This window comes from Tursiops truncatus, chromosome 1 (genome assembly GCF_011762595.2).
Source record: "Tursiops truncatus isolate mTurTru1 chromosome 1, mTurTru1.mat.Y, whole genome shotgun sequence".
Classification (NCBI taxonomy): Eukaryota; Metazoa; Chordata; class Mammalia; order Artiodactyla; family Delphinidae; genus Tursiops; species Tursiops truncatus.
In genome coordinates, this window is record NC_047034.1 from 37,186,796 (window position 1) to 37,258,884 (window position 72,089).

At 39.0% G+C, this 72,089-nt stretch overlaps 1 pseudogene; it reads left to right on the plus strand.

Moving 5' to 3' along the window:
• The first annotated feature begins 23,696 nt into the window (after window positions 1-23,696).
• Window positions 23,697-23,873, plus strand: LOC117310001 (U2 spliceosomal RNA; annotated as a pseudogene).
• Window positions 23,874-72,089: the final 48,216 nt, after the last annotated feature.

Genomic DNA, 72,089 nt, shown 5'->3' on the forward strand with positions numbered 1-72,089 from the left:
TTAACAAGCAACCAGAAGGAGCCACTTTGTGACGAGGGAAAAGAGAGCAGAACTGGCCTTACGACTTTGTCATCATTAGGAAGATAGGGAAGGAGGAGAAAGATGCGTAAAGCAGTAGTCCCCTAAAGCATAAATGTCATGCTGTGGTGGCAACATCCATATGGTCGAGATTAACTCAGCTCTTCCTCTAGGAGCATAGGGCTGGGAATACAAGATGGCAGGGGAGGAAAGGGAGATGCTCAGAAACGGAGCCTGTATTGTGCCGAGCCCTGTGCTAGATCCCGGGAATGGAAAATGTTGCAATTAGCTTTCACAGGAAGAGAAACTGTTTTGTTACCTACTATAAGCTCCAAATTTTCCATCACCTACACACACACACACACAGTTCACTTATTCTATCCCCCCTACCCAGAGAGGAGGGGTATGTAATATAGTTTCTTCTTTCATGAAAGTTACTGATACATAATTTGGAATTTCTGGACAGGAAAGGGTGGGTCATCCTCAAGCTTTCTAAAAGCAGTTTTCTCCAAGAGGGGAAAGGCTAGGCTGTTCAGAGCAAGCTTCCTGCCCTGCAATGTCCACTGCTAACCTCGTTGGTGGCACACTGCATGCACAGTGCAGAAAGCTATGTAAAACCAGAACAGAAGACCCAGTGCACCCTAACCTATGGACAGAAGATAAGTCACTCCTCTGCCCTGGGCCTTAGATGCAGCATCTTTAAAATGAGAGAGTTTGATGAAATGGTCTGGAAGGTGCCCTCAAGCCATCATATCCTGCTATTCCAAAGGGTCATTTTGCTTATACAAAGTGATCCCCTCCCCTGGCAGGGGCCTCTTTGCTGAGAAGCGCATGTGGGTGCCCTGCGGAGAGCAGGCATGACTGCAGAAGGGCTGGGGGAACACAAACACCTTGAACACGACACAGAGTAAGTGTCTGGGGAGCCTGGAAACAGGAGACTCTCGGGGACCACAGATGCATTGGTTCCCCGCTCCTTTAAAGTGAGATCTTCAACACGTGAGGAGGAAAAGCCGCTGGTGGCCTCCAGTGAACCAAGCAGAGCCTAAGCAGCTATGAGTTTGTCATCACAGCCCTCCTGGTTCCCTTTCTTGTCTCTTATACCCCAATCCAAGGACGGTAGGTCTCTGCCATCTCTTCCTTCTCTTGTAATCAGTTGTGCTCCCTAAGAAAGATCTAATAATATTAGTCTCAAGAATAAGAAGGAAATGCATATTTAAGAACCTATTATATGCCAGAAACCCGAATAAAGGATCTCATTTAATCTCTGCTCCTAGGGCCAAGACGAGGATGAGGTTAGTGGGTGTCCACTTGCTTGGGCCACAAAACATAAGGAGGCACTGACTTCCAGGGTCAGAGCGCAGGGCTGCCTCATGCACTACCTTGCGGGGAGCATCTCCTTCGATCTTGTACCCAGGCATCTCCCTTGCCTCCACCTAATTCTGGACCTCTTGACTCGATTTGTACTTGTATTCTCCTGTCAGAGATAACGGAATCAGCCATAGAGAGGCCCATAGCCACACAGCCCTAGGATGGACATAAAGACCCATCTGTTTGCTCTACCCCGGCTACATGGTGGTTAACGTCAAAGACTCCAGATAACTGAGAAGAGCTCGTAGTTTAGAATTCTGGCACCTATGTTTGCTTGCTTTTACAACACCTATGTTTGGTAGCCTGGGCCAACTTACTTAAATACTCTGTTCCACTTTCCCTGTCTACAAAAAAGAGGATAATGGTGACGCTGACCTCATAGTGTTGTAATGAAGATCAAAGGAGTAATGCACTGAAAGTGCCAAAAATGGTTCCTGTAACAAATATATCTCAACACAGTACACGTTAATGGCTTGATGATGATGGTGACGATGATGATGACGATCCTGGTGATAACATCTTGATAAATGTTGGTTGTTATTGCTATTATCCTAATCACATTATTGACTTTCAACGCTCTGTGTGTTATCCTTTCCATGAGGTTTTTGCATTTTAGCAGGAACTAATATCTTACATAACTGGATCTCCAACCGTGAATTACTAGATACTATCCCTGAATTCTGGGAAATGACTAGATATTATCACTGAGTCCAGGCAAATTATCTTCTGCAGGAATTTACAGGAGTGGCCCCAGATCACACAATGAATGTCATTTCCAGCTCTAATGGCCAGCCTGTGAACCTGTGGATTTGCACATTAAGGAAATGACTCTCCCTTCAGAATCAGAAGCTTAATCCAACAAAGAGACTTTGTCAGGCATTGCAATTTTATGTTCACTCCAGCCCCAGGCCAGCATTGCCTAAATTTTGGCCCCATGGAACTCAAGATGTGTCTCCTCCACAGCTCAGTGACTGCTTGTTCAGGAGGTAGTCTGCTCCCTTGGGAGGTCCTGTCCCCAGGAATGTAATGTTAGATGGTCCCTGCCGCCCTAACTGGCCTCCTTTCACAGTCAGTTACCCCTCCACTAATTGTTGTTGTTGATAAACTGCAAAGCACCTTTCCCTAGCAGTGCTGAGCGCCATGGGGAAGAAAAGCAGTGGCTGGAGTTATTTCATTGACGTCCCCATCAGCAGTCCTTGCAAGTGTGGTCATGAAACCAGGATCACACAGGGACTGACAGCCAGTCCCCGAGTAGAGCTCTCATCCATCAGAATCAGCTCATGAAAGGACATTTTGCAGAGCTGTGCAGGGTGTAAAAAACCTGGCAAAGCCAAACCGGGGTCCTTCTGGTGATGTGTGAACTTGGCCTCCAGCCTGCAGAGGAGGGCCGTCTCGCTCATTCCTCAGCTCTAGACCACCTTAGGGAGGACAGACATAAAACAGGGGTGACAAATGAAAAGTGAAGGCTGAAGCACTGCCCTTGGGGCACAGAGCCTGGCACCCAGGGAGACTGCCCAGAATAAAACATGCACTGTGGCTTTCCTTCCTCGGGCTGGTGTTCCTGGTCACAGCCACTGTGGAGCTGCCTGTATCCATAGTGACAACTCTAATTTCATCAGCCCGAAGAGGATCCCAAAGGGGCACTGGATGGATGTCACTCTGGGTGTCACACTGGATGATGCCCAAACGCCCACTTAATCCCTGAGCTGAAGGGAGCCTTGAAAAGATCTGACATTAAAAACGCTCCCCTGGGGGAGAAACACTGAAGCCTGGGGGCTGTGGTACCATTACCAATGGCTTTCCTGTGAAAAGCTCCTCCTCTCTTCCTCTGTTTCTTCCCCTTTGTGTTCTGTCTCATTTTTCTCCTCTTATGAATTGTGCCATGCCCTATCCCAACACACACACATTCACTCCATCCTAAGCCCACGAATACTGGATCTCTCTATGACATTATGTTTATGCCGAATGCCTGAAAACAGATAGAAGTGCAAATAACGCATCTGATTGTGACTCAGAAAACCAAGAGCCTCCTCCCTGCCTCTCTGAAAAGAGCTTTCAATGCTGACAATTCCATTTGTGAGAAAAACAAAGACACCCCCATGCGGTGGGCCTTTGGGAACAAAGAGAACAGTTACAGAAAAGATTTGAGGAAGCAAGTGATGAAACCAGACCTCACCATAACCAAAGGAAGGCATACTCAGAACCAAAACAGAGAGAGAGAGATGACGTGGAGCCCAGTGAGGCCAGAATACAGGCTGTGCTTTGAATTTAGAAAAAAACCATAGGCATTGCCTCCCAGTTTGCCTGTGTCCCAGCTGTGCTTCTACCAGTGACGTACACATTCTTCCCTAAGAAGAATCAGGAGCTGTGGCTGCAGGCCACGTGGTGGGCTGACAGTTTTCCATGGCCTGATGCCTTCCAATAAAAAGGAGACGGGAAGAGTTTAAGGAGCCAGAAGCTAGATTTTGTGTTTCGGAAACTGAGGCCACAGAGGAATGTCCCTTACACAGCTCTAAATACAGAAAGTGGCGGATCACCAACAGTGGGCCATCTTACAATACTTGTTCTTTGTTCATTATCATGATCTTTCCACTGCTGCTGACTATGTCTTCCACAACACCCCATCCCCACACACACAGCTATGTCTACCTGGGTACATTTTTGCCCAGCAATAACTGTTGCCCGTGTGTCTGCACTTGTGTGTGCTGAATGGCCAGGCATTCAGCTGAGCAGAAGGAGAGGCTATTGCAGAGGAGACTATTAAGCACCAAGGGCCTGCCACGCCCACCCTCCTCAGGAGGAAACTTGACCCTGCAAATGGACCACTGGTCTCTGTTTGGCCATCAAGCTGTCAGATGGCCTGGCTCAAGCGCTCTGCTCAGCAGGAACGATAAGGACCCATTGAACAATGAGATTCTTTCTCAGGGAGTTCGTATGTGAGCCATGCAGAGATAAGAGAGGAAAAAAAGGGAAAAAAAGAAATAAGAAAAAGGGCCTCTGAGTACCTCTAATAATGAAGACAATGTAGGATTAAAACTTCTGTTGGACTGTTAGAGCCACACAGAGTCTTTGCCCACGCTGATCCCTCTGCCTGGATTACCCTTGTTTCATCTGGCCACATTCCATCATTCCCAAAGCTTATGTAACCTGAGAAATCATGAGGAGTGCAAACGGGAACACCTAGGGAACACTCATGGAATAATGGGTGCCTGGAAAAGTGTGGAAGATTAAAGAGAAGGCAATGTGTAACCTGGAGACATGAGCTCTGAGAAATGCCCGCAGTCCCTGCGCGGTGGCAGTGTGGTTTGGTCCTCTGAGCTTCACTTCAACCCAGCTATGCCAGGAGTCAGTAGTTGGCTGTCTTGGCTGCAGAAACAGCTGAGCTCCAACCTAAAAAAACTCCAATATTGCTTTTAATCTCTTAACAAGACAGACAAACTAGTTTCAGAAAAGAAGGAAATAACGATAAGTAGGGGAAAAACTGACTTAGATGAAACAATGGATTAACACTTTTTTGCTGGACCTTCCCTTGGGAGACACAGAGCTGAGATGGAAATACTTAGGTTTTATTGTCAGACAAACCTGGCACTGAATCCATCCTCAGCAACTTACAAATGTGAAGGCTTGGATAAGTATTTTAACCTGTATGAGGCCACTTTCCTCAGGTACAATGAATATATTAATAGCTGCCTCATAGACGTATAAGGAATAAATGTGATACTATGTGTAGAAAAACTTGAGCATATTTGGTTGTAAATAAATGTTAGTTTTATGTACTAATATATTGAGCTATTAAAATATACGCCTGCCAGGTATATAGGTTTCTAGTTCCCTCTTTCCCATTCCCTATCCCAGCAGGTAATTTTCCTTGAGTTCCTTCAGTCAATGAATATTTACTAAGATCCTACTATATAACAGGTGCCTAGAAGGTATTAGCAATATTGTAGAATATAAAATATACAAAGTATTATTTCCCTAGAGGAGAGACACTAAAGAGTGGAAAATATAACCAGTGGAAAATATAACCAGGTTTCAAAAGCAAAACAAAGAAATAAAGAACATAATGGCTTTTACCTTCAAAAACCTAAACATTTCTCTGTCTGGCTTATTTCACTTAGTATGATAATCTCTAGGTCCATCCGTGTTGCTGCAAATGACATTATTTAATTGTTTTTTATGCCTGAATAATATTCCATTGTGTGTATATATATATATATATATATATATATATATATATATATACCACATCTTCTTTATCCATTCATTTGTTGATGGACATTTAGGTTGCTTCCATGTCTTGGCTACTGTAAATAGTGCTGCAGTGAACACTGGGGTGCATGTATCTTTTTGAATTATAGTTTTCTCTGGATATATGCCTAGAGATTATTATACTAAGTGACGTAAGCCAGACAAAGACAAATATCCTACGATATCACTTATATGTGAAATCTAAAAAAAAAAAAAAAAAAGATGCAAATTAACTTATCTACAAAACAGAAAGATTCACGGACATAGAAAACAAACTTATGATTACCAAAGGGGAAAGGAGTGGGGGAGGGATAAATTAGAAGGTTTGGATTAACACATACACCCTACTACATATAAAATAGGTAACCAACAAGGACCTCTGTATAGCACAGGGAACTAAACTCATTATTTTGTAATAACCTATCAGGGAAAAGAGTCTGAAAAGAATATATATACATATATATATATATATATATATATGTATGTATGTGTGTATATATCTGAATCACTTTGCTGTATACCTGAAACTAACATGACACTGTAAATTAACTATACTTAAATTTTAAAAAAAGCCTAAGTCACCAATATGAGAAAAGATTTGGGTCTAGACAGAGCTCTGGCAGAAGCAGTGGGGTAAGCATGGCTTCCAGACTAAAAAGAGACCATGTGGGCAAGAAATCAGAGAGGCAGATTTATGATGGATGCGGAGGCTATGCAGTCTTCCTGGTTCCTGGGAGGCCGCAGAACTGCAGAGATATGTGGCTACACGGTCCATCCAGACAGTCTGCCAACTGGCCATACATACACCTGCATGTATGTTTTGTTTGGCCTGCAGAATTGGCCCGTGTTTGGACTTACAAAAGAATCTCGTCTTGAAACACTTAAGAGGTCATTGGGTCCACCTCTTATTTTATAGATGAGGAACTTGAGGGTGAGAATAGTGAAGCGACTTAGACAATTCATCGAGTAAGAGAGTAGGGCATTGTGTGACTAACCTAGATGTAGACAGTACTGACTATGGGAGGCCAAGTTCAGAAAGATGGTCTAATCTGCCTGGGGTGGGGGGGGGAGGGGAGCTTATTAAAATGCATGTTCTCAGGCCCACTCAAAGGGCTTCTGATTTTAATGGGTCTGCCATAAGAAACTGCATTTAATAGGCACCCCAAGGTAATTCTGATGCAGGTGGTCTGAGGACTAATTGCCACCTTTGCCTTCTCCAGTGCTAATTTGTATGGAAACCCGCAAGTTCTGAGATGTAATGAGATGGTATCAGTTCCATAAAATCCCTGGCTAGTGCAGCTCCCTTCTATAGGTGTAAGCTGAACCTCTTCAGCTAGGTTATGGCATGTATTTGCATAAATTACCATGCGGAACTTGTTAATATTTCCTAGATATGCTTTTTCATTGCTCCATTAGACAAGGCTTTGTGCTTTTGTTTGAGGCTGAATGTCAGCCAATACGTATCCACAGCTGTGATGGCATAGAACCTGAGGTGGTAATTTATTCCCCTCATAGAGCCCCAGTGTCACCTGTCTGTCCTAAGCAATGCTGTCTGAAATCAGTTGAATTTTATCATGCAAATTATGGGAAGTGTTATCATTATAAGCAGCAGGAGGTTCCTGATTTGCTATCATTTACACTTTAAATGAGTTCGACCTGCTAGGTATAGAGGATGAGTTTGGGAAAAAGAAAGGCAGGGGTAAGGTGGGGAGGGAGTTCGAGGAATTGTGCCCCAGGTCTTTGTGCCTTCAGAAAAACAAGTCTTCAAAAAGATGCTTGGATTTGTTTGATATAAAAGACTCAAAAAGAGTTTGCTTTTTGGAGGAGAGGCATGCAAGAGAAGAGAAAGGATATGACTCAGCTTCTTTGTGGAGATGCCAAGAGAAAGTTACACCTACCCAGGTTGGTCAAGCGGAACTGCAACGTTAGGGAACTGGGCATCGGTGGAATTGGAAGAAATCAAGACCTTGGGATAATCAAGTCCAACTGACTCATTTTACAGTTAAAGAGACTGAGGCCCGGAAAGGAGAAATCTCATATTCAAAGTCACATAAGAAATTTGACAGTAAAACCGCATTTCCTAATGTCCAGTCCTGCAGTGTTCCATCCCCTTTTTCTTTAAGTCTATCTCTGACTCTCCAAACCACCACAGTAGCATTACAGCTCTTGTATTTACCTTGGTTCCTAGGGGCCCTAATCACTACCACATTCTAATCCAGTTCTATTCCTTTTCTTGAAACAAAACTTATTCACCTGCCTTCTTTTCCATCTGTACTAGAATACCAAACCAAAGCTGGAAAATCCTTTCCTCCAACTGCTGTGGTCCACCTACTCCCCCAGATTGTTCCTCCTCTGGCATCTTCTCTGTCCATCCCCTTCCCTATACCCATCTCCATCTAGTTTGTACTCCTGGAGTCCAAGATAGCACATTTAGATGGTTCTTCATCCTGCAGTGTGACCTAGGTTGGGAAGTACTGCATTGAGCATTCCTCCTTGGATATGTTCTCCTCCCAGGTTAACTGCAAATAAAAGAAAGTGAAAGGGAAACCATAATACTTTAAACTTTGATATTGAAATTTCAGCCACAATTATAACAGGGATAGTAGAAGCATCTCTAGGAAGAGCTGCTTCTTAATAACTTCCCTCAGGCTTCGCTGACAAGTAATAACAGAATTTATTTTCCATTCACCCCATTCTGTGTGTCTTCCTAAAGGTGACTGAACAACAGAGAGCAATAGTTGGGGCGGGTTGGGGGTGCAGAAGGAGGAAACATGGTAGTAGACACAGATTATAGAGAACAAGATGGATAAAAAGTGAGATGCAAAATTCTCAAGCAAATGAATATAGGAAAACAAGAGAAGTTTAATCATGGAGTACGGAGTAGAATCATTGAAAAGAGTTGGTAAGGAACTCAATGACCAGGATGATCAGTGAGCTTGGAGTTAGAACACCTGGATTCTCATTCCTGTTCAGCCACAATAACCCATTTGAATTTGGGTAATCCGTTACAACTCTCTAGCCTCTGTGTCCCATTCTATAAACTAGTATGTAGAAGTGAATGATCTCAACCATTATATAATTCTAAATGACCTTATGTCCACAGGAGTCATTGACAACAAGCCTATATTAACGTTAGTATTTCTAGAAGAGACAGCCTCAGTGGTGGCTAAAGATTTCAAGAAACTGGCCAAAATAAGGAGAGGATCATTAATAACCAATAGCAAGCAGAGCAATGCTGGGTAGTCAAATGACAGGAACAAGAAGAGAACAAGTGAGAAAAGGATGTACTGGTTTCATATCTCAGCTTCTCTCAAAAGCGGCCCACGTCATCACTCAAGGAAAGTAAGAAAGTCACCTTCTGCCTGCCCAGCAAGGTGATAGAGCACATGGGGACAGGCTTCCCCAAAGACCTAAATGACTGTGATCAGGGTCCATCTGAACAAGACCAATTACCTCAGTCCCTCAGGCCTGTCATTTCCTCCTATTAGTTTTAACAACAGTGATAAGAATTTTCCTTTAGATGGTACCACTTCTTCTCCTCCTGAAGAAATTTGAGCCCAATTGGCAAATGGAGAGGGAATACTTATTTGGGCAGTGCCCCCGGGGCTGTGAGGCCATGGGGGGTTGGAAGAGGTGGTGGGATAGGAGAGGGGGATGCAAATAACAGGAATTAAGACCTGTTCTCATCCCAAACCTGGAGTATGTTCTTAACTTCAGCTTACTGGGCTGATTAAAAAAGTAGTGGGATCCACAAAGGATGTGGGAGGTCTTTTCCCCCAATCTAGCTCCATTTGTGAGCTAGATTATATGAGCAAGACCTATATTTTTCATGGAAGCCTTAATATTCATCACAAACTAAGAGTTAACAATTGGAAGTCAAGTGTTCCTGAGAATAAAACGTTCTTCTGAATCTAATTGAGTAGTAAAAAAAAAAAAACCACGTATTAATCCTACTTATGAATTCAGTGGGCTGATTCTTCCCTTTCAGTGGTCAAACCCCAGTGTGTTCTGACGGTTCCAGAAATTGCAATCATTTGTTTACCTTCCTACTTCCTTCTTCCTCATATGTCCTGTCAAACATTTGGTTCAGGAAGTTTAATCCCTGGACTTAGATGAGAGTGTGTTGTATGTCTACAAGGCATCCAGCTGGGTTTTGAGGTTATAACACATTTAATTACTGGGAAAACACCTATCAAAATAAAGGAGGTAAGGCAGATGGGGTCCTTTGCTTCCCACCAACATCTCCCTGGCCAGACAAACAAATGTAAGGTGCTCAGGGAAGCTAGCCTGCAAGTGGGCCTTGGTGCTTTGTTTCTGTGATGCTCTTCATGCACAGGAGGCATCATTGCCTAGTAGCCATCCCCTGGCTGCCATGTTTGACAGTATCTCAGACACACATCCTGAGCATGGGCTGTCCCTGGAGAAGCTTCAGCACTTAATCCTGTCACCATGAAGCATCCATGCACAGCCAGGCTACAGGCAGACTCGATGTTCTCAGGGAATGGCTGTCAGTCATCAGTAATCCTATAGCAGGCAAGATTACATACTGAACCCATGTGCAGATGGGCTTGAGCAGAAATAGGAAAGGACTCAGGCTGTAAAGGGTGCTGCCAGCACAGTGAGAGTGAGATTCTGATGTGCTTTGAAGAGTTTCAGATGGAAATGATTTCCACGATGATGTCCTTCCAGGTAGTGTGTTACTGTCACGCTTGGAAGGGGTCACACCCATGGTCTCTGAGACATAACCTGCTATGGTTGATTAGGCCATCACTTTGAGGAAAATATCGAGTGACTCCTTAGAGGAGTCCATCACTCATCCATCCATTTATCTCCCATGTAACCTCTAGTGAGCAGCAGTTACATGCACAGAATGCAGCAGTGAACAATATGAAGTTGAGTTTGAAACAATGTGTTTCATGAAAGTTCAAATTTAATATCCTCAGCCACAAAAATAGACTACTGTACAGGGTTTAGGTAACTGTCCTGAAGCCATCACTCTGTTCTGTCTTTATTTTCTTTGACCCACTTCCTCCCTACAAACTCCTTTCTCCTTGGACCATGGGATACGTAGATTAAACAACTATTTCCTGCTATGCTGTAACACAGAATATCTTAAATATCCCAACACCCATGGGTATAGGTTGTAATATAATTAGCACCATTTAAAGATAATGAATCTGAAGGTGAATAAGCTTCAATGACAATGGCACATCCCCAGCTAAGGCTCTGAGTCTTCTGCCTCAGAGTTCAGCCCTGGAGTCCTCTTCCCATGACTCTGTGTGCCTGTAGGGCTCCCTGCTGCCTGTTGGTCTCTAGCTGGATGAGTTAGTCATGGTCTTGGCTGCACAAGGGCCCCTCAGGAGCAGCCTGGGTTGGTGATTGTGTTCCTTGTCACAGAACTCAATTCACCCTGAGAGGGGAATTAAAGGCTCTTGAGAAAGTTTCTAACATACTGTAACAGAGAACATGAATCAAAGATTGTTGGCAGTTTCTTTGCAGGGACTTGTCTTCCGGCAAACTAGATGCCTTGAACTTATCAGGTGACAACAGGAAGGGACACAAAAGTGACTTTGAACAACTCTTTGTGAAACATGTATCCTGAAAACTGTCTAGGAGATAAAGTCTCTCCAGGTCATCATGTCGGTGTTCCCTCTCTCTGTCATCTTTGATTCGAGATAGAGGGCATTTATCATGGCCTAAATTTTTTGGTCTCCTAGGATTTGTGTTTGACATTTGACTAAAGGGTAAAAAAAAACAAAAAATCAGTGCATATATTTCCATTGCTGTGACCTTTTCACCAGGTTTTAGTCCCTGGCAGGATGGTGAAGTAGGTATGATTTACTTCAGGGCTCTCCATCTGCACTTTGTGGATTCGACCCTTCAAGTCTTTTGCATTTCTTTCCCAACTACTCTGTTTTCAGCCCAAACAGCAGTTATCTTACTTTGCATCACCCACCCTCCCTCATCTGGCCCCATAAACACACCCCTAGGTCTTTTTAAGTAAGAGATTGTGTAACACAGGAGTCAAGAGTATTTATATTTTAAAGGGGTCACCTAAGAATGTATCTATAAAGGTGCCCCCACTACCTGGGTGGGAAGTGTACATCTTGGTGCTAAGAGAGTGCTGGGAAATTTTCCCATGCTTCCTCCGCCACCTCCCACTCATCCTGAAGTCTACCACATGGGCTGAGGTGTAGGAATGGTCATGTGCTCCAGTCCCAAGAGTAATGTGAAAATACCAGTGGGTATGTTTTCATCTCCTCAGGGATATCAAAATGAAGAGTACACTGGGACAGCACTGGTTTTTCATTATTGCCTGGGAGTGGTCTAATGACCTGAAGAAAAGGCTCCACTCACACAGGAACTCAAAGGAAAGATTCTCTGGATTCATATTGTTGAATTGTTTTCTAGATGCCACCTTGTCTAAGAAACATCAACGCATTCAACATGTACAGCCATGCTTTGCACAGAAGCAGGGAGAGGATAAAAGGAGTGGGGAATAATACTCTCAAGGAAAGATGAGAAGATTTATCCTAAACAAAGGATTCCGGAAGGGCCTAATGATGAGCTTTACATATATGAAAGTGTATTATGCAGAGAACAGTGACCATCTGCTCCCCATTTCTCCCTCATCTGAAAGTCTCCAGCACGTATTGTCGGTGACATTCTTTCAGCCATTCATCATATCCTGCTTCATGACATGTTTTCCATTGTTGTGTGGAAAAGCCATTTAACTTCATCAGGAGATTCTCCTTCTTCTTCCCAATTAAGATCATCACTCCTTGAGGGCAGGGACCAGTTCCTATTTATTTTTCTATCTCTTTCCCTTCTGAGCACTAGACTTTGCACAGAGTAGATACTGAAAAATCATGATAAATATTTTTGATTTAGTGATTGATACTGAGGGAAAAAAGATAAACTCTACTATGGGGATCTAGGTTAGACATAAGAACATAAAATCTTGACTGGAATGAGCTCAGGAGGGAGCATGATAGGAGGGAAAGGGAGTACTCTAAGATGTGGAGTACTCTTATGGGCCTGAATATAGATTCAAAATTACCATTTACCATCTATATTAGCTTAGTCAAATATTAAACTTCAGTTTACTGACCCATAAAATAGAGATAATAATGCCTACTATGAAGAACTGCTCAGCAGTTGAATGAGGTTAGTGTGTGTGAAGAACCAGCTCATAGTAGCCACAAAATACCACGGTTCAGTTTCCTGATAATAGCACCTACTTCTCAGGATTCTTGTACATGTTAAATGAGTTGATGTATGCAAAATGCTTAGCACGGTCTTTGGCACACCTTAGGCGTTTAATGAATATTAAATACCATTAGATTCTTTTCATAGAAATTTCTCTTTTGCTCCAGGACAAAGCCTTAAAAATAAGAAGGGAATCCCACCTCTCTTTTCTTCTCTCTCTTTATCTCTATACATATCTTTCTTATGAAGAACAAGAGGATGGATGATACTGCCTCTCAAAGTCCTTCCCAGATTGAGGTAAATTCTCAGCTGCTATAAAAGTGCCTTCAGGTAGATCATCAGAAGGACATCAGAGAATTCTGTTGCATAGCCAGAAGTAGCTAAGAGTAAAATCTAGGTCTGGCTGGTCTCGTATAGACTGTTACAGAAATTATAAGCTTATTACAGATCATCTGTTATATCCACTGGAATATAACATTTTGGAATGTTAGTTTATATGACACTTCCTGCTTATATTCATTGAGACAATGGAACTAAGAGCTTTGCTTTGGGTTTCTTTTCCTTTGGCCTGGCATAGTATCTTGAAAAATAGACACTAAAATATTATTTCATTAGAGTGTAAAGGATTATATGGTCTGTGAGACAGAGTTGATCCTCCTTTAGGACAGAGACACAGGCCAGATACTAGAGATAAGGCAGGTTTACAGAGGAACAGCACAGATACAAAGACCAAAAATAATACAGAGACAAAGAAATGAAACCAGAGGTAAAAGTAGAGTTAGGAAGAGGGAGAGATAAAGAGACACACCGAAGGAAAGTAGCTACTGCTTATGTTTGAAGGTCCCCTTCTAAATGTAAGGGATTTATTTCTGGAAATTCATTTGTCTTCTCTTTTAATTGCTGACATGTTTTTGAGAAGTACCATACCTGTGAGCTAGTCCCAATATATCACCTGCACATGCCTTACTGAGGGAGAAAACAGGAACTTTCTGGTTACTTAAGAGTCTTTGCCTGAAGCCCATTAGAGTTATAATTACACTATAATCTTCTCAAAAGATGCAGAGTGCCATTGTGCTGGCCTCCAAGGTCACAGTCCTCATCATAAACAAACCTCTTATGACAATTGCTAAAATGCAATTTCTCTCTCTCTCTCTCTCAAGGCCCATCACTTCATTAATAAACCTGTAATCCCGTGCACACCTATTTACCTGATTTATAGATGTTTCTGTCTCTTCAACAGACCCATAAATTTCCATGCCAGTATCAGGAATATCTTACTGTCTTATGGTAATAGGTTGAGAATGGTGCACCATTGTGTTCCAATTCCACACTGTGAGACTCAGAAAAGTCTCTCTGGGGTGCTGGCCACAATGCTCTGTTGTTTTCAAATGTTTCTGAAATGTACAGCCATTTGTGGCAGCCCCATGCCCTCCTGGGGATCAGAGTGGTGCTCCCTGAGTCAAGTCACATTGAATCAAGACTCTGTATCAAGCCTATAAGCTGCATTATTCTAGGACCAGCACAGATAAAGGATATGCTTGGTGATCTCGGGGGCCAGATATTGCAGATGGCCTACTGAAAACGTCATGGGCATCATCACCTGGGGGAGGTGTGACCAGGAACAGCCCCTCAATTCACATCAAACTGTGCCATAAGCAATAAATAAACATTTATTGTGTTAAGCCCATATTATTTGGGGTTTACTTGTTGCTGCAGTTAACATTAATTACTCTGATCAATGTACCTATCCATCCTTTGGGTTAAAATCAAGTGTTTACCTCTCTCAAGATATCTTTCTTTAAATATATAACCATCTAACACATTTCTGCATTCATCTAACACTAAAGCTCAGACATTTTCCTTCAATGATGTACATTTTAGCTTTAAAATTAAATTTTAAGCACCTGGGAAAGTTTCTTTGAAGTCTGTTAAGTCTTATACGTTACCTACATGTGATCTTTAGGTGGACAATAAAGAGAAGGATGGAAGAATGGAAGGAAGGAACTGATTATTTGACACAAAGCACTAATCCATTCAAGATCAGTTGAGCAGCTGGAGGTAAATGATTACTGTTGGCTTAGCAAAATGAGTGGAAAATATAAAGTAGAGGTGAAAATACCCAATAGCAGGCAGTAGGATGGGAACTATGGAAGAAATAAAATTTGCAAGAAATTTTGGTAATCTCTATTTAGGAAAAATAGATTCAGTGGATGTTTATTGAATGTATATTTCATGCGAAGTGATACAATAGGTTCTTCTGCATACAGTAATCCTCAGAACAGTACAATAAATTGGGTTTTGCCATATGATTGAATGGGTAAGGAAATACAGTCGGAATGTTCCAAACACTTGCCCAAGGTCACACAGCTAAAACCTGTTTGTGAAACCAAACCGTGTTCTCATTTAATCATTTATTCAGCAAATATTTATTGAACACCTGTTACATGCCAGGCACATTTCTATGCAGAGAACCAAAGAGACAAAACCCTTGCTCTTATGAAGCTTGCATTCTAGAAGAAAGAGATATAAAATAAATGAATGCATTTATAAAATATTATGTCGTGTTGGTAAGTGCTATGGTAAAAATAAAGTTTGGAAGGGCATAAGGAATGGGAGGATGTGGGGAAATCGTGACTACAGTTTTTTTGTTTTTTTTTTTGTGGTACGCGGGCCTCTCACTGTTGTGGCCTCTCCTGTCGCGGAGCACAGGCTCCAGATGCGCAGGCTCAGTGGCCATGGCTCACGGGCCCAGCCGCTCTGCGGCATGTGGGATCTTCCCGGACCGGGGCACGAACCCTGCATCGGCAGGTGGACTCTTAACCACTGTGCCACCAGGGAAGCCCGGTGGCTACAATTTTAAATAAGGTGGTCAGGTCAGGGAAGACCTGAGAAAGTGAAATTTGAGTTACCTGCTTAAGTAGCTGAGGAAATGAGCTACATAGATATCAGCAAGGGCAAGAATGCTGACGTGGGTATCTGTCTGGCCCAACTGAAGAATAATGAGGAGGTCGGTGTGTTTGGAATGGAGTGGGAAATGGGGAGAGGAAGAGGAGATGATGAGATCATGGAGATAATGTGGGGTCTGATCATGCCAAGCCCTGTAAGCTTTTACTGAATAAGTGCTAAAATTATTAGTGGGTTTCAAACAAAGAATAACTGATCTGACTCATCACTTTAGCTCTGGTGTCAAAATTAAACATCACAGAGGAAAGACCAGAAGCAGAAGACCACTTAGGAGTCTATGACAGTAATCCAAGAAAGAAATAATAGCAGCTTGGACCAGCCTGGTTGTTGACATCTGTATATAGTTTGAGTGTTGGAGCTTATAAGATTTGCTGATTTGTTATAAAATGTGAGAAAAAGATAGGCATACAGATGGCTATACAGTTTTTGGATTGAACAACTGGAAGAATGGTGTTGCTGTTTATTGAGATGGAAAGACTGAGAAAAAAGCAGGTTTGGATGAGAAGATCAGGTATTTGGGTTTGGGTGTCAGAGACTTGCTATACCTTTTGGATATCCAAATAGAGCTATTAAAGCTGGAGTTGGATAAATGATTCTAGAGATCTGGGAGAGGGTTAGATTAAATATATAAATTTGGGCTTGCTAGCAAACATATGGTACTTAAAGCCATGAGCCTGATTAAAGACATTAGTGTAGATAAAGAGTAGATGTTGGAATTGAGTGTAAATAGAAAATACTGATGGCTCCAGCATTTCCAACCTTAGACTTTGTGGAGATAAGGAGGGAGACTGAGAAGGAGAGATCAATGAGATAAGATGATAACCAGAAAATCATATTGTCCCTGAAGCCAAGTGAGGAACATATCTCAAGGAAAAGAAAGTGATCAACTGACTCAAATACAGCTAAGAGTCAAATAGGGGTGAGAATTAGCCATTGGATTTAGTAAGATGCATGCCATTGTTACCATTTATAAGAGAAGCGTTGATGGAATGGTGGCAATGGAAGCTTAGTTGGCCAGGATCTGAGATAAGGAGAAGAAATTGCAGGCAGTAAGTGTGGCTATTCTGAGGAGTTTTACTAAAATGCGGCCAAAGAAAAGAGGCAGAGGTTAAAGGGGCATGTGGTCTCAAGATGGTATTTTTAAGATGGCAGAAATACTTACCATGCTTATGGCCTGATAAAAATGATCTAAAAGAGAGGGGTAAAAGTTAATGATGCAGGGGAATGAACAAAGAATTGATTATGTTCTCAAGAAAGTAAGAGGGGATAAGATCTGGGACAAAACTCGGTCCTTGAGACAGGACACTAAGCTATTTATCCAGACTTACAGTAACAGAAGGACACCAATGTAGATGGGAGATGGTTGTGGTGGGAGCTTGGAAAGTTCTCTTCTGAGTGATTCATTTTCTTAAAGAAGTAGAACATGATAATCAGCTGAGTGTGAGGATGGGGTGGATATCAGAAGTTTCAGAAGAGAGAAGGTGGTATGAAGAAGATGATATGTCTAGAAGACAGTTTGAGTACATGCACAGAGGAGACAGAAATTTGGATTTAACTCAGGAAAGGAGTTTTGCTAGGCTAGTTCAGTTCATAAAGAGATAGGCAAAAAGAGTTGAGGAAATATGCAAGAGAGTGATTATAATGATGGCTAAGAATAGACATGATGACTTGAAGGGGTTGGCTGACAGGGAAAAGGTGGTTGCATCAATGCATTACAGGTTCCAGTGTGATAAAAGAATTGTCATGTTGGTGGGTACCAGAGGGAATGAGAAAGACAGGAGGGAGTTGGAGGGTATGATGTTATGGAGGCGGTGTAGATATTGCTGACAAAAGGTGCCCTGGTAGGGGAAACACAACACCATCAGAGAAGAAGAAGGCAAGGACTGAGAGGGCCGTGGAACAGATGCTGTTGGCTCTCCTATGTCTCCTTGGTCCACCCCTGAGTCTACCCTAGACAGTTCTCAGAAATGTTGATGTTTTCTTGCATCTCTCTGCCTGAGGGTGTTCTCTGGACACAAGCATGTCCTTGGCCTTCATGGGGTGGGGTGTTAATGTGACTCTTAATCAACGAGGGAAGGGAATTAGTGGATAAATTCCCAAATTTACTGGCCCTCTGACATACAGTTTTAAAGTATGTTCTACAATCTCTCTGAAGGTCTTTAGTTGTATTGAGCCCCAGTTCCCACACATGAAACTCACTCAGTAATCCACCTATTACTGACTTTTCTTCCTTTGTCTCACTTCCTACTGGGCTTCCTGGAATTACATCCCAAATAAATCACCTACACCCAAATCCTCATCTCAGGATCTGTTTTGGGGAAACCCAACTTAAGATAGCTGGGGTTTGGGAAGGATAAGCTATGTGGACATTAAAGTCACCAATGAATAATTAGATAATCCTCTGTTATATGTTAATGGTATTATTTGCAGCTCTATTTTTAAGAGCAAAAATCTGGTTTGTGTGTGTGTACCTGGAGACAACCAATGGAGATTGGTTGGATATTGCAGAGAATAGTTTTACAATGAAACACCATGCAGCTTTTAAGAATAATTATAGTTATCGGTACAGTATAGTCCTGAAGATACACTCATGCTAAATTTCATGAAGAATAAAAATCAGGTAACAAAGTAGTGTGTGTGTGTATGTGTGTTTGTAGGTATGTGTGTATGTGTGAATGTATATATATATACACAAAATTCCACAAATTCATATATATATATATATAAATATATATTTTATATAAAATGCATATAAGTGTTTATTAAAATATAAATATATAATTATATAATATATATTATATAAATATGACATACATATTTATTCCTAGACAATATAAATTTTTTATATCTGGATAATAGGATGATGCTGTTTTTTGTTTTCTTGAGTTTTTTTTAGTGTGTGTGTGTATGCTTTCTAGTTTTTTAACAAGTACGAATAATTTGTATCATATAAGTTAAAAACAACAGTAACACTTGGAGAAAAAAATTATGGTGACCAGTAGTCCCAGTCAAACTGAGATGGCTGGTCACACTATGAAATACTTATACTCTTTCCTCCATCCTTCCCATTAAGTGGACAAATGACAAAATAGACTGTCTTGGAGTCCTGTACAGAAGGACATGATAGAAGTGGAAGACATCATTATTATTCCGGAAACATACATTTTATTTTGCTGCAAAAATCCAGGGATGAAGTCAACATATTTGGTTGATAATCCCCTTCACATGTGCATGTTAGTTTGGCTTTCATTTCCATCTGCAGGGAGGCAGCTGTTACTGTCAGGCCTTTGCACTATGTTTCCAAAGCTTTAAGAACCATACAAGGGCAGGAATATTCTGGGAATGAAGTTGGATGAGCTTAAGGAAAAATAGCTCACCCGCATTGTTACCTAGAAATGGACACCCTCCCTTTCCCTCTGTCTCAGTCTCTTGCTCTCCTGGTTTCTGTCCTGTGTGTACCAGGCAGAGAGCCTGGAATGAACATCAGTGTGCCTGCCTGGTACGCACACCAGCCAGACAGGAGCCTCTCACCCCATTGTTCGTAAGTGCTCTCTGTTAAACAATGTTTAATGCCATTTAAGGAGTTTAATGGCATATTATTGGAAATATTACAAAGACAAGAGGGGAAAAAAATGTCCTCCCTCTTATATTTTCCAGACCTGTCACAAGCACACTCATCCCAAGACCTGAGACCTATAGCTACAGAAGCCTTGTTCACTTTTGTTTTGTTTACTGAAATTATATATACTCTACTTCTGTCCTGAAAGAATTGAGTTGCCCATATCTCCATTTGAAGAAGGCTCCCAGCCCCCTCTCAAACACATGTAAGGGAAGCCTAGATGCTAAACTCTGCCATGTGTAGAGGAATCCAAGAGCAAACAAGAAATACCAGTGCCTCAGCCCTACCCTAGAACAATTAAATAAAAATCTCTGGATCATAGGCATTGGGATATTTAAGTATTTCACCAGGTGATTCTAATGTACAGTTTGATCCAGTTCCTTCTCATATCTCAGCTCATTACTTGATGCACTCATTCATTCATTCATTAATAATTAACGTAATAATATCCTCTAGGAGTCCAGCACTATGCTATGCCCTATGGAAGACAGAAAAGAAGTGGAAGGTACAGTTCTGAACTACAGGAGAGTTATAACCCAGTGAAAGAAACAAGATGAATACACAGGCAAAGTGCCCTATAAAAGATGAAATTGGTGTAAGTGAGAGTAACCGGGGGATACTTTATTTAGAAGGTAGTGTTTAACAATATAAGAATTTAAGTCATAAAGCCAAGAGACCCTGGCTTGAGTCCTAACTCCACCATACCTAACTCTGTAAAGCTATGCAAGTTATTTTCTTCTTTGAGACTTTTTTTTTCTCATTTACAAATTGTCCTCTAAAGTTCATGAAGTCCAGCTTAAATAATATATGGGAACAAGCTTTTGTAAACTTTCAAGTTCTACAAGATGTTTTAATTGTTAGTGACTGTATACTTAATATAGGGACACATTTTCTATAATCCATTCCCAACCTGGCTTTCTAAGCTTATGTTCAAATTTCTAGCTTCAAAACCTAGGCTCTTTCTTTTACTTGCGTATTCATCTATTGCTGAACTGCCTGATCCATTCTTCTTACCTAAAACCTTCCATGTTTATTCCCATAATCACATTTTTGCTGATGCTGTTTCCTCCTGGGAGTATCTCTTGCTCCCAACTCCTTAATCCTTACTCAACTTTCCCAACTCAATTTACTGATCAGCTTATATATCAAAGTGTGTTCTAACTATGCAAACTCACACTAATCTCTCTCTCCCGGGAAATTATAGCCAATAACATATTGCATCATAATATGCCTATGTCATATTTTTCACATGTTTACACCTTATTTCACCGTTTTGTAAATTCCTTGAAGAACAGGTACCATCAAGGGTTACATTGCTTTGCTCAAGTATAAAGACTTGTGACATTTACAGGTTCAAATCATGCTTAAAGAAGGAAGGAAGGAGGGAAGGAGGGAAGGAGGGATGGAAGGAAGGAAGGAAGGAAGGAAGGAAGGAAGGAAGGAAGGAAGGAAGGAAAGAAGGAAAGAAGGAAGGGAGGAAGGAAGGAAGGGAGGAAGGAAGGGATGATGGAAGATAAAAGGAGGAATGGAAAGAAGAATTATTTTTCATGTACTGAGATTCCTAAATTCTTAATCCTTCATATAGTTGCTTTAGCATCCACACAGTTTTAGACGATGAACTAAAACATCTGAAGTTTTAGTAGTTGAAACATCTACATGCTGCCCTTCACAAATAACTGGAACAGCCTCTTTCTGTAAATATATTTACCTATTCTTTCCTTGGCAGAACTTGCCTCCTCCTCCAGTTTGATATTTTAAGCTTCAGTTATACAGGGCTTAAATGAGGCTTATTTCTTCTAACTCTACTTCTCTCCCTTGTTTTGAGAATGAGGAGGGGGAAGTCTAGTGATAGTTTCCTGGCAAAATTATTTGCGATGCCTGCTCTTGATCAATGTTGCTCTCAGACCAGGCTGGAACCCTGCATTTGAGGTCCTGTCTGTCATCCAGACACAGTCTCCTCATCTGACAAGTCATCCTTGGGACCAGGATATGTGCTCAACTGAATCCCATGTCCCCGTCTAGATCATATTCTAAGACCTTGTAATTTAACCAAACGGCAACAGGCCTATGTCCAGGGCCTCCATATGCCTTGTTCCTGGGTTTATTTTTCCACTGTCAGTGTGCACCCCCATAAAAGTGCCCAGAAAAGGCATCTGTGAGCCATGTGGACAGAACTTGGACATAAAAGTTGAGACTCCCATATGTAGTATGTGAAGCATAAGTAGGTAGAAAGAGAATTGGCTAGGAGTCTATACAATAACATTCCAGGTTCTGCGGGGTCTAAGAATACCAACTCAGATCTGGCTTCCTGGTCATAATAAATGTATTTGAGTGAAGGTAGTGGGTTAAGAACATACTTTATGTAGACTTTAGTATCTAGATTTTATACTTCATAAGTCTTTAAGCATATAGAAACCTCTGTTTCTACTCTATTCACAAGTCCCACAAATTAAGAACAAGCTTAAACTTGAAAATAAACTGTCTTTTTAAAGCATCCACCCTCCTCACTTTTTCTTGTTAATTTAAAAATCAACATTAGTGATATATACTTTACCAAAAATTAAATATATCAGTTTAAAGTGTACAATTCAGTGAGTTTCGACAAATACATAGACTTGTGTAATCTTCATGCCAATCAAGATATGTCATATTTCCATAACCTCCAAAATTTCACTCGTTCCCTTTTGTTGTCAATTGTCCCTCACTCATGATCCAGAAAACTACTGATTTACTTTCTGTCACTATAGATGCATTTTGCATGTTCAAGAATTTCATCTAATTTGAATCACATGGTATTTATTCTTTTGTATATAGAATGTCTCACTCAGAATAATGCTTTTAAAATTTGTCCATGTTGTTCCATGTAAAATAGCTCATTCCTTTTTGTTATTGATCTATATTCCATGGAATAAATGTACCATAATCTGTAATCTATTCACCTGTTAATTTTCAGTGTTTGGCTATTATAAATAAAGTTGCCATGAACATTATTTTATAAGACCTTGTGTGGACAAATAAATGCCTCGTGGTGTAATTGGTGAGTTATATATTTAGCTTTATAAGAGATTGTTAAGTACTTTTCAAAGTGGTTCAACTATTTTATACTCCCAGAATAATGTGTAGGCATTCAGTGATTCTAAATTTTGTCAAAATTTGGTATTGTCAGTCTTTTTAACTTTAGTAGGTATACAGTGGTAACATTGTGGTTTAAACTTGTATTTGCCTGAAGTCAAATGATATTGAGCAACTCTTCATGTTTCTATTGGCCATTATTATATCTTTCTTTGTGAAATATCTGTTCATGTATTTTTCCTATTTTAAAAATTTGTGCTTTTTAAATTATTACTGAGTTGTGAGAGTTTTTTTTTTTTATATATATATCCTGGATATAAAAGTCCCTTGCCCATGTGCTATAAATATATTTCCCCATTGAAAGGGTTGTCTTTGAATTTTCTTAGTGTGTCTTTCAAAGAGCAGAAATTTAAAATTTTGATGAAGTCCAAATTATAATTTTTATGTTTCAGCTTTTTTGTGCCTTGTCTAAAAAAAAATGCCTATCCCAAAATACAAATATTTTTCTATGCATTTTTCCTATGAGTTTTATAGTTTTAGTATTGTCTGCCCTTTCTGTCATTTCCAGATCTGCTTCTATTGATTGATTTTTCTCTTTATTATAGGTCACATATATTTCCTTTTTTTTTTTTGCTTGTTTATTTCTTTTTTTTTTTACTGGATGCTTGACATTGTAAATGTTACATTTTTGAATACTGAATTTTGTTGCTTTCTTTTAAAGAATGTTGAGTTTAGTTGGTCAGGCAGTTAAATTATGTGAAATCCTCTTAAACCTATAAATTTTGTTAAGGTGTGTCTAGAATAGCTTTCAATCTATATCTATTTTATTCCTACTATTAAAATGTGAACTTTCTAAGTTCTGTCTAATCTGTCTGGTTAGAACTTGAGCATATCCTATTCTCTCTGGGAATTATTCCGCTTGTAGCTCTCCATTACACAATTTTTTTTTTCATGACATTTGTACATTGCTCAGCCTTACCTTATCCAACAAGTGCATACTTAATATTCAGCAACCTGTTCATAAGAACTTCCATGCTGGTTTCTAGAGTTCTTAATCTGTGTAATTCCCTCCACTCTCTGGTACTCTGGATTAAACCTTAGCCTCACAAAACTCTGATTGCTGTACCTTCAACTTAGCAGGACAACTGTACTCTGCATGTGTTCCCATCTCTGCATTGTGTTCTAAAAATTGTCCCCAAGTGCTTCTCAGCCTTTTGGCTAAGATCAAGTGTAGTATCTGTTCTTATCAGTAAAAATTGTCCCCAAGCAGAAAGTCAAGGCAATAGTAGAGTTCACCTAGTTTGTTTCCCTTCCCGCATAGTTCTCTACTGCTTTTTACAGTTGTTTCATATATTTTTTGAGTTTTCTATCCTTTTATGCCAGGAGGGCAAGTCCCGGACTAATGACTGTATCATGGTTGGAAACAAAAGTTACTTCACTTGGGGTTTCCCTGGTGGCGCAGTGGTTGAGAGTCCGCCTGCTGATGCAGGGAATGCGGGTTCGTGCCCTGGTCCGGGAAAATCCCACATGCCATGGAGTGGCTAGGCCCGTGAGCCATGGCCACTGAGCCTGTGCATCTGGAGCCTGTGCTCTGCAACGGGAGAGGTCACAACAGTGAGAGGCCTGCGTACCGCAAAAAAAAAAAAAAAGTTACCTCACTTTGATTTTAATTTGTTCACATTTCTGATGTTATATGTTGACTGGCAGTGTCTATGACTTCTCTTTTGGAAATCTTTTCTGAAATTTCCTCCCCAGTCCTGCCAGAAAAAGAGGTTCAATAGGGTGTACAATTATGTCCAAAAAAAAAAAAATTGGGATACACTTTGACTAGAGTGATTGATAAACTTTAATTCCAAGAAATAGAAAATAGTATCCACACTTTTAGGAATCCAGAACAATATTTGAATGTAGGGAATAGAGACTGGCCAGCTCTGTGTTAAATACCTTAAAGTTTGGCAAAAGCTGTTTAGTTGCTGTCAGCTTCTTGGCTTTTCTGACACACCTCTACCCACTACCTCAGGGACCCAGTATTCTCTGACTCTTCTCATCTTTCTGGTTCAAAGTGTGTTACCTAGTAAATGTAAAATAAAATTTTTATGAGATGCTAATGACTCATAAAACTCAATATGCTATTCTAAAAATTTTAGAAAATCTAAAACCTTAAATTGAAAGAATGAATTACTAACAGTGTGAATTCAGGCCTCTGTCAAAGGGGTGGAAAAGAATATGGAAAGATTAGATCTCTCCTAGCACAACTTATATAGACTAAGATGGAGGCCACTCTACCTACATCCCACCAGAGCTAGCATAGGAGGGACAAAATAAGCATTCTAACGAAGGTCTAAGAAGAAACAAAAAGCACCTACCATTTCACATCTTCAATCACCGCACAGTCTGCAAAGCATAGCCTAGCCTTGCAATAACCTCCACTCCGCCCCTCCCCCGCCCATTAGCTGGAACCAGTGAATTATGGTGAAAGACAGGAGCCCTCCAGCGTCTAGGGTGGAAATGACTTTAATTTCATCAGAGCCCTGGAGAAGAGACTATTAAAAGAGTTAATGGAACAAACTTCTGAATAGATGGGTCAGGCTGTGACAAACCAAAGTCTTTTTTTGATTTAAGAAGGAAAAAGAAAGCTAGAGATACAGACCTTGTAGTTCTGATGGCCTCTGAGTCCCCTGTCAAATCAATCCTAAATGCAGTAGAGTCCTGATAATTTAATGAAGGACTCAAGAGGTGATGTGGTGAATTTGGTCACAAAGTTGAAATGGGGAAGAGGTACAGTCCACTACAGGGACTGTTCCCCGCCATAGTTTTCTGAATTACAACTGGGGGCGGAATGAAGGATTACTCTATTTTAAAATGTTCACATCAGAATACAGGTTGATGGAGTTTCAAAAGACCATAGTTAGAAAGTTCTCCTTAAAGTACAAATGTGTATAAGAATAAAATTGGACTGTGGTTTAGCAAATAAAATAATTAGGGTAAACAAGAAGTGAGAGAGAGATAAAAGGAAAATGTTAGAGTACGGTTGGCAATGAAAATATACCCACAAAGTGAATTTTCCCAGTCACTCCAGGAGAAATAGTGAAATTATCATATTGTGATGGCTAAGATTTGCCAAACTCTCTGGGGTATTTGTAGATTTAGTTTGTAGTCAGCAGAGATAAAAAAGAGTATTTTTTTTTTTTTGGCCATGCTTATTCTGAAAATACCTATCAAAAGATACACATTTTAGAGAATAGAAAATTTCCCATAGAACTTTCTTTTGTAGTGATCCCAAATGTAGATCTTCAAGATCTTCAATATCCTTGGAAATAATGATGTAAGTAGCCACACATCCCTGGAGATCACTATAATAATTCATTGAGCAGAGTTACTCTATCTAAGCAACCTCTGTGGGCCCCAGGTTTGAGAAACTGCATCTTTAGAGATCCTTTGACTCCTCTTGAAGGATTGGCATCCAAAGCCCCTTTGTGAGTGAAGGGGCTCATTCCAAAAAGATGGAAAACCACTAATACTGGGCTTCTGACACTCTTAAAAATTACTGGACTAATGTCAAAATATTACAGAGTAATACCCAGTATCCCAAGTCAACTCCACTTACTGTGCATCATCTGATTGCCTTAAATGAAGTAGGAAGGTGAGGTTAAGTACCATATACTGAGTACCTAGTAGGTATCAGGCACCCTGCATACTCCATCTAGAGAAGACATTTTTGTTTAATGGTGACTATAGTTGATGGTACTGTTTGGACAAATGAAATTTGTGAAGAGAGTAGAATTTAAGTGTTCACACACACACACACAAAGTAAACATGTAAGGTGATGGATGCTAATTAACTCAGTTATGGAAATTATTTCACCATGTACACAAATATCACATCATCATATTGTACCTGTTAAATTTATTACAGTTTGTCAATTATACCTCAAAAAAGCTGAAAAAAGAAGACATTTTTGTTTTAGAACACCTGTATTCATTTCCCCTTCCAATTGTATCCCATTTTTCTTCATTAGAATACCACTTCCACTGAAAAGGTATTAGAATACCTCAGGTACACACTGCTATATTTAAAATAGATAACCAACAAGGACCTACTGTCTAGCATAGGGAACTCTGCTCAATATTCTGTAATAACCCAAATGGGAAAAGAATTTGAAAAAGAATAGATACATGTATATGTATAACTGAATCACTTTGCTGTACACCTGAAACTAACAATTAACAGCATTGTTAATCAATGATGCTCCAATATAAAATAAAAAAAAAATAACAAAAAATAGAACTGTAATACACGTGGACCTGTGTGTTAGGATTCCAGGGCATGAGGTACATATTATCTAATGGAGTGGTCACAAGAAACAGATGCCTGCCTTTCTGGTTCCCTGTTCAAACCTCACTGTTCTAACAAGGATCCCAAAGAACTCTGTAAGCTGATATAAGCTGATACTCAGAGGCTGGCCCTCACTCTGTGTTGATTATGGACTTATTGTTTCAAACTTTCTGATTCAAAATTAAACACATAACCAAATGACCATAATCCAAAAAAAAAGGAATACTTCACTGAAGACAGTCTTGACAAGAAACTGTAATCAAATGTGCTCCTTACTACTGAACAAGAAGTGGTCTTTGACCCAACCTAGGCCAATTAGATGTTTCTTCTGTGATATTTCGAACACCATCAGAGAGTCAAAGAAGTTCTATTCCATTTGATTGAGGATGACTGGACTAGAGTTGCTGTTATAAAATTACTGCTATCTTTTCTGCTTCTGAGCCTCCAGAACTGATTTGGTTCAACCCCATTTCCATGCCTGATTCTTCAGGTTCTCATGGATATTGTCAAACACCAATATCCGTCCAATAAACTATTTGCTTAATTTACTCAAAGCTGATTTCTTTTGCTCAAAATCAAAGAGTCCTTAAGGATATACTACTTCACTTAACACACAATTCTAAGATATTATGGTTGTGACCATTTCACTGTGGAAAAAAGTTTGACACAGAAAGATTCAATGACATGCCCAGAGTCCCACAGCTAGTAAGACTGACAGAGCATGGACCCAAATCTGGGTGTGTCTGACCCTGAGTTTCAGATTGTTAACCTACATTATACTGATTTCCATCTGTAATTTTCAAACTGCTTTCCCAAAGAGCCTCAATATTCCACATGCTGATCCAAGATTTTTCACTGCTGAAATTGAATAATGGCAGCCTTGCCAATTTAGAGGAAATAATAACTTAATGGATAGAATGTTTTCAACTTTAAATTTTCCTTCCATTTTTCTTAAACCTTTGGTGGTTTCTACTGCTTGCCTGTGAGGCAGAGAACAAAACAAATGAACAAGCAGCCAATGAATATTAATGGCAAAAGTCTGAAACAACAGATCATGCCTCCCTCAAGAGCTTGTTGTTTGCATGCACGTGTGTTGTGATTTTATGTTGCATACCTATAATATAGTCATTTTCTGCTAGGAAAATTGTTCCTAGTTCAAATGCTAGAATTAAATACATCCATATTTCATAGTATTATGCAAAGAGCACCATGATTTTCAAGCTGTCTGCCACCTCAAAAAAATTTTTTTTTTAATTTCCTCAAGTAAGCCTGAGACAATGGCAGCCAAACATTTTGGGTGGTATAAGTCATATCACCTTTAGGAAAATCAGCTCTTTATCTACATCCAAAGCCACCATATTTTGAGGATAAGGGCTTTGGCACTTACTGGATTCTACAAGAATAATGTCATTTGTCAGCCTAAATGCAAGACCCAGAATCAGTTTAAGGGACTTGAAATCTCATTTTGATTCTTGGCCTGGACACCAGCTAAAATGCCTTGGGCCTTGAGAAAGGCCAAGGTATGGTGTATTTATTGGCCATGACTGCAGATCTGGTTAACTTGATGAGAATTTATAGAAAAAGGGATGAAGCAAAGCCAGATTTGCTTTTGGCTATAGATGCATCAGAATAGTAGCCTGGCCTTAAGTTAGAATAGCATCCCAGGGAAACTTCCCAGGGTTTAAGGATTAATATAATGAGAGTAGAATTTGGACCCCTCAGTCTTCCTAGCTTCTCCTACAGCAAGATCAGCTATTTCCCATTTTCCCATTTTTCCCCTCAAAATACCTCTCTTCTAAAATTCATATTGCTTCCGAAATTTCCTGGTCTCCAAGAAGACAGACCAAAATAAAATTATTTTAAATTTACTTTGGGCCAAAAGTGGCAGAAGGAATAAGATATATACTAATGATCAAAACATAGGTGATCCTACACAAGTAAAGTTTACTGTCTAGCAAAATAAAACTTCCAGATTCCCCAGAAAATGAGCTATCTACTACTCTTCCTATCCTGAATATAAAACTTTGACCATTTTTACTTGTGCCTTCTTTAGCATATGGGTATAATATATAAATATTGTATTAGTCTATTGACTCCATGTGCTAATTGGAGTCAACATGAATTGGTATCACCTTTCCAATGTCTGTACAAGTATAGTCTCCAACTGAAATCTCCTAGATTGTAACATTGGATCTCATCAATTTAGACGAAGTAAATTTTCAGATAAATACATAGGTAGTGAAGCTTCAGGGAGGAACCCATGTATCATGCTCCCTTGGTGAGTCATTCCCTTAAAGAGGCAAGGCTGCTTCTCATCTTTCCTTCCACGAATCTGTATCTGTTTCCATATGGTCTGAATGTTTCTCTATTTCCAGGCTCATACCACCCAAAGAGTTTAAAAACTACTGTGGCACCTAGAGATGGCAGGGGAGACCTTCCATCCTTCATTGTTGATCCTTATTACCACATGTCACCAGGCAGTGCACTGGGCTCGTTTTGTTGACTTCCATCAACCATTTATATTGAGATATAATCCTGGGTCCTAGAAAAGAGGAATATTTTATGTCCCAAGTGAGTGATTCACACTCAACACTATGTTGATGTATTTTATGGGATGTAAAAATCTCTGTTCCGGTGATTTCAGCTCCATCAGCATAATTTTCTTCCACATGGCACAGGTAAATCATGGCTAAATATTGAATCATTTATCAATGAATGCATTGTAAGCCAGATCTCATAAAATCTCAGAAATAGATTGTGCTAAAAAAGCAGCTAGCAACCAACTATGATTTTCAAATTTTCCCTTCCATAATCTGTTCCTCATTTAGAGAGAAAACACTAAGGAAATTAAAAATTAGTAAGCTTTACTCCTTTATTGGTAACAATATAAAAGTATAATGATTAGTATAGAATAAAAATATTATTTGGGGGCTTTATAAGAAGAAGGAAAATTTGAAAACTCTGTGCTTCTAGAAGACAAATTGTCATTCTCTGTGAAAGTAACACATTTCAGAAAGTATACATGCATCTTAGGTTCCCCACGTTTAAACTTAAATCCACAGGGATAGAACATGGAATAAAAAAACTTTATGATAGGATGAAGGGGTTTAGTGACGACAGGGGAAGTCAACCTTCTTTTTAAATAACTTTATGGGAGTATAATTTCTTTACAAGGTTGTGTTAGTTTCTGCTGTACACAAAGTGAATCAGCTTTGTGATATAACCCCATATCCTCTCGCTCTTGAGTCTCCCTCCCAAGCTCCCTATTCCACCCCTCTAAGTCATCACAAAGCATGGAGCTAATCTCCCTGTGCTATACAGAAGCTTCCCACTAGCCATCCATTTTATATTTGGTAATGTATATATGTCAGTGCTACTCTCGCACTTTGTCCCAGCTTCCCCTCCCCACACCCCCGTGTCCTCAAGTCCATTCTCTACATCTACGTCTTTATTCCTGCCTTGACACTAGGTTCATCAGTACCATTTTTTTAGATTCCATATATGTGCATTAGCATATGGTCTTTGTTTTTCTCTTTCTTACTTACTTCACTCTGTATGACAGACTCTAGGTCCATCCACCTCACTACAAATAACTGAATTTTGTTCCTTTTTATGGCTGAGTAATATTCCATTGTATATATGTGCAACATCTTCTTTATCCATTCATCTGTTGATGGATATTTATGTTGATTCCATGTCCTGGCTGTTGTAAATAGTGCTGCAATGAATATTGTGGTACATGTATCTTTTGGAATTATGGTTTTCTCAGGGTATATGACCAGTAGTGGGACTGCTGGGTCATATGGCAGTTCTGTTTTTAGTTTTTTAAGGAACCTCCATACTCTTCTCTATAGTGACTGCATCAATTTACATTCCCATCAACAGTGCAAGAGGATTCCCTTTTCTCCATACCCTCTCCAGCATTTACTATTTGTAGATTTTTTTGATGATGGACATTCTGGATGTGAGGTGATACCTCATTGTGCTTTTGATTTGCATTTTTCTGATGATTATTGATGTTGAACATCTTTTCATGTGTTTGTTGGCCATCTGCATGTCTCCTTTGGAGAAATGTCTATTTATGTCTTCCATCCATTTTTGGATTGGGTTGTTTGTTTTTTTGATATTGAGCCGAATGAGCTGCTTGTACATTTTGGAGATTAATCCTTTGTCAGTTCTTTGTTTGGAAATATTTTCTCCCATTCTGAGGGTTGTCTTTTCATCTTGTTTTTGGTTTCCTTTGCTGTGCAAAAGCTTTTAAGTTTCATTAGGTCCCATTTGTTTATTTTTTATTTTATTTCCATTATTCTACGAGGTGGGTCAAAAAAGATCTTGCTGTGATTCATGCCAAAGAGTATTCTGCCTGTTTTCCTCTAAGAGTTTTATAGTGTCTGGCCTTACATTTAAGTCTTTAATCCATTTTGAGTTTATTTTTGTGTATGGTGTTAGGAAGTGTTATAATTTCATTCTTTTACATGTAGCTGTCCAGTTTTCCCAGATCCACTTAGTGAAGAGGCTGTCTTTTCTCCCTTGTATATTCTTGCCTCCTTTGTCAAAGATAAGGTGACCATATGTTCATGGCTTTATCTCTGGACTTTCTATCCTGTTCCATTGATTGATATTTCTGTTTTTGTGCCAGTACCATACTGTCTTGATTACTGTAGCTTTGTAGTGTAGTCTGAAGTCAGGGAGAGTGATTACTCCAGCTCCATTTTTCCTTCTCAAGGTTGCTTTGGCTATTTGGGGTCTTTTGTGTTTCCATACAAATTGTAAAATTTCTTGTTTTAGTTCTGTGAAAAATGCCATTGGTAATTTGATAGGGATTCCATTGAATCTGTAGATTGCTTTGGGTAGTATTGTCATTTTCACAATGTTGATTCTTCCAATCCAAGAACATGGTATATCTCTCCATCTGTTTGTATCATCTTTAATTTCTTTCATCAGTGTCTTATAGTTTTCTGCATACAGATCTTTTGCCTCCTTAGGTAGGTTTATTTCTAGGTATTTTATGCTTTTTGTTTCAATGGTAAATGTTTTCTTAATTTCTCTTTCTGATTTTTCATTGTTAGTGTATAGGAATGCAAGAGATTTCTGTGCATTAATTTTTTATCTTGCTGCTTTAACAAATTCACTGATTAGCTCTAGTAGTTTTCTGGTGGCATCTTTAAGATCGCCATGTCATCTGCAAACAGTGACAGTTTTACTTCTTCCTTTGCAACTTGTATTCATTTTATTTCTTTTTCTTTTCTCATTGCCATCACTAGGACTTCCAAATCTATGTTGAATAATAGTAGTGAGAGTGGGCACCCTTGTCTTGCTCCTGATCTTAGAGGAAATGCTTTCAGTTTTTAACCATTGAGGATGATGTTGGCTGTGGCTTTGTTGTATATGGCCTTTATTATATTGACATAGGTTCCCTCTATGCTCACTTTCTGGAGAGTTTTTATCATAAATCTGTGTTGAATTTTGTCAAAAGCTTTTTCTGCATCTATTGAGATTATCATATGGTTTATATCGTTCAGTTTGTTAATATGGTGCATAACATTGATTGATTTGCATATATTGAAGAACCTTGCATTCCTGAGATAAACCCCACTTGATCATGGTGTATGAACCTTTTAATGTGCTGTTGGATTCTGTTTGCTAGTATTTTATTGAGGCTTTTGCATCTATGTTCATTAGAGATATTGGCCTATAATTTTCCTATTTTGTGACATCATTGTCTGGTTTTGGTATCAGGATGATGGTGACCTCATAGAATGAGTTTGAGAGTGTTCCTCCCTCTGCTATATTTTGGAAGAGTTTGAGAAGGATAGGTGTTAACTCTTCTCTAAATGTTTGATAGAATTCACCTGTGAAGCCATCTGGCCCTGGGCTTTTGTTTGTTGGAAGATTTTTAATCACAGTCTCAATTTCAGTGCTTGTGATTGGTCTGTTCATGTTTTCTTTTTCTTCCTGCTTCAGTCTTGGAAGGTTGTACTTTACTAAGAATTTGTCAATTTCTTACAGGTTGTCCTTTTTATTTACATATAGTTCCTTGTAGTAGTCACACATGATGCTTTATATTCACGGTGTCAGTTGTTACTTCTCCTTTTTCATTTCTAATACCGTTAACTTGAGTCTTCTCACTTTTTTTCCTGATGTGTATGGCTAATGGTTTATCAATTTTGTTTATCTTCTCAAAGAACCAGCTTTTAGTTCTATTGATCCTCACCATTGTTTCCTTTATTGCTTTTTCATTTATTTCTGATCTGATCTTGATGATTTCTTTCTTTCTGTTAACTTTAGGTTTTTTGTTCTTCTTTCTCTAATTGCTTTCAGTGTAAGGTTATGTTGTTTATTTGAGATTTTTCTTGTTTCTTGAGGTAGGATTATATTGCTATAAACTTCTCTCTTAGAACTGCTTTTGCATCCCAGAGGTTTTGGGTCAGCATGTTTTCATTGTCATTTTTTTCTATGTATTTTTTCATTTCCTCTTTAATTTCTTCAGTGATCTCTTGGTTGTTTAATAGAGTACTGTTTAGCTTCCATGTGTGTATTTTTTACAGTTTTTTTTTTCTCTGTAACTGATATCTAGTCTCATAGTGTTGTGGTTGGAAAAGATGCTTGATACAATTACAATTTTCTTAAATTTACCAAGGCTTGATCTGTGACTCAAGATATGATCTATCATAGAGAATATTCCATGGGCACTTGGGAAGAAAGTGTATTCTGTTGTTTTTGGATGGAATGTCCTATAAATATTAGCTAAGTACATCTGGTCTGATGTGTCATTTAAAGCTTGTGTTTCCTTATTTATTTTCTGTTTGGATGATCTGTCCATTGGTGTAAGTGGAGTGTTAAAGTCCCCTACTATGCTTGTGTTACTGTTAATTTCCCCTTTCATGGCTATTAACATTTGCCTTATGTATTGAGGTGCTCCTATGTTGGGTGCATAGGTATTTACAATTGTTATATCTTCATCTTGGATTGATTCCTTGATCATTATATAGTGTCCTTCCTTGTCTTTTGTAATAGTCTTTATTTTTAAGTCTATTTTGTCTGATATGAGTATTGCTACTCTAGCTTTCTTTTGATTTCCATTTGCATGGAATATCTTTTTCCATCCCCTCACTTTCAGTCTGTATGTGTCCCTAGGTCTGAAGTGGGTCTCTTGTAGACAGCATATATATGGGTCTTGTTTTTATATCCATTTAGCCAGTCTACGTCTTTTGGCTGGAGCATTTAATCCATTTACATTTACGGTAATTATTGATAGGTATGTTCCTATTACCATTTTCTTAATTGTTTTGGGTTTGTTTTTGTAAGTCTTTTCCTTCTCTTGTGTTTCCTGCCTAGAGAAGTTCCTTTAGCATGTGTTGTAAAGCTGGTTTGGTGGTGCTGAATCCTTTTAATTTTTGCTTGTCTGTAAAGCTTTTGATTTCTCCATCGAATCTGAATGAGATCCTTGCTGGCTAGAGTAATCTTGTTTGTAGTTTTTTCCCTTTCATCGCTTTAAATATATCTTGACACTCCATTTTGGCCTGTTTAGTTTCTGCTGAAAGATCAGCTGTTATCTTTATCGGGATCACCTTGTGTTTATTTGCTGTTTTTCCTTTGTTGCTTTTAATATTTTTTCTTTGTTTTTAATTTTTCTTAGTTTGATTCATATGTGTCTCAGAGTGTTTCTCCTTTGGTATATCCTGTATTGGACTCTCTGTGCTTCCTGGATCTGATTGACTATTTCCTTTCCCATGTTGGGAAATTTTTTAACTATAATCTCTTCAAATATTCTCTTAGACCCCTTCTTTTTTTCTTCTTCTTCTTGGATGCCTATAATTTGAATGTTGGTGTGTTTAATGTTGTCCCAGAGGTCTCTGAGACTATCCTCCATTCTTTTCATTCTTTTTTCTTTATCTGCTCTGTGGCAGTTATTTCCACCATTCTATCTTCCAGCTCACTTATCCGTTCTTCTGCCTCAGTTACTCTGCTATTGATTCCTTCTAGAGTATTTTTAATTTCAGTTATTTTGTTGCTCATTAATGTTTGTTTCCTCTTTAGTTCTTCTAGGTCCTTGTTAAATGTCTCTTGTATTTTCTCTATTCTATTTCCAAGATTTTGGATCATCTTTACTATCATTACTCTGAATTCTTTTTCAGGTAGTTTGCCTATTTCCTCTTCATTTATTTCATCTTGTAGGTTTTTATCTTGCTCCTTTGCCTGTAAGATATTTCTCTGTCTTCTCATTTTGTCTAATTTACAGTATTTGTGGTCTGCTTTCGCTAGGCTGCAGGGTCATAGTTCCTCTTGCTTCTGTTCTCTGCCCCCCAGTTGTGGAGTTGGTCCAGTGTCTTGTGTAGGCTTCCTGCTGGGAGGGACTGCTGCCTGCATTTTCTTGTGGGTGGAGCTGAGTCTTTTCCTTCCAATGAGTAAGGCTGTGTGAGGTTGTGTGTTTTGGGGTGTCTGTGAGCTTAGTATGACTTTAGGTAGTCTGTATGATGATGGGTGAGTTTGTGTTCCTGTCTTGTTTGTTGTTTGGTGTGAGGTGTCCAGTGCTGGAAGCTGTTGGCATTTGGGTGGAGTCGGGCCTTGGATTCAGATAGAGGCCTCTCTGAGAGCTCTCAGCAGTTAATCTTCCCTGGGGCCAGCAATTCGCTACTGGTCCAGCATCCTGGACTCGGTGCTCCCACCCCAGAGCCTTAGGCCCAACTTCTGGTCAAGGGACCAAGACCCTGCAAGTCACTCTTCCCAGCAATAAAGGGGGGGAAAAAAGAAAAAGACTAACAAAACCCCAGACAAATAGTAAAAAGTAAAATCAAACAGAAACAAGGAAACATACACACACACAAAAGAAACAAAAACAGAACCAAATAAATTAAAAAGCAAGAGAACAACCAGACGAACAAAAGAAACCAAGAACAAAATCAAACAATTAAGAAGAAAGCTGATAAAAACACAAAACCAAAAAACAAAACCGAAACAGAGTGCCAACTGAAGAATGAAACAAAGAAACAAAACGAACTGACAAAAAAGATTTAGAAAAAAAGAAAAAGAGAAAGGGGAAAGAAGATAGAATGACAGAAAAGCAACATAGAAACAGAAATATTAAAAAAAAAATAGAAAATATATTAAAGAAAAAAAAAACAAGCAAAACACCAGAGATATGGTAAAAACAAAATCAAACAAAGACAGAAACTAGAAAACACACACACCTGTAAAAGAAACAAAAACAGAGCCAAATAAAACAAGACACAAGAGAACAACCAGACAAATAGAAGAACTCAAAAATGAAATCAGACAATTTGGATTAAAACTAACAAAAACACATAACTTAAAAACAAAACCAAAGCAGTGTGCCAACTGAAGAATAAAGCAAGGAAACAGAACAAACCAGTAAAAATGATTAAAAAATAATAAAATAAATTAAAAAGGGAAAAAAAACCCCAGAACAACAGAAAAGCAAAGTAAAAATAGAAATGTATAAAAAAATATGTTATAAAACATGGAGATTCCAAAAGACTAAATTTTAAAAAAAATCTAAAACAACAACAAACAAACAAAAAGAGAAACAAACACCAAAAAAGAAAAAAAAAAAAGCTAGAACTATCAACAGAATGAATCAAACCATAATAAAATTAATAGTAATAATTGTTTCCCTGGAGTCTCAGCTGTAAGTGTCCTTGCACATGCTGTGAGTTACAGCCCACCTCCACCTCCCCAAGAGGTCCTCCTCTCCTCTGGGCTGGTCTCTGGACCTTCTGTGCGCCCTATGGGGACCACTCAGACTCTGATCTGGCCCAGTTCCTGCATGTGCTTGCCTCCAAATTCCACAGCTGCCAGAGGTAGACCGTTCTCATTTGTGGGAACACTCATTGTCTACTCAGATATTCCGTAAATGCAGGGTCTACCTAGCTGATTACAGGGATTTAATCTGTAGCTTGTACAGCTGATGGAAAGATTTTTGATCTTCCTTAGTCACCCCCTCCCTGGGGTTCAGCTTTGGTTTTATCCCCACCTCTGCATGTGGTCCACCCACAGGAGTCTGGTCCTGAGGCTGCCTTGGAGCTCTTAGGTCTGCCCCTGTGAGGACCAGGCACAGAGGTGGGATGACTGCTTGGATCACAGGAGCCCCAGTGGCGCTGAATGCACAGGGAAGCCAGTGGCCACGGGCACACAGGAGATATGACCCTAGTGAGGGCCTTTTCTGGTGCCTGGTGTAAGGCACATGAGGGCCAGCCTTGGCCAGGTTTCTCTGGCACCCTGCAGGAGGTGCATGAGGGCCATCCCTGAGCAGGATTTTTTTATTGTCATCAGCAGGCGTCAGTGTGTGGGGAGAGAGAGGCTATAATAGTGGCTCCTCCCCCTGTGTGTGACTCAGCAGTAGTGCCCTGCTTCCATGGCAGTCCAGTCTTCCTCCATAGTCATTCCCTGCTGCAGATTTCCTCCCTCCCATCCCCTCAGTCCGTCTCCTCACAGCCAACAGCAGTTCTCTCTCAGGGCCCCTTCTCCAATCCCCATGTACCAGCTCCCAGCCCCCTTGCACCCCTGTGAATACACATCCCAGTCCGAAGCACATACGTCCGCGGTACAGACCGTCTGTGTAGTTCTCACTCTGTCCCATCTGCCACTGATTGGCTGCTTCACCCTCTTCTGACAGCCTCAGATGCTTCCCTTCTGTCCCAATCTATTTCCCTGTTGGAGAGGGGGTTTCCCCGAATTTGGGAATCTCTCCTCTGCTTCAGCTCTCCTGCCCCAGGGTGCAGGTCCCTTCCCACTTCCTCTCCTCCTCTTCTCCCTTTTTTTTTCTGTCCTACCCAGTTATGCAAGGATCTTTATAGTCCTTTCAGGTGTCCAAGGTCTTCTGCTAGTCTTCAGCTGGTGTTCTGTGAGAATTGTTGCATCTACAGATGTATTCTTGATGCATCCGTGAAGAGAGATGAACTCCACCTCCACCTACTCCTCTGCCATCTTGAATCTTGGGTAGTCAACCTTTAAACATTCTAGTAAGGAATAAAGTGTCTGGGTAGAGATGTTCCAAAGACAAATCTCTCTGCAATCAAACCTCATTTACTTCTAAAATGGTACCACCAATTGCTTTGCTGGGAATTGAGATGAAATCAAGAAACCTTTTTCTGAAGTCCTTCGATTTGACTTGTTCATTGCTTGGTTCTGTATATTTACAAACAGGGACACATGGAGAGAGCAATTCAAGAACAAAGGAGATAATGGTTTCCCACCCCCAGGCTCCTCTGTCCATACTTGCGTGCCACATACCTGATTATGAAAAAGAAGACTAAACTTGAATCTACAGAGGGCATAGAAAATGATCCAGAGAGATGACCTCAGATGGAAATTGAGCAGAGCCTGAATATGTAAATGGTTTGATATGATTTTAAAAGATGAGATTAAGGAACTTGAGTTCCTGTCACTCTGAACATGTCTTTCCTCGTAGAAATGGCAAATTAAATATCATTGTACAAGCAGTGATTCTTTCTATTTCAAGACACTGAGTTCACTGTTATTTCAATGATTGGTGACCCAAGAAACAAGGTTGAATAAACACTCTCTCATTTAGTATGTGAATGCCCAGCCCACACCTCCTTGCCTTTGGGGATTGTTTAGAAAAAACAACCTGTCAATACACCCCTAAAATAAAATGTGTTTATTCTTGTGCTGTCAGAAGGCATTAAGGCAAACCCTAAGCTCTTTCCAAGATTAGGACAAGCTCCAGGCAAAACTGGGAAGTAAATACCTGCTTGTCATGAGAGGAATTTGATCGCAGGCAGGATAGGCTGAGTGAAGTTATCTGGGACCAGGAAGGAGTCCAAGTAGTCCCAGAAGGTCATGGTAGGCTAGAGGCAACCATGAGAACACAGTCAAGGATCTGTTATCTTTGGCAAGTCAGACAGAAATGGGAGCCTAGAGAGCAGATTCCCGAAAGAGGTGATTTATTTGAGGCATAGAAAAAGAAAATCAGTAGGGAGAAAACACCAGGGTATTTCTCTCAGTAAGGATAAAGGGGACAAATCATTAAGCTTCTAGTAGGCTGGAAATATGCACTGGGATGAGTAAGAGGATATTGGGAAAGGCAAGAAACTGCCTCTGGGGGACCAGGCTCACTATGAAACTTGGTGGTACAGAGCATGAACCTACTTTCTTGGGAATAAGGGGAATGCAGTGACTGGGTTCTTGGAACACCAGAAATCACTGATGCCTGCCCTATGAGCAACTGAGGGAAGGTGCTTCATGCCACCTGCTTAAAGCCAGAATTTGTGTCAGATTAAACCTATTTGTACAAGGTTGAACCTGCAGGGCAGGATAAGTAAGTTACAGTTATCAGGGTTAGAGAGAGAAACTTTGGGAAATCCAGCAGGCCAGCACAGTACTCCTTAGTTTACCAGGCAGACTCGGTGAAAAGAACACTGATTTTAGTATTGTAAGGCTTAGTGTGAATATCAGCTCTATCTCAGGCCAGTATGGATACAAGTTAGGAGTGTAGGATCTGAAACCCCATTGTGTGGGCTTGAAGCCAGTTCTGTTGCACTGGGTAAGTTCCTTAATCATCCTTTGCTTCAGTTTTCTCATCTATAAAATGGACAATAATTATAATGTTTTTCTCAACAGTTGCTGGGAGGATTAAATGAGTGCGTACATGTAGACACTTAGATCTGTGTCTGAACCTACTAAGTACACAATCAGCATTAATCATTATTATTATGAGGCATTGAGCAAGGTATTCAATGCTTAAGCTCTTTTTATTTTTGTTTTCTCATCTGAAAGTAGGCACAACAGCACTCATTTCATACAGTACTTATAAATATTTAAATAAGATAAGGTATAGAGACACGACATCATGTTTGGCACAGCATAGGTGTGCTAATTTCAAATGCTTTTGTGTCTCAGCAACAGAAAACTCTATTAACAATGACTTAAATCTAAAGAGAGTTTATTTTTGTCACAAAGAAAATAGTCCAGAGTTTGGATGTTTTACACATTTAGTCAGAGACTTCAGGATGTCTGAGCTCTGAGTCAGCATCTCTGCGATTACTTTGACTGGCTTAGTCCTTGTTTAAGACAAGGAGAAAGGAGCGGGGACACTGTGAGCCCCACACAAAGTGAAAGTATATGCCTGGATAAGGTTGTCAGGTAAAATACTGGATCCCCCAGTTAAATTTGAGTTTTAGATAAACAATGAATACATTTTTAGGATAAGTATTTCCTAAACAATATTTGAGACATACTTATACTAAATATCGGTGGTTTGTCTGAAATTCAAATTTAACTGGGCATCCTGTAATTTATCTACTAAATCTGGCATCCCTATGCCAGGAACTCAGCAGATTGTCACTGCAGCCTCATTGGCCAGTCTCTGTGACTCTGTAATCAGTACTGCAAAGGAAGCCGGGAAAGTATTTGATGCTTTCATTCTTCATAGTTGGCAAAGGACAAAGGGAGTAGGACATAATACTAGGTTGGTCAAATAATGTCACTTGTCTTAGTAGGTGTTCAATAAATGTTCATTTCCTCCTGTTACCCTCTTCCCAAGGGCCTGATTGTCCCTTTACACAGAAGAAAGTACATAATCAACTTTACTGCCTTAAAGTATTACATCATGAATATCAACATATGAAATCAGCAATCCATAGTTAAAAAGACAGATCTGAAACTTAATTGGCAAGTCCAGGGGTTGACTACATGAAACATATACAGGCTGAGTTTTAGCTATTCAATCATATCTGTGCTAGCAGTTCTCCCTGACCCATAGGGAAGTTCTTTTCCATATTTGAAAGCAGGGTTGGGACGAAGGTGAAGTAAGTGAAGCACTTGAGAGCACATTTTTGGGAAACACTCACTCACTTTTGTACAATCTCCTTAAATGATGCACCCTCAGTACCCCACTTTCCCTAGCCTAGTCCCAGGCCTGTGTGAAGTATAGCTAGTTTGTGTGTGTGTGTGTGTGTGTGTGTGTGTGTTTTGTTTTGTTTTGTTTGTTTGTTGTCTTTTGCTTAAGCCAAAGGATAAACCACTAATGACAGCCATTAGTCCTTGATTCCCAATTGTAGTCCCAGATTAGAAGTCATCACCTATGTTGTTTATTTCTGTAAAGAATGCTTTAGGTGACTTACGTTACCGAGTTTAGCTTAGTGAAGCTAGCTTCTCCATGCATGCCAGGGTTATTCTTTACCTCTTCTCTCTTCCCAGTGCACAGAAATATATATGGCTTTAACTCCTCTGAAGATAACTCTAAGTCAGGGTGTATGAGGACCCATCAGCACTATGACCTGGTTGCAATATCTCTTCAGTTATAGACAGATTCCTGTTTTCTACCAGATAAGAGCACAGTCTCAAGGTTTTGATGTGATTTGACTCTATTTTCTTAATCTGCCTTAAAGATTAAGAAAAATTATTACTGTAAAATGATGACTTCTTTTTTTAAATTTCCGTTTTCTCCTTTCTTTCTTCCCATCCTCCACTTCCCTCTTTTATAATCACTACCAACAATAAGTTGACATGATTAACTGAGAACATATCCTCCACTCTTACCCTAAATCAGGGGAAAAATTTGGAGATCAGAGAACAACTATTTGGAATGGCATATCCACCACAGGCGGCTTTGATAACAGAGGTATTCTTAGCTAAACGAGGGACCATATGAAATGGAAATAAGTCTAATAAGGAGGCAGTATGGTACTTTATCAAAATACTGATGGGGTTTATAATTTTACAGAAAGCAAAAACATTTCAATAGATGAAATATGTACATCTTATGTGAGATTAGGCCTAGAGGAAATTTTAGAAGAATATCTACACTCCTCATGCTGAGAGTGTCTGCAATTAAGTTATTCTGGAGACATGTAACCATAGCTACTTCTGCTGGCGGACCAAACTTGGGTTGAAGGAGACACTATCTCCTTCACATATCCCATCAGAGGAAAGCCCACTCAATTCTTTTTTTGACATCAGGGAAAGCCCTGGAAGAAAGCTATCCCAACTCCTACCATTAATATCCAGATGAAGCCTTCAGCCATTGAATATTAGTAAAGCCTTCCAGAAGCATCTATTAGAAGAAGGCAAGTAAGACTGGGTGACGTTGGCAGTTAGGAAAGAAAGCCTTATGCAACTGGGACAACTCCCAAAGACCTGCACTAGGATGTGGCCAAGTGGCTCCTTGCGTGGCAGGAGGAAATTGGTTAGCTGAATCAATCTGCGAATGACATTCCTCTGACTTAACTTCCTTGAAACACTTACTTAAACCTTTCATGAATAGGTCAACTTAAATCCTAATTGGAGTCCAGCATGTTTTTAATTTTTGGATGATGTGTCAGGTGATCTCATAAAGGGGCAGGTTCTGCTCCCAGGTCATCATACCCACCCTTCTGAAACAATGACAGACAGATGACTTCCCAATGTGATAGATTATGGCTGGTTTCCCTGGCCTTCCAACCTAGTTTACACCTTTCCCAAAGAAGAACAAAATTCATTCTTGGGTAAGAAAGAAAGGAGGAGCTTGACTACATGCATTATTCTGCTGAGACACAAAGAGAAGGAGGGAGACTTTACAGTAGTAGTGGCATGGGGAAAATACCCTGAAGGCCATCAAGCAGAAAACAGAATCTAATGGTAGTTATGAGGTCAACTTTGATTAAGAGGCAGCAAACCAAGGAATGAGAAAAAGCAAACCTACATTGTCATTTCAGATCAAATATTTTTGCCTTCCCTCTTCAATATCTTCTCTTTCTGTCTCCTCAGCAAATAAAATATTGTTTGGAGGAGAAACAGATTTACAAACAAACCATCTTTCTATTTGGATACATGGTCACACAAAGGAAAGGTTTTGTTCTTCCACACACACACAAAAAAAATCCTGCACAGAAGATGCATACAAATGATTGCAGTTGTCACTATCACAACTTAGAGAAAATGAAGATGGTATAAAATAATATTCGCAAATGGCTAATAGAATTTGAATAGTTTCAAGAAAGAAGAGAAAATGAAAGCACTGAATCTACTTGAGATGTGAAGAGAATGAGACGGTCCCAGGAAGAGTCTAGGGCAAAGAAACTCTTGATTTTCCCCCTGTTTAGAAGTGGCACTCCCTGGTGCATTGATTTATGTGAGGATTAGGCAGCAATCATACTCTCTAGACTAGCCTGGAAGGCATGTGCATAAAGTATGATATTTGCAATATGCAAATGTCACGTATGATGAATGGAATGCTCAGTATGTCTCGAGGATACCCAGATGCTAACCAGCCACTGCTTCTCTGCTGCAAATTGGAAAGAAACTTGGAGAGAAGGTATCTTTCTATAGCTAATTGATTTTTTTAATAACATGGTCTTTGACTCTAAATACCTGTCACTAAAACATAAGTCATTTTACCTATGTTAGCTTTGGGGGAGTATAGATATTTCTTAATAACAATAACTGTCAAGACTAGAGATTAAACCATGGAAAGCTATGTCAATCTATGTATATACAGCACATATAAGGCAAAGATGCAAGGTCAACTGAAGATTGGATTAAGGAATGGATAATAGGAGTTAAGTGCAATAGTTGAAATAAAACTTGAAAACTATTCTGCAGGGCAGAGGATGAATGGATCACGAGTATCCTCAGCCAGTCTACAGTGACTCAGAATGGTTCTTAAGGAGAAACAAGGACAGTAAAAGATGGAGGTTCCATAAAGATAAAAGATCAGCATCTAAGTAGTTTGGTAGCAAGTACCAAAAGAAGACAGGTTCAAGAGCAACAACCCAGGCAGATATGATACCACTATGGAAAGACATGGAATCTAGTCAATGCAGACCTAGGAATTCAAGGTAAGACCAGGAGCGAAATTGACTCAGGGTTGAACTGAAGGCAGTCTATTGATCTCGGGATCTTTTCTCTTCCTGTGCTAGAATGAATCCTAGGTTCTTTAGAATCTAAGAATGGGCTCGTTCCAACTACACAAAATAAAGACACAGGGCAGAGATTCTGGCTGATTGTCCACATAGCAGCCATGCCTAACACCTTATAGAGGCTCAAAATGGTTTGCTGAATCACAATCTGTATCTCCCGTGTGTCAGAGTATCTTTCTTCTTACCAGTTGCTGCCTTTATCTTTTCTGTCACTACTTTGACTAGAACTAAATGTTTCATTGTAGAGGACTGCCTGAAGTTGAATGCAAGAGCCATGATGAGTGGGGAAGTGTCTGAAGCTAGAAGATAACTGAGGGACCTTCTGTAGGGCAACAGTGAAATCCCTAAGGGGTTCTTGGGTCTGGGGAGCCAGTAAGCGTGATAGCGGTGAGGGCTCTAGAATTGCACTGTCCAATCCAACGGTCACTAGCATCATGTCATTGAGCGCTTGCAATGTGTCTACTCCAGATGGATATGTGCTGTAAGATGCAATATACACCAAATTTCAAAGGCTTAACACAAAAAAAGAATATAACTTAATTATTTTATATTGATTGCATTTTAGAATGCTAATATTTTGGAGATGTTGGGTTAAATAAAATACAGTATTAAGATCAATCTCACCTGTTTCTTTTTATGTTTATTAATGCGGCTACTAGAAAAATTAAAATTATTCTGTGACTTGGATTCTATTTCTGTTGGATCCTCTTCTCCACAGGTAAAATCAGAATTTGGTGATCTATGTCGGGGTCCTCTTCAAGTGCTGTCTATGGCATCAATATATATGCCGTTCCTAGTCAGTGAGGAGATAGGTGCAGAACTTGAGAGGAAGGTTCTAGAAACTTTTATATCAGTTAGGCACAGCAATGACATCCAAGTGTATGATGTTTAATGATTATAAAAAATTGGGAAAAAAACAGTTTTTTGTTTCACCAGAGATAGTTGGAGGAACATTGAGGATTTATCATAAGACTGAGCTTCAATGGGTCAGAGAAAACTGTCACAGGCTTTAGAAACTTGGGATGGTGGAGGCAGCTGTCAGAGGTTGCCTAAGTGTGCTCCAGGGGAGACATGCTTCAGAAGCCATGCAAAGGAGGAAAAAAGGAACACTTTCCCATCATTTTCAGCAATTGCCAGTTCTGAGTCTCTGTATGGAGTGCTATAATGATTGCAAGACTAGGGAGGCTGAGAAGGCATGGTTAGTGATGCTGAATGCTGCCAAACTTGGGGCATCTAGGACCCAGATGTCCCTAAAGAAGTGAGCATCTGCTTTTCAAGGCAGAATCTCAAAATTCCATCCTTCACAGGCTTAGTGTGGATATGTTTACTCATTTGGTCATCTGTTCAATAAACATTTATTGAGTAGTTACTATGTTCCAAGAACTCTACTAGAACGTGGCACTCTAAGAATAAGTAAGAAATTGTGACTACCCATAAAGATTGTACAATGTGAGAGGGGAGAGAAAGATACACCTTCTCTGATAACACATGGTGTTTGGGTCTGGAGGAACACCAGGTAGAATATGGTTACCGTTAGTCAAAGGACTAAAGGAATTCTGCTGACTCTCCAGAGAGAAACAGCTAACACTGCCTGCAAGGGCCGCTCCTAGTGGAAAGACAGCAAGGAATTGGAGAAAAAGACCAGTGGTTTCAGATTCATGTAGAGCTAGGTCTGAATGCTGTATTGTTTCTCTGCTTACAGGCATGTGGCCTTAAACCTCAGTTCCTATTCCTCTAAAATGGAGCAGATGCACCCACTGAAGAGATGTTGCACATATTAATGAAACAATAGGAGTTAAGAGCATTTTAAGCGCTCAGTAATGATAAGTGAATGCATAAACTTTACGCGCAACATTTCCCATTCCCCAGGGACAAGAGTTTTCTCAGAGTTTCTCATAAGACTGAAACTAAAGGTGGGGTTATATGGACCCTGCTCTGAAGATGGGAGAATCACAAGGTCAGAAAGCCAAACTGTTGAAGAAACAGTAGGCTGACATTGCCTTCAGGCTAGACTGAACAGAAATTTATTTCAGCTGGATATCAGGTAGATAAAAGGAAACATTTTCAGTCACTGAAGATCTTGAGTTTGGGTGTATGAGAAGTTATGAGTAATCCAAGGCCAGGTCACTAGCTTGTCAGAGAATTATATGTGAGTCGCAAAGACTAATGTTCATTGCAAGACACAGTAATAGATTAAATGAGATAATAGATGTGCAAATGCTCTGGGAAGTGGAAAAGACTAATCAAGTAGTGTGTTATTATTATTAATAAGTGCTATCTATCTAAAAATGCTCGGTCTGGGAAAAATAGGCAACACGCAAGTTCAAAGATCTTGTCTCACAAATAGCTAAACAAATGGGCGGTCCCTCCTTGAAGAAGCTGACATCTCATTAGCTGTGGAACCCTGTGCCCCAGCTCTGGGATCCAATCCAGGTCCAGAGAATGGACAGCTGTCAGCCCCGGCAGAGGAGCCAGCTGACTCTATGTAATAACAGCCATTTAGTGGCACAGACTGATGGTGGGGGAAATGAGTTTCCTTTGCATCAATAGCTCCTGCTTAGACAAAACCAAAATGAAGTGTCCTGGCATTTTTCTTGCGGTGCTGTGCAGTTAACTGGGGGTGGGGAGAGCACCTATTCAATCCCATTGATAACGTCTTTTAAAGAAACACTCATGTGAATCACCACACCCTTATGCAAATGTGGTGGCAATCTTCAGAGCTCTAATTGATGTGTGTTCTGTGCATGTGTGTGCGTGTGTGTGTGTGTGTGTGTGTTCGTGTGTGTACAATCAACTGTGCCTGAGGTAGCATCGTAACCATGAAGTTTTTTTGTTTTTTTTTGTTTTTTTTTGCCGTACGTGGGCCTCTCACTGTTGTGGCCTCTCCCGTTGTGGAGCACAGGCTCCGGACGCGCAGGCTCAGCGGCCGTGGCTCACGGGCCCAGCCGCTCCGCGGCATGTGGGATCTTCCCGGACAAGGGCACGAACCCGTGTCCCCTGCATCTGCAGGCGGACTCTCAACCACTGCGCCACCAGGGAAGCCCGAAGTTTTTTTTTTTTTATTTGATACAATTACCATTATTAACTGGACTCATGGAAATTAAGATGAGAAAACTATATTATATGACTGTACTCTGTCACCAGAGAGCTAAAATAAGAAGAATGCCTCTTTGCACCTGCATACTGACATCCTTAGTATTAACTGAGTCAACTCTCTTGACTAACAGTGATACACATTGAACAAAGGTTTTTTTTTTCTTAATCCTCCCAAATGCTTCACTCAATCAACCACAAATGCGATTAACACTGAATTTTTTTTTACTAAATTAACTAAATTTATATAATAGTAAAGGAATCATGTCTGTGTGTGTAGACTCACCCCTGACGTGAGGTAGAATTGTGCATATATGTATGAGAAATGGACAGGAACAAGTGTGGATTCTGGAGACATTAGGCTTTATTAGTTGGATATAGAAAAGCACATCTAAGAGAGAAAAGTGCAGAGCTTAAAGATTTTTTTTATGAAAAAGAATTAGATATATGCATAACCGCAAAATATTTTCTGGGAAAATTACATAGAAAGCAGTGTTCTTTTGGAATAAGCTTGAGGTGGCCAAAATGAGTACAATGCAGACCATGTAGGAAAGCTTGCTAGACAACTCCACACCACCTAGACAGATCTGAGAAAGAGAATAATTAGTTTAGGGTAGGACTAGATTTTTACATTTTATTATATTTGGTTTTAATTCCTTACTTATTTCAGGAGGTTAATAGTGTGTCCCAGGCATTCACATTTTTTACAAGCTCCCTAGATGCACACCAAAGGTAGAGAAACACACACATGCACACATCCATCATTATAACTATTACATAATTGCATTAGAAAAAAGAATAATTATAAAAGACAATGATTACCCATACTTTTACTCTCTTAACCCAACTACCTGTAGCATTTTGGTTTATTGACTTCCAAATTTTTCCCCGATGTACATGGAGTGTTGCTATTTGTAAGCAGACTTAAAACCCCGCGACTACTAAACTACCTACTGGATTTTAAATGAAACTTAAAGTGGAAGTCTTAGTGACTTCTTTTGTAAGGCTCTCCCCTACTTATTACCTCTGCCAATCAGGAGCATTTATCTCCTCCCTTGACACTGCCACCAAATCACCCTCCTCTGGGATTAAGCTCAGGGCACCTGACTACCTTTGTATTAATTCAGTTGTTCTCTTGGTGAGTGCCATACCTTTGTCAGAAAGGCTTGAACTTAAGTAGCAACCTGGGGGAGCAGGCCGAGATCTTAACCTGGATTTATCCATATTTTCCACTGTGATTTCTACGTTTATGTATACTAGAGGATATCGAAGCACTGCTTGGAATCCCTCACCTCCCATGAGTTCATGAATCTCTCCCTTTCACTTACACTGCAGGGATATTAAACACATTATTCTGTTTTGATTGAACGCCAGTAAAATTAAATTCCATCTTCCCATCTGTGGCACCAGGAAGGGACCACTGCCTTATGGAAAAGGGGAGTGTGGCAATAGAGGAGAGACCCCTTCAGGACACTCATGGGCATGCCACTTTTTGCTAGACAAGACGAATTTCTCATTTCCATGACACAAATCTCAACATCTGCTCTGTCTTTACCTCCCAGACATCCTGACAGGTGTAGCCATCTTTAAAGCATTGCTATGAAGCAACATATGGACCGTCAGCAGTGAATAAAGTATAAAACGATGCAGGGGGGGGAGGGAGAGGCTCTGCTTCTGATCTTTCAGCATTATTATTATTTTTTAATTTGGTTTTAATTTCTCCAGGCTTTCACTGGGTCCATCTTTCACTGTCTTCTTGACATGCTTGGCACAGAATTCTGAATTTCATCCTTGCATTTTCCAGCTGTTTCTCGCCATTTAGCCCCCTCCCAGTCTCCTTGCACCCTCCTCACCTCCACAGGGAGGGGAAAGTTAAAGGATGTTAATTTGCCAAATATTTCTGATCATTAGGAAGCCATAAAAATTAACATAACCATCAGAGGAAATTAACTGCCAAAAAGACAAGGTTAGAGCAGGGTAGTGAGACTAGGGGGAAAGGGGGAAAGGCAGAAGGGAGCTTTGTTCCTCCTTTGTGGTTTTGAGAGGCGTTGCAGCTGCAGGAGGCCATGTGCAGGTCTGCTTCCCTTACACTTAATTATAAGAACAGCCCCAGAATATCAAGTGGTGCTAGTGGTGAAAGACTAGGAAGGGATACCCTTGATTCCTCCCTTTTATTCCTCCTGCTCCTCAGAGGGAGATTTTTGGTTATTTTTTAATTCCATTTGAAAATACACGTTGGGGGGAGGGAAGCCTACGCTGGCCTCCTGCAGGAAATACCATTAATAATTAATACCCAATAATAATCAAATCCATGGGAGACTCGTTACAAGTAACATCTTGACAGACCCACCGATGGATGCCCGTAGCTTTACTTCTTCATCAGCTTGCAGGATTGGTTCAGTGGGGATTTGAGTGCACATAAGCAGTGACAAAAAAAAAGCATAAATAGCAGGTTTGTTCACAGAAAAGGCTTATTCACCCCTATAGGATCTTTTTCAGTTTAGGTTTACGGCTTGGTGGGGAATTTCCCTTTAATTGGGATTGTAATGTAAGGATGGAACCTGTCCACATTTATAAGAGAGATGGGAGGGTAATTCTTCCTAAATGGTTTGTTGCTATTATTACAACTGTGGCTCCTTTAAGAGGCTCAGTGCAAAGGAAGCAGACAATCAAGATGATCAGAGACAAAGTAAGCTAGTGAGAGGAGAGGGAGGAGACACACTGCCAGTCACAGGACCTATCTGCTGTTAGCAACCGTTGGACTCTCAGACTGGAGAATGTTTAGTGAAGTGTTTATACTTCGTGACTCCGAGCACGTTGCACATTCATTGTTTCATTTCATCTTCACAACAGACCTGTGAGGTAAGTGCTAATAATAAGCCCATTGTCTAGAGGAGAACAGAGAGGTTAGGTAATTTCCCCAAGACCTCACAGCTAGTAAGCTGCAGGATTGGATTCCATCCCTGGGAGACTGGCTGAAATATCGGCTCTGACTTGCTTCTCTCTTCTGGCTTTGTATAGATGTAAGGAAGGACTCTCTCCACAGTCAGGAAGCAGGGGAGGAGGAGAGGCCTGGCCTTCCTCGGCAGGAAGTTCCAGTCATTCTACTCTGTGTTCTATAAATATATTAAAATATAGGGCTTCATTGTCCATCATCCTCACAGAGAAAACAGGTGGGGTCACAGTGGGAAAACAAAAGTGCACTCGGCTGGTTCATCCAAAGACAATTTAAAGCAGGGACTATATACAGAGGTGAGGACAAGCTGAAGAACTAAGTGCAGATGTAAGGAATTCAGAAACAAGCAGGAGCAGCGTGACCACTAATACCTAATTCTAGGGCAAAACTCCAACCCTCAGCTCCCTGAAAACCATAAAACACTTCCTTAACCTCTAAGCAGAATCCCACCCAATGCAGGCAGTGTGGGTATTTGAAGGACCTCTTCAATTTGGAATTTTGTTATTTTACGTAAGAAAATATTTGGAATGAACAAAGTAAACAAAATAATATAAGAAACCCAATAAGTTCAACATCTAAATTTATCAAATGTTAACACATTAATGTATTTGCTCCACATCTTTTTTATTTTCCAATATGTTTAAGGTTAAAACTTAATGAAAGGCTGACCTTCATGCATCTCAGACACCTTCCTTCTCACTGTGGGCAATCACTATTCTGGAGTTGATGATGTATCATTAGTATGCTTTTCACAATTTTACTATATGTTAATATACCTACAATCATATGTATTATTGCTTTGTGTAATTTTAAATACATATAAATTGTATTTATAAGTACAGTTTGTATATAAACTATATGTATTTTTAAGTGACTTGCCTTTTTTCATTTAATGTATTTTTAAATTAATTCTCAGCATAGATACACTGATTTTATTTTATTATCTGAATGGCATTTCATTTTATGAATACACTACAGTTTATCCCTAATTTATTAATGATATTTAAGTTGTTTTCAATTATTCTCTGTTGAAAAACAATGCTACATTTCCTCTAAGATCAGGAGCAAGACAAGGATGTCCACTCTCATCACTATTATTCAACATAGTATCAGAAGTCTTAGCCACAGCAATCAGAGAAAAAAAAGAAATAAAAGGAATACAAATTGGAAAAGAAGTAAAACTGTCACTGTTTAACAATGACATGATACTATACATAGAAAATCCTAAAGCTGTCACCAGAAAACTACTAGAACTAATCAATGAATTTGGTAAGGTTGCAAGATACAAAATTAATGCACAGAAATCTCTTGCATTGCTATACACTAACAACAAAAGATCATAAAGAGAAATTAAGGAAACAATCCTATTTACCATCGCAACAAAAAGAATAAAATACCTAGGAATAAACCTACCTAAGGAGGCAAAAGATCTGTATGCAGAAAACTGTAAAACACTGATGAAAGAAATCAAAGATAAAATAAACAGATGGAGAGATATGTCATGCTCCTGGATTGGAAGAATCAATATTGTGAAAATGACTACATTACCCAAAGCAATCTACAGGTTCAATGCAATCCCTATCAAATGACCAATGGCATTTTTCATAGAACTAGAACAAGAAATTTTACAATTTGTATGGAAACACAAAAGACTCCAAATAGCCAAAGCAATCTTGAGAAAGAAAAATGGAGCTGGAGTAATCAGGTTTCTTGACTTCAGACTATACTACAAAGCTACAGTAATCAAGACAGTATGGTACTGGCACAAAAACAGAAATATAGATCAATGGAACAAGATAGAAAGCCCAGAGATAAACCCATGCACATATGGTCACCTTATCTTTGACAAAGGAGGCAAGAATATACAATATAGAAAAGACAGCCTCTTCAATAAGTGGTGCTGGGAAAACCGGACAGCTACATGTGAAAGAATGAAATTGGAACACACCCGAAAACCATACACAAAAATAAACTCAAAATGTATCAAAGAGGCACGGGTTTCGATTTCGGACGGAGCGCAGGGAGAGGCCTGGGGTTGGCGGCTTGAACATAGCCTGAAGGGGTTCGTGCACCACGGCTAGCCGGGAGGGAGTCCGGGGGAAAAGTCTGCACCTGCCGAAGAGGCAAGAGACTTTTTCTTCCCTCTTTGTTTCCTGGTGCGCGAGGAGAGGGGTTTAAGAGCGCTGCTTAAAGGAACTCCAGAGACGGGCGTGAGCCGCGGCTAAAAGCGCGAACCCAGAGACGGGCGCGAGCCGCGGCTAAAAGCGCGGACCCCAGAGACAGGCAGGAGACGCTAAGGCTGCTGCTGCCTCCACCAAGGGGCCTGTGTGCGAGCACAGGTCACTCTCCACACCCCTCTTCCGCGGAGCCTGTGCAGCCCGCCACTGCCAGGTTCCCGGGATCCAGGGACAACTTCCCCGGGAGAACGCATGGCGGGCCTCAGCCTGGTGCAACATCACGCCGGCCTCTGCCACCGCAGGCCCACCCCGCACACAGTGCCCTTCCCTCCCCGCCGGCCTGAGTGCGTCAGAGCCCCCGAATCAGCGGCTCCTTTAACCCCGTCCTGTCTGAGCAGAAAACAGACGCCCTCCAGCGACCTACACGCAGAGGCAGGGCCAAAGCCAAAGCTGAGCCCCTGTGAGCTGTGAGAACAAAGAAGAGAAAGGGAAATCTCTCCCAGCAGCCTCAGAAGCAGCGGATTAAAGCTCCACAATCAACTTGATGTACCCTGCATCTGTGGAACACCTGAAAAGACAAGGAATGATCCCAAATTGAGGAGGTGGACTTTAGGAGCAAGAACTATGATTTTTTCCCCTTTTCCTCTTTTTGTGAATGTGTATGTGTATGCTTCTGTGTGAGAGCTTGTCTGTATGGTTTTGCTTCCACCATTTGTCCTACGGTTCTATCCGTCCATGGTTTTTTTTACAATCTTTTTTCTTAATAATTCATTTTAATTTTAATAACTTTATTATACTTTACCTTCTTTCTTTCTTCTTTCTTTCTTTCTTTCTTTCCTTCATTCCTTTGTCCTTCCCTCCTTTAGACAACGAATCATCCCAAATTGAGGAGGTGGTCTCTGAGAGCAAGATTTATGATTTTTTCCTCTTTACCTCTTTTTGTGAGGGTGTATGTGTATGCTTCTGTGTAAGATTTTGTCTGTATAGCTTTGCTTCCAACATTTGTCCTAAGGTTCTATCCGTCCCTTTTTTTTCTAAATATTTTTTAATTCAATAACTTTATTATACTTTATTTTATTTTACTGTATCTTCTTTCTTTCTGTCTTTTTTCCTTCTTTCCCTCCTTCCTTCCTTCCTCCCTCCCTCCCTCCCTCCTTTCTTTCCTTCTTGCCTTCTTTCCTTCTTTGCTTCTTTCCTTCTTTCTTTTTTCTTTTCTTTCTTTCTTTCTTTCTTTCTTTCTTTCTTTCTTTCTTTCTTTCTTCCTTCCTTCTTTCTTTCCTTCCTTCCTTCCTTCCTTCCATCCTTTCCTTCTTTCTTTCTTCATACTTCTACTAATTCTCTCTACTTTTTCTCCCTTTTATTCTGAGCCGTGTGGATGAAACACTCTTGGTGCTCCAGCCAGGAGTCAGGGCTCTGCCTCTGAGGTAGGAGAGCCAACTTCAGGACACTGGTTAACAAGAGACCTCCCAGCTCCACATAATATCAAATGGCAAAAATCTCCCAGATACCCCCATCTTAACACCAGCACCCAGCTTCACTCAATGACCAGCAAGCTACAGTGCTGGACAACCTATGCCAAACAACTAGCAAAACAGGAACACAACCCCAGCCATTAGCAGAGAGGCTGCCTAAAATCATAATAAGTCCACAGACACCCCAAAACACACCACCAGACATGAACCTGCCCACTAGAGAGACAAGATCCAGCCTCATCCACCAGAACACAGGCAATAGTCCCCTCCACGAGGAAGCCTACACAACCCACTGAACCAACCTTAGCCGCTGGAGACAGACACCAAAAACAGTGGGAACTACGAACCTGCAGCCTGCAAAAAGGAGACCCCAAACACAGTAAGATAAGCAAAATGAGAAGACAGAAAAACACACAGCAGATAAAGGAGCAAGATAAAAATGCACCAGACCTAACAAATGAAGAGGAAATAGGCAGTCTACCTGAAAAAGAATTCAGAATAATGATAGTAAGGTTGATCCGAAATCTTGGAGATAGAATGGACAAAATGCAAGAAACAGTTAACAGGGACCTAGAAGAAATAATGATGAAACAAGCAATGATGAACAACACAATAAATGAAATTAAAAGTACTCTAGATGGGATCAATAGCAGAATAACTGAGGCAGAAGAACGGATAAGTGACCTGGAAGATAAAATAGTGGAAATAACTACTGCAGAGCAGAATAAAGAAAAAAGAATGAAAAGAACTGAGGACAGTCTCAGACACCTCTGGGACAACATTAAACGCACCAACATTCGAATTATAGGGGTTCCAGAAGAAGAAGAGAAAAAGAAAGGGACTGAGAAAATATTTGAAGAGATTATAGTTGAAAACTTCCCTAATATGGGAAAGGAAATAGTTAATCAAGTCCAGGAAGCACAGAGAGTCCCACACAGGATAAATCCAAGGAGAAATACGCCAAGACACATATTAATCAAACTGTCAAAAATTAAATACAAAGAAAGCATATTAAAAGCAGCAAGGGAAAAACAACAAATAACACACAAGGGAATCTCCATAAGGTTAACAGCTGATCTCTCAGCAGAAACCCTACAAGCCAGAAGGGAGTGGCAGGACATACTGAAAGTGATGAAGGAGAAAAACCTGCAACCAAGACTACTCTACCCAGCAAGGATCTCATTCAGATTTGAGGGAGAAATTAAAAACTTTACAGACAAGCAAAAGCTGAGAGAGTTCAGCACCACCAAACCAGCTTTACAACAAATGCTAAAGGAACTTCTCTAGACAAGAAACATAAGAGAAGGAAACGACCTATAATAACGAACCCAAAACAATTTAGAAAATGGGAATAGGAACATACATATCGATAATTACCTTAAATGTAAATGGACTAAATGCTCCCACCAAAAGACACAGATTGGCTGAATGGATACAAAAACAAGACCCTTATATATGCTGTCTACAAGAGGCCACTTCAGACCTAGAGACACATACAGACTGAAAGTAAGGGGATGGAAAAAGGTATTCCATGCAAATGGAAACCAAAAGAAAGCTGGAGTAGCAATTCTCATATCAGACAAAATAGACTTTAAAATAAAGACTATTAGAAGAGACAAAGAAGGACACTACATAATGATCAAGGGATAGATCCAAGAAGAAGACATAACAATTGTAAATATTTATGCACCTAACATAGGAGCACCTCAATACATAAGGCAAATACTAACAGCCATAAAAGGGGAAATCGACAGTAACACATTCATAGTAGGGGACTTTAACACCCCACTTTCACCCATGGACAGATCATCCAAAATGAAAATAAATAAGGAAACACAAGCTTTAAATGATACATTAAACAAGATGGACTTAATTGATATTTATAGGACACTCCATCCAAAATGTATCAAAGACCTACATGCAAGACCAGACACCATAAAACTCTTAGAGGAAAACAGGCAGAACACTCTATGACATAAATCACAGCAAGATCCTTTTTGACCCACCTCCTAGAGAAATGGAAATAAAAACAAATATAAACAAATGGGACCTAATGAAACTTAAAAGCTTTTGCACAGCAAACGAAACTGTAAACAGCACAAAAAGACAACCCTCAGAATGGGAGAAAATATTTGCAAATGAAGCAACTGACAAGGATTCATCTCCAGAATATACAAACAGCTCATGCAGCTCAATATCAAAAAAACAAACAACCCAGTCCAAAAACGGTGGAAGACCTAAATAGACATTTCTCCAAAGAAGACATACAGATGGCCAACAAATGCATGAAAGGATGCTCAACATCACTAATCATTAGAGAAATGCAAATCAAAACCACAGTGAGGTATCACCTCACACCAGTAATAATAGCCTTCATCAAAAAATCTACAAACAATAAATGCTGGAGAGGGTGTGGAGAAAAGGGAACCCTCTTGCACTGTTGGTGGGAATGTAAATTGATACAGCCGCTATGGAGAACACTATGGAGGTTCCTTAAAAAACTAAAAATAGAATTACCTTACGACACAGCAATCCCACTACTGGGCACATACCCTGAGAAAACCATAATTCCAAAAGATATATGTACCACAATGTTCATTGCAGCACTATTTACAATAGCCAGGACATGGAAGCAACATAAATGTCAATCAATAAATGGTTGGATAAAGAAGATATGGCACATATATACAATGGAATATTACTCATTCATAAAAAGAACAAAATTTAGTTATTTGTAGTGAGGTGGATGGACCTAGAATCTGTCATACAGAGTCAAGTAAGTCAGAAAGAGAAAAACAAATACCGTATGCTAACGCATATATATGGAATTTTAAAAAGCGGTATTGATGAACCTAGTGGCAGGGCAGGAATAAAGATGCAGACATAGAGATCAGACTTGAGGACACGGGGGGGTTGGGGAGGGGAAACTGGGATGGAGTGAGAGAGTAGCTTTGACGTATATACACTACCAAATGTAAAATGGATGGCTAGTGGGAAGCTGCTGCATAGCACAGGGAGATCAGCTCAATGCTTTGTGATGACTTAGAGGGATGGGATAGGGAGGGTCAGAGGGAGGCTCAAGAGGGAGGGGGATATGGGGATATACGTATACGTATAGCTGATTCACTTGGTTGTACAGCAGAAACTAACACAACATTGTAAAGCATTTATACTCCAATAAAGATGTGAAAAAAAATGCTACATTAAGCATTCTTATATATCTACATGAGCACGTAATGCAAGAAATTCTCTGGGAGTAGAGTCACTGGGTTATAAAGTATTCCTATCCTTGATTATATTAGATTGTGTCAAATTGTCTTCCAAAGTGCCAATTTTTATACCAGAAACACTGAATAATAGTTTACATTTCCTCACATTGTAGTTTTAATTTACACCTTCTGGTTCTAATTTATATTTCCTTTATTACAAATGAGGTTGAACTTTTCATATGCTTACTGAGCATTCATATTTCTGCTTTATGAGTGTTTCTGTCCAATTTTTTTTCCATTTTTTATTGGATAATCTTTATTTTACTCTTTAAAAAGTGCTTACTATTCCAGTTACTAATTTCCATATGTGTTACAAATATTTACCTTTTCATTTCTTTTATGATATTTTTAGTTGTGCGGAAGATTTTAATTTTAACATGGTCAAGGTTGTCAGCTTTTTGTCTTTACAGTTTATTGTATGTGTATGTGTGTGTCTTGTTTAGGAAATCCCTCTTTTACTGCAAGTTTGTAAAGATATTTTATATGTTCTCTGTTAAAAATAAAATATTGCTTTTTACATTTAGGTTTCAAATATATATGGAATTGATTTTTTGTGAATGATGTGGAACAGAGATATCATGTTATTATTTGTGTGTATATGTATATACATATACACATACATTATATATTTTTAAAGATTATAATATTATGTCTTCATTAGACTATGCTTGCTCTACCTAATTTAAAATGTTATTCTGTAGTATGCTTTATTTATACAGGCCAGAGTTGTTTTCTAAGTGTATTCTAAATGTGTTCTATGGGTCTTTTTGACTATTCTTACACCAGTGCCTCACTATCTTAATTCATACATTTTTTGATAAGCACTCATAAACCTGTACAGTGAGTCCTCATATTTTAATCTCCTTAGATGTTCTTGGCCTTTGCTCTGCCCTACCAGTTTTAGCATTAATCACCTTTTATGAAAACCTCTGTTAATATTTATAGAATTGCCTTGAAATATTTTTTTTAATTTGGAGAATTTTCATCTTCATGTAACTATTTCCATTTACAAGTATAACATATCTCCACATTTATTTCTATTTTTATGTTATTCAAATATTATTTTTCCCCATTACATATCTTGCTATATTGCATATATTTTGAAAGATTTATTGTTATATTACTTATTGTTTGGCTGTATGGTAAAGAGTATCTTTTACCATTTTCACCTTCTATTTGTATTTTGATGGTATGTAAGAATAAATTTCAAAATGTTTTCTAATAACTGAGATATAATTCAATTTCAAATGTGTAGTGCAATGAGTTTTGACAAATGTATATTCCCAAGTAGCACTGCTGACATTCAACATATAAAACATTTTCATTTTCCTAGTCAATCTCCCCTACTCCAGCTCCAGTAAATCTGTCATTCTGTCACGATTAGAGTTTATCTTTTCTAGAGTTTCATATAAAGTAAATCATGTATGTATATAGTTCAATAGTAAGCAAATTGGTTTTTTTAAATTCCAATCAGTATGCCATATATTAATGTTTTCTTCTCTTATTGCTCCACTTCAAAGATGAAAAAGGAAGTGGTGAGAGCAAACATTCTTACCTTGTTCCTAATCTTAGGGAGGGAAGCATGCAATTATTTCACCATTAAGTATGAAGTTAGCTGTAAGTTTTTTGTAATGACTTTTTTAGTTTATGGACTTTGTTAGCTTATGGACTAGTTATTTTATTAGTTCCCATCTACTCTTAGTTTAGTGAAAGTTTTTATGATGAATGCATATGGGATGGTGACAAATACCTGTTCTGAATGTATTGAAATAATCATATGATTTTTCTCCTTTATTCTGTTAATAAGACTGATTATATTTATTGCTTTTTGAATGTTAAAAATCCTAGCATCCTTGGAATTAAATTAATTGGTACAAGGCATTATCCTTTGTATGTGTTGTTAGACTCAATTTGATAAATGTCTTTAAGAATTTTTGTATCTATATCTATGAGAGATGTCTGTCTAATTTCTTTGATGCAATGTTTTGTTTATTTAATGAAGTAATGTGGGCCTCATAAAATGAGTTGAAAAGTGTTTCTTTGTTAACTTTGTAAAGAGAAGGTTTATTACTGGTCATTGCTCCTTTAAATATTTCATATAATTCACAAGTAAATCCAACTAAGATAGTAATTTCCTTTGTGGAATTTTTAAAATTGAAATGTCAATTACAACTATATCTATCTATATATCTATATATATATACATACATAAAATCTGATGTTCTATTTCCTCTTGAATCAATCTTAGCAATTTCTGTCTTCAAGAATTTTATATTTTGGACTTCCCTAGTGGCACAATGGTTAAGAATCTGCCTGCCAATGCAGAGGACACGGGTTTGATCCGTGGTCTGGGAAGATCCCATATGCCGTGGAGCAACGAAGCCTGTACAGCACAACTACTGAGCCTGTGCTCTAGAGCCCGTGTGCCACAACTACTGAAACCTGCATGCCTTAGGGCCTGTGTGCCGCAACTACTGGTTCCATGTGCTGCAACTACTGAAGCCCATGCGCCTACAGCTCATGTTCTGCAACGAGAAGCCACCACAATGAGAAGCCCGTGCACTGCAACGAAGAGTAGCCCCCACTCGCCACAATTAGAAAGAGCCCATGCACAGCAATTAAGACCAAACACAGCCAAAATAATAATAATAATAATAAAACAAATTTTTAAAAATTTGAAAAAAGAATTTTATACTTCTGAAATATTTTGTTTAATTTATTGGCATAAAGTTGTTCATAATATTTTCTTAATTCTGTAGGATCTGTAGTGAGGTCTCCTCTTCAGTTCCTGATATTTGTTATTTGTATTATCTCTTTTTTTAATCAATCTATTAACTGTTTATTAATTTTATTATTTTCTAAAATACTGCATTTGGTTTCATAGATTCTCTATGATTTTCATTTTATAATTTGTTTCTGCTCTGATCTTTATTATTATTTTATTCTATTTACTTTAGGTTTAATTCACTCTTCTTTTTCTGGCATTTTAAGGTGGAAATAAGTCATTGATTTTATTTTTTTCTTCTAGTTTTACTGAGATGAAATTTGCATACAGCACTTATAAATTTAAAATGTACAGCACAATGATTTGGCTTACATACATGATGAAATAATTACTACAATTAAGGTCAGTGAACATCCATTATCTCACATAGATACCAAATTAAAGAAATAGAAAAAAAATTTTCCTTTAGATGAGAACTCAAGATTTACTCTATTAGTAACTTTCATATATAACATACTGTGCTGTTAATTATATTTATCATGTTGGACATTACATCTCTAGCACTTATTTAACTTATAACTGGAAAGTTGTACTTTTGACTGTCTTCATCCAATTCTGCCTCCCCCAACCCCCTGCCTCTTGTAACCACAAATCTGATCTCTTTTTTATGAGTTTCTTTGTTTGTTTATTTTTCTGAAGTAAAATTGACCTAGAACACTATGTTAGGTCCTATTACACAACATAGTAATTTGATATTTCTACATATTTCAAAATCATCACCATGAAAATTCTTAGTTACTATCTGTCACCATTCAAAGATATGACATAAATATTGACTATATTCCTCACACTCTTAATTTCATACCCATAACTCACTTATTTTGCAACTGTAAGTTTGTACCTCTTAATCTCTTTCATCTATTTCTATCCTCCCCCCACCCCATCCCACACCCCTCTGGCAACCACCTGTTTGTTCTCTGTATCTATGACTCTGTTTCTGGGTTACACTTATTCATTTTTGTTTTTTGACTCCACACATAAGTGAAATCATTCAGTATTTGTCTTTCTGTATCTGCCTTATTTCACTTAGAATAAAACCCTCTAGGTCTATCCATGTTATCACAAATGGCAAGATTTCATTTTTTATAGCTGAGTAATATTCCACTGTGTGTGTGTGTGTGTGTGTGTGTGTGTGTGTGTGTGTGTATTTATCACATTTGCTTTATCTTTTCACCTATTGATGGGCATGTAGGTTGTTTCCAAATCTTGGCTACTGCAAATAATGTTGCAGTGAACATAGGGCTACATATATATTTTTTTAATTTTTTAATTGAAGTATCATTGATTTACAGGGTTGTGTTAGTTTCAGTTGTACATGCATATATGTTTTCTAATTAATGTTTTTGTTTTCTTTGGATAACTACCCAGGAGTGAAATTGTTGGGTCATATGGTAGTTCTATTTTTAATTTTTTGAAGAATCTCTATACTGTTTTCCATAGTGGTCACACCAATTTACATTGCCATCAACAGTGCATGAGGGTTCCCTTTCTCCACATCCTTGCCAACACTTGTTATTTGGTGTCTTTTTGATAATATCTATTCTGACAGGTGTGAGGAAATATCTCACTGTGGTTTTGATTTGCATTTTCCTAATGCTACTAATGTTGAGCATTGTTTTTCATGTGCCTGTTGATGTATCTCTTTGGAAAAGTGTTTATTCGGATCCTCTGTCCATTTTTTAATTGAGTTGTTTGTTTTCCTTGATGTTGAGTTGTATGAGTTCTTGTATATTTTGGAACTCCTTATTGGAAAAATCTTTGCAAGTATCTTCTCCCATTCAGTAGGTGAACTTTTCAGTTTGTTGATCATTCCTTCACTGTACAAAAGCTTTTTAGTTTGATGTAGTCTTATTTGTTTATTTTTGCTCTTGTTTCTCTTGCCTGAGGAGGCATATCCAAAAAATATTACTAAGACTGATGGTAGAGAGCTTAACACCTATGTTTTCTTCTAGAAGTTTTGTGGTTTCAGATCTTACATTTAAGTGTTTAATCCATTTTCAGTTTATTTTTGTGCATGGTGAGAAAGAGTAGACCAGTTTTATTCTTTTACATATAGCTGTCCAGTTTTCACAACACCATTTATTAAAGAGGCTGTCTTTTTCCAGTTGTATATTCTTGCCTCCTTTGTCATAGATTAATTGTCCATATAAATGTGGGTTCATTTCTGTGTTCTCTATTCTGTCCCGTTGACCTATGTGTTTGTTTTTGTGCTATACTATAATGTTCTGACTACTGTAGCTTGTAGTATAACTTTAAATCCAAGTGCATGATACCTCCAGCTTTGTTCTTCCTTCTCAAGATTGTTTTGCCTATTCAGGGTCTTTTGTGTCTCCCTACAAATTTTAGAATTATTTGTTCTAGTTCTGTGAAAAATTTCATTGGTCTTTTGATAGGGATTGCAGTGAGTCTGTGATTGACTTTAGTAGTATTTTAACAATATTAATTCTTCCAATCCACAAACACAGTATATCCTTCCATCTGTTTATGTTGTCTTCAATTTCTTTCATGAGTGTCTTATAGTTTTCCAAGTACAGGTCTTTTGCCTTCTGAGTTAGACTTATTTCTAGGTATTTTATTCTTTTTTGATGTGATTGTAAATGGGATTGCCTTCTTAATTCTTCTTTCTGCTAGTTCATTTTTAGTGTATAGAAATGCAACAGATTTCTGTATAAGAATTTTGTATCCTGAAACTTTACTGAATTCATTGATGAGCTCTAGTAGTTTTCTGGTGGTGTGTTTAGAATTTTGTATGTATAGTATTATGTCATTTGCATACAGTGACAGTTTTACTTCTTCCTTTCCAGTATGGATTCCTTTTATTTCTTTTTCTTTCTGTGCCTAGGTCTTAAGAATTTATGAATAAAGTTAGTATAAAACATTTATGTACAAGTGCTTATAGGAATATATATCTTCATTTCTCGGGAACAATGCCCAGGAGTACAATTGCTGGACATATGGAAGTTGCATGTTTAGTTTTTAAAGAAACTGCCAAGTTGTTTTCCAGGGTGGCTATACCATTTTTCAGTTCCACCAGCAATGTATGAGTGATCCAGTTTCTTTGTATCCTCACCATCACTTGGTGTTGTCGTTACTTTTTAGCGTTTCCATTTTGATAGGTATGTTGTGATATCTCATTGGGGTTGTAATATGCATTTCCCTAATGTCTAATGACAGTGAACACCTTTTTATATGCTTATTTGTCATCCATGTATTATTTTTAGTGAAATGTCTTTTCATATATATTGCCCATTTTCTATTGGGCTTTTTTTTTTTTTCTCTTGAGTTTTCAGAGTTTTTTGTTTTTCCATATTCTGAACACTAGTTCTCTGATGGGTAGATGGTTTGGAAATATTTTCTCCCAGTATGTAGCTTGTCTTTTCATCCTCCTGACAAGGCCTTTTGTAGAGCAAGAGTTTATAATTTTGGAGAAGGACATTTTGTCATTTTTTAAAATTTTATGGATCAGGCTTTTGTTGTTAAGTCTAAGAATTTACCCAGTTCTAATTCCAAATATTTTCTCTTATACGTGTTCCTAAAAGTTTTATAATTTTATGTTTGACTTTTACATCTGTAATATATTTTGACATAATTTTTGTTTAAGATGTGACATTTAAGTCAAGATTCTATTTATTTATTTATTTGTTTCCTATGTCCAGTTTTTCCATCACGATTTGTTGAAAATGCTGTCTTTCTTCTATTGAATTGCTTTTGTACTTTGTCAAAAATCGTTTGGCCATATTTGTCTATTTTTGGAGTTTTATATTCTGTTCCATTGATCTATGTGTCTACCCCTCCACTACAACCTCTTGATGACCTTAACCTGACATCAGGTGGACTGCTTCCTTCCACTTTGTTCTCCATTTTCAAAATTGCTTTAGTTAGCACAGTTTTGTTTTTTTTATTTTTGATTTACTTTTCACATAAATTTTAAAATAATCTTGTCTATATGTACAAAACACTCTGCTGAAATTTTGATAGGAATTGTGTTAAACCTGTATGTCAGTTTGGGAAGAATTGACATCTTTAATGTATCCTACAACCTTGTGTCCTACAACATTGTTGAACCCATTATTAGTTCTAGGATAAAATGTCTAGGATAAAATTAGTTCTGGTAAAATGTCAACACAAGTGAACTGTGATATTGGAAATTTGAAATATGGGAATCATCGGTATGTTCCATATTTCTTCAAATCTAAGTCACCATTGATTATGAGCTGTACCCCTGAGGAAAAATAAACCTACAAATTTAACTATGACATAATGCCTTAATAGTCCCGTATGATGCATGAATTGGCCAAAGCTATAAGTTGCTTTATTTTTTCCAAAGTATTTGACAAATTTTCCTCTCTCCACTTACTTTAATAAGTATGTGATAAGTAATCCTTTTGCAGATATCTCAGTAAAAAAATATAAAAGAGATTTTCTTGAAGGTATCTTATACTCCAAAGATCTATAAAGCTCTTGGTTGTTACTTTGAAAAAAGAAATTAAAGTTTTGTCAGTACATATTCTTTCAGATTGCTCTATTTCCATGGTTTTCTGAATACACAATAATAATTTTCTTTTAATGCCAAATCACAGTATTAATTTTTAAGCTCATTTTAAATAACATTAAATCCAACATGTCTAGTACCATTAATCTACAAATTTTTATTGAATTAAGATAGTGTTAACAGCAATAACCAAGTTCTCATGGTGTAGGCAAGGAAGACTAAGTCAAGACTGCTGCCTGGATGATGACAACCATTTGCGGATGCGTCTTGCTCCAGATATGTAAAAGGTGAAACAATTTGTGTTTTAGATTTGATAAAATGTGGCAAGTATTTCCACCATGGGAAAAATTGATATCACATAGTAAAAGTTTCAAAACAGTAGAGTTGAGCTCTGAGGTCTGAGTTTGGCAGAGAAGACTAAAATGGAGCAGCCAATGAGGTAGGAGGAAAATAAGTAGAATGTGGTTTCTGGCAAGTCAAGGAAGAGAAGGTTGCAAGAAGGAGGGAGTGATCTGCAATGTCAAATCCTGCAGAGAAAATGCAGAAGAGGACTGAGAATTGCTCACTGGCATTGGGGACATGAATGAACGTGAATCTTTGGCAACATGAATGGATACCATTTCTTAGGCATGGTAGAGAGAATAACCTGATTGAAATGGGATTAAGTGGGAATGGGGGAATTCTCTGGAGGTCCAGTGGTTAGCACTCTGCACTTCCACTGCAGGGGATCCGGGTTTGATCCCTAGCTGGGGAACTAGGATCCCACGAACCACGTGGTAGGAAGTGAGATAGTAAATAAAACTCCTCCGTGCCTGGTGTGTTGCTTTTTACTTGTTCGTTTGATTTTGTTTTGTTGTTGTTTTATTTTTAAGCAGGAAAATAAGGGCTGTGGCTAGAAAGGGACAGGAGATTAAATTTTTTTTTATTGAGAGATTTTATAGTATATTTATATGCTACTGAGAATAATAGTAGAGAAAGGAAACTTAATCATGCAGAAGACCAAAAGAATAATGCCCTCGCTTACACATAAAGGAATAGGATCCAGTGTCATCCAAGCCTCTGTACTATTCCCATGTTGTATAATTATTTATATGTCTAAATTTCCCAGTCTAGGAATTCCTTTATGCCTGGGATCATGCTCCATTTACCTTTTGCTACCCAGGCCAAGCAGAATAGCACAGTGTTCATTAGCGTGGGCTTTGGACTCTGCCTGGATTTGGAACCTGAGTCATTTGCTTGTTAGCTGTGTTCTTGAGAAGCTATACATGAAATTTTCTATGCCTCAGTTTCCTCATCTATAAAATGTGGATAATAATATTACCCACCTGTTGTAACAATCAAAGTCTGAATGCATGTAAAGTGCTTAGAATGGTGTCTGACATGTTACAAACACACAATATATGTTAGTTACACAATAAATTTAAGTTACAGAACAGCACACTGTATGCATTCTGTGGATGAATCAATGCATATTATTTTAAAATATCCTTATAGTTGACTTGTTTTCTACATAGCCCTCTCTTGATCCCAGTTTTGAACTCTGTTCTTCCTATAGCTAAGATTATTTAACTGTCACCTGCAGACTCAGCTCATGCTGGTCTTCTGAGATCAATTCTGACCTTAGAGAAGGATTCCAGAGACCTTTGCCTGGATGTTTAGTCCTGACCCTGTACACCATTTACGCAAACTAAGTGGGCATCTGCCTTTTTTTTTTTTTTTCTGGCACTCAAACTCCCTTTTTCTTAGAAATTCTTGCCTCTCTGATTGTTTCTATGTCTGTTTCTCATTTTCTTTTTTGACTCCATATAATCTGGGCTTACCTTGTGTGCTTCTAAGATTGCAAACTGCCTAGATCCAGGCATGACTTTGGAATGGGCATTAAGCTCCCAGGGCTACCCTATAATTAATGTTCATAATTAGTGTAAATACGCTGCAGAGATTTGCAGCACATTATGCCACACGTGGACCTAATTAGGACCAAAGGACTAGTAGCCCAAGTTCTGAGGCCTTTAGGATAAGGGAATTAGAGGCATCTAAGGGGTTCAAAGAAGGCTAATAAGGCACAGAGGATTAGGTAATTAATGGATCTAATGCTGTCCTGGAAAATGTTGTAAAAAGACTTCTCACCAGCCCTGCTCCTCTGAAGGCAAATTACTTGATGTGGGATAATTCTTCATTCCTTTCAAGTGTGGGGGGCTTTCTCTCCTGGGATACATCTAGGGAGAATATAGCTTTGGTTTGCATTTCCTTATGCCTGTAGCCTTAAAAGATTTAAAGCTTTATCAGCAGAATGCCATGAAGTGGAGTATTGAAGCAATTATCTGGATAATCCACACTGAGGAAGAAGGAAATCTTCATTTGTGGGTTTAGATTATCTTGCAGGGCTCTATTTTCATGAATCAGTAAGGCAACCATGCAGAGGGCATAAGGCACAAAATAGAAGTTCATTAAATATTTGCTGGATGGATGAATCTTTTATTCAAAATATCAATTAATATTAATAGTCCTTAATAACTCTGGTTTCCACCTGAATACTGTATGTGTTCTCATCTCTTGGCTGCGTGAGTTAATGAACAGAGATATGAAGGCTAATTTCTAGTCCCCAAATGGGCCTTAGTTTATTTACTCAGCTGTGGAAGAGAGTTGGCTTTTACTGGATAGTTTCATGTAAAATATATATTTTTTTAACAATTTACCAGATAATGTTGCACCTTTGCTCCCTTAATCTGAGCAGTTTAGATACCATGATGGCCTTTGAATCTGGTGGGGAAAAAAGATCAGTTAAGCCGTTAGTTTGCCTTTCTTCAGATGAATTAGTGAGTTGATTGATTGGCTTGTCACACTTAACGTTTGTGAAGGACTGTGTCCAAAGCCTTTACATTTTGGGGCAGGACATTGGCTTACATGTCCTATACCTTCCATATATCCTGACATTGGTGACCCAGAAGAGTTTTGATTATCACAAGACCCTCAATCCTTGACCAATAACTTCCACAGCTTGGAAGCTAGAGATTTCCAAACTAAGAGTAAGATATAAGGAAGAAGGAAAAAGGACCAAGGTTATGGACACAGAAGGGTCTGGATTTTGAGTTTATCTTTTTCTATGTTTTCTATTGTTCATAGAAAAAAATGAGAAAAGATTCAGGAGTCAGAAGTTTGGGTTAATTCACTTTGATTTTGCATCATTTCCTTAACTACCCCGTGCCTTATTTTGCACACCTGAAGAAAGGGAACGATTATATCAACTCGCAGGATGTTAGTAAGAATCATGAGAAATGCATGTGAAAGATTTAAAAATTTACTAATCTGCCGACAAATACAAGGTGCAATATGAGAAATATCTGCAGCATGAAGAAATTTTGATTTTGATGTAGTGGGGATAGCCCGCAACCAGAAACTTAGAAAACTAATTCCGTCAGAGAACCTGCTATGGCAATATCCATGTTCTAAATCATAGATGAAGCAATAAGAAAGAAGGTAGTATCCTGCCTTGAATGAATTCTGCACCAATCAGGCCCCTAAGACCGTGTCCTAGATTAGCCTGCAGTGTAGGTAGCAACAAAGTAATACAAAATGCATTTTACAAAATCAACAGACTATATTTCATAACAGGTAAAGGATAACCTCCTCTCTCTTTTTTCCCCAATACCAACTGCTGGAGCACTCCGTGAGTTAGCAGAGCCTAGGCCCGTGAACTCCCTTCACACTTATAGGAGTGCTCATGTTTCCTCCTCACAGGGTAGAGATAAGGAGTGATGAATTTGTGATGACTCTCTGTTTAGGACCATTCCCTCGATATACAGCTTAAATCTCCAGCCCATCCAGTTTTTGCAAGGTCCCCTTCAGTAGCAGAGAGAGCTTATGTACTTAAAGAGAAAAAGACTGCTTATATCAGCTCTGCTTCTTACTAGCTGTGTGACATTGAACAAATCACTTAACCTTCCTAAATCTTAATTCCCTAAATTTTTGTATAATTTTCTCTAAGTGTGGAAAATAAAATATACCTCATGTGTTTGCCGGGGGAGACCTAGATCATTGTGGGTGGTTAATAAATGCCAGTTTCCTCCACAGTTCTCTCCCCTATTTGTTGGCTAAGGAGAGCCAAGTGAGTTAACCCTTTGTACAACTACCCAGTGTCTTCCCACTTCCCTCCCTTTCCCCTCTGGATGACAAAATTAGACATCCGAAGCATCCCAGTTATCTCATCACTTCAGCCCTCCTGAGTTTGTTCTCACTGAATATTAGACAGAACAATCACATTCTCAAGTACTCTCTTGAGAGCTCAGTGACGGTTCAATGACACCCTGTTCCAGGCCAAACAAACCTTCAAAGAAGAGAGAGAGACAGAGACGGACAGAGACAGAGATCACAAACAGGCATGTCTCTCATTTGTCTAGGAGTTGGGAACAGAGAGAAGCTGAGAAGGAAGGCTGCATTACAGAGAGGGTGGTGGGAGAGGCAGGCAAAAAGTAATTGAGCTCAGTCACTGTTCTAGCTAAGCCAGCCTGTATTAGGAAGTCAACAAACTCTCAGTGGGTGCTAGGCACTAGAGTACAGAGATGAATGACAGTTTAACTGAATTCTGTCCAATGGCATATTCTATGATAATGGACTTGTACTAGTTTGCCTCTGTCCAATATGGTAACTATTAGCCATTGTGGCTACTGAACACCTGAAATGTGGTTAGTGTGGCAGAAGAACTAAATTCTTAATATTTAATGTAAATTAATTTTAAATGTAAATAGCTATATGAGCTAGTAGTGGTCACATTGGGAATCTGCTGTTATTAATATTTTTTAACTTTTTAAATTAAGATAGAGTTGATTTACAATGTTGTGTTAGTTTCAGGTGTACAGCAAAGTGATTCAGTTATATGTATACATATATATCTAATTTTTTCAGATTATTTTCCATTATAGGTTATTATAAAATATTGAGTATAGTTCCCTGTGCTATACATTAGGTCCTTGTTGGTTATCTATTTTATATATAGCAGTGTGTATATGTTAATCCCAAACTCCTAATTTATTCCTCCCCGACCCTTCTCCTTTTGTAATCATGAGTTTGTTTTCTATGTCTGTGGGTCTACTAATAGTAATCTGTTGTTATTAGAGACATGGATTTCTGAGTGTCAAAATAGGTAACAGAAGATGATTTTAATCTACCTACTCTCTCTTCTGGAATTAGTGGAGTTACTTAAGCCACTGCTGTTATGTAACTGGATTGTGGAGAGTGGAGGAACGGTGGAGACATATTTGACGTATCCATTTAGCCAAATGGATAATACGCCAGACCTCCATTTATAACTGCTTATCAAGGGCACTGGCTAGGTTCCATTCGGACATGGTATATCAACCTCTGTCTTAAGGCTGGCTGTCCAGGTTGTGCCTGCCAGTTGTCACTTGAGAAGCAGGCATAGAGGAAATTCCTGTTGAAGTGGTGGTTAAAACAACCATAAACCCGCTGCTGATCCTTAACCTTCTGCTCTTTGTAAGAGGATTCCTTGCACAGGTCCAATCCTTCAAAATCCTTTTTTTAATGGTCTCTTGAGACACATCAACAACCATTTAACTCTGAGCCTGTCATTTCCAGAGCCCAAGAAAAAATAGTTCAGAATTAAAGTAAGGTTGTAAAGACAACAAAGAGATTTAACTGAGTATGCACTTTATTCTCACAGTGATGTTCACTGTAGTGTGGTACGTACTGAAATAAGTTAAGGTTATATTCTACGTTAAAGGACTAAACACCTACATTTAGGAAAATAAATAAAATAAACCCAGAGGGCATGTAAGACATCTTTTGCAAATGCCATCTGGTACTGCCTTCTTTAGTTCTGGGTCTAGATTTTTCCCTTGGTTTCTGTCCCCATAGATTCTAACCATACCATCATTTACAAAAATTCTACCCGAGGTTGGGTCTAGGATGAGTCTTATTGCCATAAATCCTGCATCCGGGGTTCCTGGTATCTGCTCTGGAAACAGCTCTCCATGCTGGTGTTCGCTCAACCCCAATTGTATTGGCTTCTTCCATAAAAATGAATTTCAGTACTCTAGTTTCTTATAAGAATCCCAAATTCTTTGACCAGCCATCTTACATCTGACTGCTTAGTTCTTGTTCACCTTTATTTCTTTTCCTTCCAGCTGAAAGCTGGGATTTTTCTCCAAACCAAGCCACCGTGTTACCATACATTGACTTAATGTTCCCCCATGTCCTGGCCATTCTCACTGGGAGGCTCCCAAGAATGTAGATTTTGGCAGCAGCTAAAATAAAGCCTGACTTTGCCAGTCTCCTCCCTGATTTCCATTCTCCATCATTGCCCATGCACTGAACACCAAACTTTAGCTTAGAATTGGTTCCTTCACCAGAAGGGCTTCCTCTTCCTCCCACCAGCACTTACCATCTCAATCCTAACCTTCCTCTGCAGCAAACCTGCTTGACTCATGACTAACCCCAGTGCTAAGTATTTCAGGGATTCTGAGAGCTTACTTCAAGTCATGCTAATGCTTGACATTTGGTAGTTTGGTACACTTTGCAGTTGGTTACAAAATTCCCAGTGCCTTATCCTAGGGACTGTCCAATGCTAAATACTTCAGCACTTGGAGTGTCTGTGACATTGAATCAGTAAAGGTCACCAGCAGAGACAAAATGAATCATCCCTCATGGCTTTAAGACACACTTTCCAGCTCATTATGATAAGATGCCTATTAAATTTTTTGTCCCCTTCTATAGAGATTAAGCCTCCTGTGTGTTATCTGCACTAATGAACCACTTGCTCTTATATCTTTTTTTCTAGATGGTTTGTCACCAGGGCTGTCCTGTCCTGTAAAGCCCCAGTGACAGTGAGCTGTTGACAGAGTACTAGAAAGAGCTCACATCTTTAAAGCCAGGGATGTGACAGATAATTTTTTTTTTCATTTTCCCAATCTCTGCAGTCTCTGTGCTCTAACACTATTCCATTAAATCATAAAGATTAGAGCTTCTCAGGCCCTTAGCATCTTTCCTTTGATTTGCAAAACGAGTGGGGGATTTGTTATTTATTCTTGTTGTTGCAGCTACAGAGCAGGCACCATTATCTATAGCTAAGCCATTAAACTGATTGGTATTAATCAGAAGTGTCCCATGAGTCATATTGGTTGAAGAGGTCTGGATGTTTTTCAGTAAAGGGGCTTTGTGGAATCAAATGAGAATTGATTGATGATCCCAAAGTACATGTATGCAAGTAAAGAACCAGCTACATTCTGGGCATCTCACTTTAATGAAAGAACTGTCCTCCCTGCATGCAAAGAAGGCAAACTGGTTTAACTGACCCGTGGCAAAGACATTCTGGAGTTGCTTCTCCACAATAGGATTGGAGAGGGAGAGAGAGAGAGAGAGAGAGAGAGAGAGAGAGAGAGGAACTGGCCGAACTGGCCCACAGAAGGTAAATATGTGATAACTGGCATCCTGTACACTCCAAACAGGTACTCTTTGGAAGATTTTGGCCCAGAGATGCTACTGAGCACCAGCCCTTACAGAGCATCTCCAATGGTTCTCATAGACTGAAGGGCACACATGTTTAAGGCAGGCTTCTAGGTGCAGAGTCTCCAGCGAAAGCACAGAAACAAAGTCAAAGAGTCCACTAAGGGATTAAGCCCATGACCTTGGTATTGTCAGCACCATGCTCTAATTAACTGAGCCAACCAGAAGCAGATGGTCTGTACCACTGAGCTAACTCTCTATAGAAAATGCCAAAACAGAAAAGCATTCCTCACAGTTTTCAAATTCTGTTATTTCCTAGTCAAACTTCTTAAACATTTTTGCTGAATGGTTGTCCTCAAAAACTTTCATATTTATGACATGTAAAGAACCTAGATATTTGGACAACTACCCAGATTATTAAATACTATTTACATTGAATAGCATAAGGAATATTTTTCAGTTGGAAAAAAATAGAATTATATTAGTAAAGGGTTTTCCAGTAACTTAATCCTAATTAATCTGTCATTTCCCATGCTGCCCAAATACAAACAACAAAGATCCAAAGGGGACCAAGGCAAAATGTGGTATAAGGTTTTCTCTGGCCCTGACTTCCTACAGTGAATCATCTCTCTTATGAACTCCACAAGACAGAGTGTAGTTTTTTCTGGTTGGT